At 37.8% G+C, this 64016-nt stretch overlaps 2 protein-coding genes across 2 annotated transcripts; one reads left to right on the forward strand and one right to left on the reverse strand.

Annotated features, from left to right (window-relative positions):
• Positions 1–5835: 5835 nt before the first annotated feature.
• LOC145978538 (lysosome-associated membrane glycoprotein 5) lies at positions 5836–43796 on the reverse strand. The gene is made up of 8 exons (XM_083111198.1): positions 43694–43796; positions 23538–23629; positions 19276–19339; positions 14951–15084; positions 12466–12582; positions 11100–11181; positions 9004–9192; positions 5836–6885 (listed from the first exon to the last, which is right to left on the reverse strand). The coding sequence occupies exons 1-8, from the start codon at positions 43728–43730 to the stop codon at positions 6725–6727; spliced, it is 876 nt and encodes a 291-aa protein (XP_082967324.1). The 5' UTR covers positions 43731–43796; the 3' UTR covers positions 5836–6724.
• An 8223-nt stretch (positions 43797–52019) lies between these two features.
• On the forward strand, positions 52020–57696 carry LOC145978832 (uncharacterized). The gene is made up of 2 exons (XM_083111709.1): positions 52020–52142; positions 56274–57696. The coding sequence occupies exon 2, from the start codon at positions 56276–56278 to the stop codon at positions 57686–57688; it is 1413 nt and encodes a 470-aa protein (XP_082967835.1). The 5' UTR covers positions 52020–52142; positions 56274–56275; the 3' UTR covers positions 57689–57696.
• The last annotated feature ends 6320 nt before the right edge of the window (positions 57697–64016 follow it).

Here is a 64016-nt window from a genome sequence, read left to right on the forward strand (position 1 = left end):
TTTGGAGTGTAGGAAGAAGTCACGGTAAACCGAGGAAGGTTTGAAAAATTGTGTACGATAGCTCAACAAACGAAATGAGTTCAGCAAGAAACTTGAAACGGTTTTAGAGAATTCTTTGTTTACCCCCAGCCTTCTACCAATTTCCTGCCATAAAATTTTCTCACGAACAAAATCTGGCAGGATAAAGAAAAGATAGCAGATGGATCGAGGCATAGTTGCAAAAAGCTTGTCACTGTGTAGGCATACTCCCTTTTATTTGAAACATTTCCGCTGGTGAAGTGAAAATAAGATTTGGACCTAATTTTACTTCTATTTCCTGAAAACATATTCCTTTGAATTTGATTTCCCTCTCCGAGACACTCACATTTGCAGATTATGCTGTATTTACCATTATGCCAAAAGCAGGGTGCTAGGTGCCAACAAAGATCAAACTGTGCTAGGTTTAGTACCATTTTGCTGGGGTTGGCATCACTGATTGAGGATACCCTCGATGCTTCCTCGCTGAATGCTTTAAAACTGCAGCCTTCCCCCTGCCCCTTTTCCACTTCTCACCCATCTGCTTGTAGTGATACCAGCCAGGTTCCTCGGGCGGGGCAGCAAAGGGTGTGTGTCCATCGTCTTTGGGGCTGCAGGTGGAGCGAATGACAGCAGTCAACTCTCGACATTAGCTAACTTAGTCAATTGTACGTACATTGAGCTCATAATTTTACAACGTTCATTATTATTAAACTCCTATGAGTAGAGAACTGGAAGCAAGTATAAATGAACTGTAGGAAGTTCATCACTTCCTACATGGAGGAATCGCCCCTAGTTCCATCATCAATTTCATATTACCACTCATTCCCATCTTCGCGATAAGCCAAAAGTGGCTGAAAAGTGAAGTAAAATAAATCAATCAATCAAAAACAAAGGCAGTGAAGCTCAGTCACTTCTGAAGAAATTAGTTCTACAATACAGTGTAACTCTTGAAGCTTTCCTGGCAGAAAATAATAAAGCATTTTTCTCAGGCTGATATCCTGAGAAAACCTCTTATTTTACAGGAGTGTGTGCAGAAAACAACGAGGTCAAAAAATCAGCCATCACGGTTGACACAGGTTGCTAAAACACACCCCTTCACAGGGTCATTGACCACTCTATGTTCATGGTTAATCCTTTCCGACAACACTCTCACTGAAAATACAGTGGGTAGAAAGTTTGTGCAGCATGAAGTGTTGTTATTATTTGTAGCAGGTTACAATTGGATTCAAGGAACACAGTGATGAACATATACAAACTGAATTAAACATCATTATGAATGCCAGGTATAATTGGTTTTTACAAAATTGCATGTAAATAATAAGTTTTACAGGAAAGATAGAATCATTGCTCATATTCGGCAGGAAAGGACTCCTTTATTTTACATTCCACGCTAAAAGTAATCCTGCAGAAGATAGATTGTGTAGCGAGGAGAGTTTATCTGAAAAGGTAATTAATAAAACAGATCTTGAAACTTTCCACAACTTTTATTTACAAAGCCAACAAATATTATTCTTCTATACGTGCACTAACTTTCCATATATATATATATTTTTACACACATTTTAACACTCATTTCGTAACTGATATATTGAGTTCTCTCTTTTATATGCAATAACAGTAACATGTGATATTACACAAATGTAGCTTCATTATGCAGTACATATCAGGTGGGTTATTCATTAAAGTAAACAATCACAAAACATGATAAAAATATATTGCTTATAAAGTGTGCCAGTGTATTTTATGTTAGCACACTAATTTTTCATTATTTTTGTGCAAAATATTGCAATGTAGTGTAGAACGTATCCATACAGATATAGAATCAGTCTAGGAAGAACTTTTAGATTACACAATTTGGAATTTTCTTTCTAACTATACCTGTGATAATTTCAACTTTTGTTAGCAGGTATATGTAACTTTGGAGCATAATTTTAGACAAATCTTTGGTCAAGGTACTGATAATTTTTTCTTTAAATATCAGCAATAAATGTTGCTGGTCTGCATGTATGCTAATTTCAAAATACTATTGCGCAATTTTGCATAATCTGTTTCATGAGCATCTATTCTCAAGCAAATGTATCATTGACATTTGTTGATTGATTTGGTGTTTTAAGTCCACTTTATGCACAGTAAGGCTAATTTGGACTGGACCTACAGTTTAAAGTGGGATCCGAACCACTATGAGCCTCCACTGGGTATCGAACCTGGGACCCCTTGATTACAAGGTGGCGACGCTACCACTACGCCATCGGGGAGGCCCGTTGACATATGTTGTTTGATGTGTAGTTGTAACGTGAGTTTAAAATGTACAAATTTAAAAAAAATTATTTAATTCAAGGAGTACATATGAAGTAGTTAACTAGTTGAAGATTTGAGAATTATAGGTTTTTGTTAACACTTCCTAATTCGTGTGTGACATTTTATGAATTTATTATTGAAGCCAAAAAGCATTTTTTTTAAATCCCATTGTAAAAGCAACAATAATATATAAATCTACAAGCTTGGAAACCTCCCCAAACCCAACATGGTTGATATCCTGAGAAAAATCTTATCAGCAAAATGACTTTTTTAATGTTTCCAAGTTGCACAGAATTTTTGTTTGCATCTTCAGGGTCTAGAAGCAGTTTCAAATTGAAAAATGCTTCATTCAACAGTTGGAACTCGACAGGTGAAGCATTTTTCAATATGAACCTCCTGCTAGTGTCATGCTGAGAAGTTTGTGATTATAATGGAAGATTAGTATGAATGAATCATCTATCCGAAATGCATTAACCTTAATTCAAGAGTTGAGGATAGGATAAACAACAACAAATTTGAAGTACACCTTACAAAAATTAAAGCAACATAGCACACAATATCAAGCCTCTAATTTATTTATAGTGAAATTTGTTAAAAATTATTTGTTAGTAAATATATTTGAGTGACCCTTCATACAGTGCCACTGAGTGGATTGTTGTGGTGTTTCTCGTGAGCATACACTAGCAGTGGTGTGCCCATGGCATGAGCATCAGGTTTTTTTCTTTTTTTAGTAATTGTGTCTGCATTTGATGTCCCCCGCCACTTTGGGTCATTTTTTACAGTAAAATATGTTACTTGACACTAAACAGAGAGTGAGTGTCTGAACAAAAGGAGCCGAAATATGCTTCTGGATATATTCCACTGAAGAATCTGCATATGATCATGAAATGCACCACAGATAATCCACAAATTTGTGACTTAATCCCCTAGTGTAAAGGGACCCCACACATATATTTTCTAACACACACATGCACATGCATAAACCCCCATCTCTCCCATACACACACATCAATATCTCGTGAACATCAATCTCACAAGCTTGAAAACTAAGATTTTATTTTGCACATCTTTTCATGACTTTAATGTAAAAATACAGAACAGTTGTGTAAAAACTCTTGGTTGTTGAGTATGTTGAGAATATTTGGGGAGAAAAAGAAAGTTTCAAGTTTATATTTGGGAAGAAAAAGAAAGTTTCAAGTTTAGACTACAGTGATATAATCACACACCCTTAACACCTCCATAATTTTCTCAACACCCCCTAAAATTTTTCACAAAGACCCAATTTATGTCCATGTTGGCTCTTAAAATTACATTTACACCCCTGTAATTATGAACTTACATTCATCTCCCTAGATGGGAAATTCTGTATAAACCCCTGCAGACTAGCCAATTTTAGTCAGCTTCATTGTTAAGAAATGCAGTTTTAGTAATGTTTCAATACACAACCTCTTGTTTTTAGAATATCCTGTTAACTATATTTTGAGATATAAACTACCTACATAACATCCTCAAAGATATCTACACAATGAAAAATAACTTGCATTACATGCTACATTTGTGTAAAGTACATAATATACATAGTATAATGATGAAAGTACATTATGTTCTTTCTTTGATAGTTGTATTTTTTTATACAGTTCTTGTTCAGAACAACTGATTGGCTGAATAATTTACATATATTTCTAATATCACAATCTTGTCTTTACTGTAAAAGTGGATGATCTCAATTACTGGGAATTAATGTTTCTTCCTTTCTTTTTCAATTTTTGTAATGGCTTTAAAATTAAGATGTTGATGATATATCTTGCAGAATATGTTAATGTGAATAAAAATATATATATACAGTTCCAATTCATAGGATTATTTGGAAGTAACAGTTCCTAATATTTAATTTAATGATATTCAAAGTACATGCTTACACAATATTGGTTGCTTTTGATAATTCTGTTGTGAATTTGGATCTCGGCAAAACTACAAATCATCTGATACTCTTCTTCTTCTTCTTTTTTTTAGTATGTATGAAATTTTGTCTTCAGAGAATGATACAGGCTTATTTGCAGTTAAACACTAGCCACCCTCCTCTTCTGAATTAAATTATACTATTAAAGATAATGAAATATGCGATGGTACTGATTCACAATTGGCATTCACCAGTTTCTGTGTTGAGGCTTGGGTGGCCCTTGTGTCTGTCTCTGCAACAATTTTATTTAATGTCTCAAATTTTGAAAAATACAATGATGGTATTCTACACTCTGAAAAATTAGGATGCCTTGTAGAGCATTTAGGTGTGTACGTGCGTAAATCAAGTAGAGAAAATCTCCAACACTTTTCAATTCACCAACAGATCATCCACTTGAAACCATCCTAAACTTTGTTAATTGTCTTGCTGTGCATTTGAGTGGCTAAAAAGCAACAGCAATACATCCACTTGATAGATATAGCTTAGACTAAGATATACATTGGAGTTTCTATTAGTTAAATATAATTTGTAAATTATTCAACCATAGTTTTCTTAATATCACTGATGAATGGAAGACTTTAAACCTGGCCATGCCAGGCAATACACAGATCATTAAAATTCACAGGACAGTCTTAAAAGTATTCACCACACTGCAAATGGAATATAAAAATGAAATTATGATGCAAAGGACCACGATATAACTTAAATAAATTCATTTTTATGAATAGTTCCATATTTCCAGGGCTCAGAAATATGCCACTGTCAAATTCGATGGTATGACACACTTTTTGAGTTTTTAATTGACTACAAAACATATTTCTTCATCATCTTTACTAATTATCATGTACACCTTAAAACTCAGAATAATCAAGCAGTCTTTATGTGTAAGATATATGCTATATTATGTGCTAAATCCTATGTTCTTTCTAAGCAGTGGAACAGAGATTGATGCAAATATAGTTATTAGTGCTGTTATGCTTATAATTTATTCTTACTGGAACCAAAGTTGATTTCACAGGCAAGAAAAATGTAAGATGTCTAATTCTACAACATTTCCACTTAAATTTATGGTCCTTTTAATAATATCATTTAAGTATGATATGTACTTGCAGGCATAACATTATAATATAATTATACTAATTTCTCTAAGGACAAAATACTTCACACAACAATATGCATTTATTGCTTTCTTTTCCTTGGTAAGCTAGTGTGGCTTTTCCTTAATAACATCTGTTCTGAATTATTATTGGAGTGAATTTTTACTAATGTTTGCATCTAATTCATTAAATTATATTTATGCAGTGCACATAAATAATTGTTAGAAAAGAAAAAGAAGCATTGAAATATGCCTGCTCCTGTCTGAATTCCGTGATGATGTTAATTTTTCCCTTTAAGGTTTGGCTGGACTTTTGGCATGAGAATGGGTGAATTTTTTTTTTCAAATTTTCCTCTCCATTCGAAAAACCTCTTGGATATTTCAAAATATGAAAAATCACATATGCTTAGAATTCCTTCTAGAGCATTGGCGTGAATTTTCGCTTCAATTTCTTCCACTGTTGTCTAGATATTATCAATAGTTTTGTGATTACGTAAGTCTATTAAACTATTGATAATATCTAGACAACAGTGAAAGAAATTGAAGCGAAAATTCACGCCAATGCTCTAGAAGGAATTCTAAGCATATGTGATTTTTCATATTTTGAAATATCCAAGAGGTTTTCGAATGGAGAGGAAAATTTGAAAAAAATCGCCCATTCGAATGCCAAAGGTCCAGCCGAGCCTTAATAAAAACCCCTATTTTCTGAACTAAATTCTTCTAACTTTAACAGTTTTAACATATTTGTTTCGTTTCCTTTTCCTTTCTAACTAATAATTTTTACTTACCTCTTCAGAAAAACCTAGTATTGAAGATAGTTAATGCAGATTACAATGAAAATAAATTACTTTGTTGGTAATTGTACAGATTATAAAATACATATAGTCAAATGCTCCTCGTGTCAACATTTTCAATGTAATATATACATGTATAATTTCCTTACAATATAATATCTATAAATAACAAACCACAGAGTCCAAAAAACATATCTTTTCAATTATTCTTTTTAATTAAAACATGAACACTGGGGTAGCGCAAATACACGAGAACTTGGAAATAGTTTCAGGACACAAAATAAATTTCCAAAACAGATTTGCTTCCGTTTCCTCTTTTTCCAGAAACAAAAGACAGTTTAGAAACAAAAATGTCATATAAACATGATATCGTTCATATTTATAGACAGACATAGAAACAATTAACTAGTGTTCCAGAAGAATTGTGTTAATGAATTTGGCATTGTGAGTGTAGAAGCATTATATCTGCTAGAATGTGCCCTTCTTTATCTGATCTCAAACAACATCCTAAGCGTCCAATATTCAGCATACATTGTTATCTTACAGCAAGGTATAACTTTACTCCATAGTGTCATATTGCACTTTTTTGATCTTGAAATAGCGGTACACGCCATAACCCGCCACAGTAAGGAGGACTACAACTGCCAACGTGCTTCCTACAGCCACAGGCGCTGTTTCGTCTCTATAGGATCCAGTGCCCGTGGTTGAACACGCAAACTCTGTTGTGGTTTGAAAAAGAGGAAGTGAAATTAAAGTAAGTATACTTCTGACATTGATCATTTTGTTGCAACTTGAGATAAATGGATTGAGACTTTGGTAATGAACTTTGAATTACAAATTGCACATAAATTATTTATCATGCATACAGAGGAAGTTAGATAGTAAAAAATCTCATAGTCTATGAAAAAATGCTGACGAATTTATCTTGTATAAAGTAGTTTTTTGGATAGTGAATTAATTTATCTGTACTATCCCAGAAAACCAGGATATATGGCAACCCAACCTCCTGTTTGAATTTGAATTTGAATTTGAATTTTCTTTTCTTCCGTTGAACCTTGATTAAAAGGGCATGGAAAACGTCAAGATACATAATGAAATAATAATTAGTTTAGTACATCATAACAAAAAAGAAGAAACATTGTGTAGTACATTACATCACTACACCAAAGTAAAAATTGAAAAATACACTTCATTACAATACAATAAAAATTAAAAACACATTATCATTGTTACATGATTGAAATAAGAATACAATTAAAATACATATTGTTTAGTACATTGGCCTTGTATTGTCTTGTTCCATGAATTCTTTGATACTGCAGAGAGCTCTCTCTGTCAAATATTTTTTTATTGTTTGTATTTGTTTATTTTTTGGAGATATCAGTTTCATGTCATGAGGCAGCTGGTTGTAGAATATTTTCCTGGCATTAATTGGTGATTGATTTGAGATATTGAGTCTGTGTTGGTTCTGGTAATAATTATCTTTCCCCCTTGTATTGTGGTTGTGTAATTGGTTATTTTTAGTCATGCTTCCAGTATTTAGAACAAATGTTATAGCCTTATAGATGTATAGGGAGTATATTGTCATTATTTGTTTCTCCCTGAATAACTCTTTGCAAGATTCCCTACAGCCTAGTTTGTACATTATTCTAAGTGCTCTCTTTTGAAGTCTCAGTATTCTGACAGTATTATTATAAAATGATCCACCCCAAGCTATTATGCCATATTCAACATAGGGGTAAATTAGTCCATAATATATGCATTTGTTAATTTCTGTTAAATTATATTCAGCCATTTGTTCCAGCAGGTATAGATTTGATGATAGTTTACTGCAGATGTTGTTAATTTGTTCTTCCCACGTTAATTTTTGATCTAGTGTTATTCCCAAAAACTTTACTGAAGAAACAGTTTCTATGAGCACATTGTCTATGCATAGTGTTTGTGACTCAAAATCCATGTTTCGGATTGTATTGAATATCATAAATTTTGTTTCATTGTTGTTTATTATTAATCCGCATGAAGTTAAGTATTGTGCCAGTTGGTTTATGGTGATAAAAGTGTTTATTTCAAGCTTCCTAGGGTCGATAGCTCTGGCATGAATGGTTGTGTTATCTGCATAGGTGACAATTTTTGTGTTTGGGTATTCTGGTACATTGTTTATGTACAAAATAAAGAGCAGGGGCCCCAGGATTGATCCTTGGGGCACCCCCATTAACACTTTCCTACTTTGTGATTTAAAGTTAGTGACTATACCATGCATGTTGTAGCTTATTTGAGTAATTTGCATTCTGTCGTGTAGATAAGATTGGATAAGTTCATAAGCTTAGCACAAGGCTCATCAAACATCATCCCATCTAACAGTTTCTGCTTCAAGCACTGGTGAATATGCATATATATAATTTAAAGCATTAAGGTAAATTTCCCCGTGCACTTTGCACTATGCCATGAGGCACATATAGGGGGTATTGGGGTAGGGCCCCACACATTCTTCAATGTCTGCAATTTTGGAAGTGATGTAATCAGAACCGTGCTCTGGCTGCCTTTACCCTCCCCCTCTGGGTTTTTCCCAGATACCCATTTATTTGAGGCTGGGTGGGCCCCAGAGCTGCTTTACGTGGGGACAAGGCTACAAAAATTCCCACCTGAGATTTTCCAACCAGGGAATCGAACCCAGGTCTCCCACGTGGCAGTCAAATGCCCTACTGACTAGGGCCACGTGGTTTCAAAGCATTTAGGTACGAAAGAGAGAAAACAAAATAACACTTAAATTTACATTTGTATTATTTTCTATTTTTCTCGATTAATTGCCATATTAAACAATTATATCTACTACTCACCCGACCCGAACTCCCCATTCTTGTAAATGAACGGTTGTAGCTGGAATTCCCGTATTTCCAGCTTGGCTGCATAATGCTTTCCATGGAGTTCAATGGAGGAGTTCCCTTGGCAGACGTAGGACCTCCCTGCAGGTGTTGGGAACAGCATCGTCTTCTCAGGTGTCAGCACTCGGATATATTTCTTTGTATCTGCAAGATTGGTTGAAACATTAACATGTCTTGCTAACTTCCACCTCAAAGTAACATGCTAAATGAAATATGTTTTCTGTCAGCAAGCAACATACAACTTCCATGTGAAAATTGTCACACAAAAATTAAACTAAATTTAATTCAGCACAAGGTTTGTTGAATTTGGTCAGTTCTATTTCTTTAGGCTCATTGGATTGGTGAATATGACTGATAATTAGATAAGGTGAATGAACATAATGGAACAGCCCTATATGTTGAGACTCAAATCCAGAACATCATTTATTTATTTATTTATTGAGAAAATTCCAGATACAGCACAGTTGGCCATTTTACAATGAAATTGTCAACAATGAAAATGCAAAGATAATAATAATAAGCAAAAAAATATTTAAAAAAATAATAAAAGTAACAAAATAACATAAAAGTGAATAGCAAATTAACAAAACATAAGTAAAAGATGACACTATTTGATATTAGTATTTACAAACATTTCTTCTAATAGATGACTGAAAGGCAAACTCGGAGGAAAATATATCGATTCTTGATGATAGATCATTGTATTGTGAGGCAAGTCTGTAAAAGATAGATCTTTTTTTAATTTCATGTCTAGGTTTTTCTGTATAAAATAATCTTGTATTGCGAGTTGAGCGCATAGGTACTCTAAAGTGGAATTCCTCAATAAGTGTGTTGCAGCGGATTTTGCCATTCACAATGTTGTATAAATAACTAAAATCATTCTGCAAACATCGCTGATAATCAGTTTGTAAGTTTAGAAACGACAAGAGATGTGGAGATGAAAAATTGCATAATGAGGGAACTCTGTATCGAACTATAGCTAGGAAGAAGGGAAAGATTGAATCGATAACTTGCTGGCACCAACACTGCTATAGCAGGGAACCAAAATGAAAGTTCTTTGAGGAACATGAATTTTTTATTAACTTCCTTAATGAATGTACTTGTGGCAGATTGAAATGATTGAGTTGGTGTATTAAGTCCACTTTATGCACATTAAGGCTAATCGGGACTGAACCTACAGTTTAAAGTGGGATCCGAACCACTAAGTGCCTCCACTGGGTATGGAACTGGGACCCTTTGATTACAAGGTGACGACGCTAACACTGCACCATCGGGGAGGTCACTGGTGGCCAAGCATGTTAAATGGTCAAAGTTCCCAGATTGGAGTTCTTTGTGAATTCCCCTTCATCAATTTCATCTAATCATCACTCACCTTCATTGTTGCAATTAGCTAAAAGTTGCAGAAAAGTAATGCAAAATAACAAAAATACAAATGTGAATACTTTACAAAACTATGGCATATGAATTATATGTTTACATTAATCTATAAAAATAACAACAAAATGGTAACTTTGCACCAAAAATCACAGGTTATTTATGGATATATTGTCATGTAAGGTTATGTTAGAATTGGTATGCCTATATTGGCCAATACTGATACGAATGCTGATTAATTTGTCCGGTCACCCTTAATATCTATCCATGTTCTAGCGATTCTCCATCATTACCTTCTCCCAGCTTCTTTCCAGCTTAATATGTTGATGAACTGATGAAATAGAACACTAATGATAAAAAACACTCGTGCCTGAAAGAAATGTTGAGAAGACATAAATGTGAAGATAGACTATGCTGATTTAGATTGTGTTTTGTCATTCAATTTGTTGTCTTTGAGACTGTTACATGAGTTGTATTGTACAATGCCTTACCAAGTATTCTAGTACAGGATGACCCCCCCCCCCTTAGCAACTTATCCAGATAATTCATAACCACTCCACAATGGAAGTTGGCAGTAACATGCAAAAGTGATAAATCAATGTTATTGTTAATATTCTCACTCCAAGAAAAACTGAATTTGCATACTACTTACTTCGCCTATTTGGTTCAGAAATTACCTGGGGCATTGCTGAATTCTCTCTCATATGGGCTAAACCTAAATTCCACTTTCTCCACATACCAGCCTTCACCACCTCCTGACTGAAAAAAAAGAAAACACAACTTCCATTACTCCTATAAGTTATAAAAAATTAGAAGTGAAATTATTTTAATGACACTGTTCACAACTTCATTTTCAACCTTCCATAATTATGTGATTTACCTGAAATATTTAATACGTATACTTTATTTTCTGCAAGCAAAACATTTCTGCACTAACCTTAATAATGCAAACACAATATTTAACAGTACACATATTTAGCTGATAATCCACTGAAATGAAGTTTTATTTTTCTATTTTTTGTGCAATTAGTTTTTTATTCTCCTCTTTATTGGGCATGAAAATTTTTCTACTCAAATTTTCACAGGAGGAAAATAAATACATGACACAATATGTACTACTAAATGCACTTATCCTGTACTTACGTTATGCATATGCTTCATTTTGTCTTTTTATTAGTAAATGGTATTCCCAGTCATAAATTGGTGATGAAGAAGTGTGTTTTTGAACAAATGTTTCTTGAAAATACTGGCATCAGAAGTGGAGGTATAGGTGAACACACCCAATAAAGCAGAAAATTGTATTATACATTATATTTTATATACACACACACAGTATTGGTATATTATGTAATATATCTAAGCTCCAGCGTGACAAATAAGAAGCTTTTGATATGGACAATCCTGGGTACACTCCCTGGTGCGAGGTCTTAAAATGCAGGGTCACAGCCATGGATGTCTGCATGATTTTCAACAGGGAGAGGCAAGAAAGGTAATATTTTCAGGGTGGAGACAAATGAGGCACTTCCCCCCCCCATACTGTTGCCTCCTCTAAAATACCTATTCAGCTTGAAGTTATCACTTCCTGCGATGCCTCCTAATAACATGGCTGTGCCGGAAATGAGATTATGTGTGAAATATATAATATTAGGTTGACATTCATTTTCCAAGGAAAGGCCACCATGGTCACGGCATCATGAGGACAACTAGGGAACTACTTGAAAAGAAGAAGAAGTGGATTTCAATCCCAAAAGTTACAAAAAAGCAGATATAAGTCGAAGCAGTGACCATGCATCACTCGATGAAAAGACACATGTCATGCCTTTGCTCTCAAAGGGCTGTTGCCTACTGAATTTAGTTTATATGCCCTCTCTATAAATGGCACATATAATTGGAAACATATGTAGAGGTGTGAGCATGCATATATAATAAGTCAACACAGAATACAGTGATTCTCTCTCTCTCTCTCTCACACACACACTCAATCCTCTCTCTAAATCTCTGACACAAAACTGGTAGATTTGGATGTAATCAGGCTATAATTACCTTAGTAAATCCCCAGAATAAATCATAAGATCTCCATATTATCCTCATATTTGCTGTGTCACCAATTTTGCAATCACCTGAAGTATTAACCGCTGGAGGTACAATAACATTTGCTACCTGAAAAGAGTTAAAACACATTTTGGGCCATTCTGACTAAGGATGATCTATTACATTATTCATATTTTTTTATTGTGAAAAAGTGTATGCATTAGTGAGATTTTTGATCTGATAAAGACATATTGCACTTAACCCTCCATTAGGCACATGGGGTACAGGTGTCCCCCATCAATATTCATTGAAATACTGCAACACATGTGAACTACACTGCAAATAAGTGCTTTTGTGTAGCTGATCGTCCTTTATTTATCTTTGTTCTAAGCTCAGCTGTGTTGTTCTGTTGCACTTCTAAGCCACGTAATATTATAAAGTTAACGTCAAGTTGCATGCTGGGGGACTAAATAGGTAACAAGAAAAATATCAAAGCGAGAAAGGCAGAGCATACAGCAGATAATTACACCTGGTTTTAGAATAAAGATAAAGGAAGGAAGAACGTTCAGCACACATGCATAGTATAATTCACAATGTATTTCATACCTTTAAAGATTGTGAAAGTGTTGGGGGTAGGTGTATGCATACTACAGAAAATGTTACATGGAAGTGGGTTAGAGAGGAAGGGTAGGATACGTAGGTATGTGTTAATGACAAAAGTGAACACAAAATTGATCATGTTACCAAAAGTGAACATGACACTGCTTCATTTTTTACATATTTAAACATGTAGGGACAACCATCTCCCAAAAACATGCGACTGATGTTAACTTTAATTTTACATAATTTAGAAAGTGCAGCAGAAAATTGCAGCTGATCTTAGAAGAAAGATAAATTAAAAAACGTTCAGCATGCATGTGCAGTATAATTCATGACATACTTCACACCTTGAAGATTGTTAAAAGTGTTAGTAGGCAGGTGTAAGCAGGGCCAGACTGGCCCACCGGGACACGGTAAAATCCCGGTATGCCCTTTTGAAACACACATTTCATGCCTATTCACCCCCAACTGCTCACGATCGGTGCCCTGTTGAGGAAAATTGCCACCATCCTCTTGACAGTCCTAGTTTGGCCCTGGATGTAAGCATGCTACAGGAAATGATATGTCCAAAGTACGTTTCATGCTGCTATACAGAATGCTGATCTGGCTATATCTGACCGATTTGGCAATGCTGCTGCCACGTGTGTAGTTGCACAAGAACCTTGAAACCAGTGTTGTGTCTGAGCTTGTAGTTGCCGGAGCATCGTGTTCGTGCTAGTGAAATGCCGCTGAAAATTAACCGTTATTGGGAAGGGTACATCATGGCTCTTTTCCACGCACATTTTTTGTACAACCGAATAGTGAAACAGTGTCGGGAAAATGGTTTAACCATAGGAGCGATGACAGCTAAAGATATCGTGGCCAGGCAAACACAAATGGTGCTCATGCAGAAACATTCGCCAACAAAAGGGGCCTGTTCGAGGTTGACAGCAAAAGTGTCACCTGAGGTGCTTCATGGAATTCGGCAAATTGCAGTCCAGGAGAATCTACCACCCCATCGTAACATGGCCCAGGGGTTCAATGTGGCACGGTCCACTGTCAGCGACGAATGACGTTGCTTTGCCTGTGGTGCATATGTAAGGGCCAGGTTCACAACCTCCTCCTACGCCACATTACAGAACACAAGGCCAACTGCAGAAAACTGTACAAAAGACACCTGGGGGTCAAGACAGTTGTCACATTGGATGAGGCCTACATTTTTTATCTCACGTGTAATGGTAACAATAGGGCACTTACGTACCGTCACACCTCTGGCAAGGGATGCACAGAGTTTTAACATCAGTGCCGAGAAAGTTTCCTGCAGGGAATCATAATTGTCGCCGGATACAGTTACGAGGGGAAGTTGGAGATACGTAAGGTGGAGAAAAACATAAAGGTGAATGCTGCCTACTTACAGGAATCCATTATGGCCCCAATCTATCGGACAGACATCCCTCGTTTGTACGGAGCCAACAAGAACCAGGTGCGGATCCACATGGACAAAGCATCCAGACACACCGCTAGATCATCCCTCCGGTTTTATCAGGACATGGAGCAGGAAACAGTAATCCACATTATTCCTTTTCATGACATTCCTGTCAAAAGCCCTGATGCCAGTATACAACAATGCCGCCGAAGCACCATAACTGGCCTATGGAAGGCTTGTAAGGAGGAATGGGATGGAATTCCTATGCATGTACTCCAACGTAGTTTGTTGCAGTGGAAATTGCGATGTTGGGCAATAGTCCTAAATGCTAGTGGTCCCATAGAACACAACCAGTGGTAGCAGCATGGCTTTTCATAGGGTAATTAAACTTTACATATCAGTCGGATTTAACCCAATCAACCTCTATATATAATGTGGTATTTAATAAACAGATAAAAGCTCTTATCAAATTATATAAAATTTGTACATTACCTTTGGATTTCCATCCTTATCTTTGTATCGAATATCAAGCTGAGCATCCATTTGAAGAAGAATGCATGCTAGTCCATCTTTACCATTAATCTGGTAACGGGAAGTTGTTCTGTTGATAACAGGTGCACCTGCAGCTAATGTAAGATTGTTTCAATTAACAATTAATGATGATTATGACAATTCAAACATTACAAAAATAAATTGTATAGTTTTTTCATGCCAAACATCACTGTTACACTCTTTATGTACAGTGTGCACTCAGGCAGGGAAAGCTCAGGATGTATGTGACTTAACGCAGTGGAGGATTAATGATTATTTATCTCAGCAAGGTTACTATCTGTTCCTGGAGCTGACAACACTGTGCAGCATAGGTGTCAATAACCTTTGGGCTAGATAGTCACACTGTTTGTTGCGGAGCTTCAGTCATATAGTGTTCAGGGTGAAATGTGTCTTTTAACTTTTCAAAGTGAACAGTGTTGTCATTAGCAAATAAATTTAGGCAAATTAGATCAGCTTTTTTTCCCAGGTTTGGAACCTAGTAACCACTGGCGTGCCCAGGATTTTCGAAAGGGAGGGGTTATATATACATTTTCTTGCTAGTCAGTCCTCATTTTGTCATATTTTCCTACCTTTCACGTTCTTTTTTTTAGGAATACTGGGCGAAAGGGGGGGGGGTTATAACCCCCATCAACCCCTCCTTGGGTACGCCACTGCTAGTAACTATCATCTTTCATGAACATGAAGTAATGGCTAGTATTGCAGAATGTTGATGAGGAGTTGTGGTATAGAGTTGATATATGACTTCAATCACAGGCAGAAGAATTCTACAATAACGGAATACAAAATCACATACCATTCTAATGTACGAGTAATATTAGGTACAAATCACATTTTGGTTTAGAAGTTAAACTTCATAGAGGACTTCAGTATTTACAGGCACAAATACAAATATCTATACATTAAATTGAGATTTTGACATATTATCACTTTCATTACATATGGATCTGTTTCTGTATGTAAACAATACTGCACGCTATGTATTTATGTAGGAGGGAGGGGGTTAGTGCACAATGTTATAAAGCTTTAACATCATCATTGCTACCCTATGTACCAAGGTCACCTCACATCACTACCAAAACATATCAAAATATTCAAAATATAAACAAAGAAGTAAATTGTTAGACATTTGCCTTCTAGTAAAAGTAATCTTGATACTATAATGAAAAACCAAAGTAAGATGAATATCACTACTTGCATAGGCATCACTGTTGTTCAAAATCAAAATGTGCTTCTAGTTTAAATTAATTTTTTCAACAATTAACTTCACTCAGATATATATCATGTATCAAAAATAATAATCATCCGATTTCAAAAGGCTATATTTAGGAAACCAATGAACATAGAACTTTGCATTAAGTTGTAAAATACATGTTGGAATATAAAGTTTTACTTACAATAGGAAGTACAGACCATAAACCTTTTTTCGGGAAACGGCGATAAACTGGATGTCTTTTGCACCTTTATCCAGTCATATCTGGAAATGTAGAACTGGCTTCTCCCGCAATTACAAGCAGACTCTGATGCCTTTCATATTCCAACAGGACGGAGCACCACCACTGCCACCTGGATGTTCATTCATTTCTTAACAATGAGCTTCCTCAATGATGGATAGGCCGTAGGCTTCACACCATTGGACACCGAGGTCACCAGATCTCAATGTCTGTGATTTTTTCTTGTGGGGGATTCATGAAAGACCCCGTATATGTCTCCCACCTCCCTTTAAGAACTGTGGATGAGCTGTGAAACCGCATAACAACAGCAGTGACTGCAGTAACACCAGACATGTCCCCTCAAGTATGGGATGAATTTCACCATTGTGTGGTTGTATGCTGTGCATCCAGAGGTAGACATATAGAGCAATTGTAAACATTATGTAAATAAAACTTTATATTCCAACATGTATTTTACAATTTACAGCAAGGTTCTATGTTCATTGGTTTCCTAAATATAGCCTTTTGAAATTGGATGATTCTTTTTGATACACCCTGTACAGAAAATATTAATATTTTCCAATTTGTTGTGAACATTAAGTATTTTATAAATTTACATATTGCATTTTTGAAATGTAGGTTAATCATATATTTTTCTACAGACACACAGACAAATCTAATAATTAAACTGATATTTAATTTAAAACAATGAGCAATTACAATTATTGAAGTTCTCTTAAAACTTAGGAACATATACAATATACAAACATAATACAATTTAGAAGAAATAGCTTTGTCGAGGAAATTTTGTTAGAAATTTTTATCACAGAATGGTAATGCATGCAGAAATAGGAGTCCCAGACAGATGGGTACAAGTGCAAATGTGGGAAAAAGCAGACCAACATTTGACACATAAATGTTTCTTCCATGCAACCTATTACAGGGAAATTCAAATGTTTTAGTACAACTGCCGCACTACAATGTTCAGAAGTGTGAAAATGAGGGAGAAGATCAAGCAACTAAATTGTGAAAACTTTCTGTAAAGATAATAAAAAAAGTGAGTCTCAACCAGAGTTTGAACCTGAATCCTTGGCATTTACTGCTCTACCAACTAAGCCTACCTCTGACTTCACCATTATTTAAGTCACTCTGTGTATTCATTTAAGTGTGCACCTGGAAAAACATACGAATGCATGGCCAGCCCCCATGGCAGAGTGGTTAGCACATAGAGCTACGATGCCAGGGGTCCCAAGTTCGAATCCCAGACTGGGCATGGATGTTTGTGAGTGTCCATTCATCAATTTCATCATATCAGCACTCATCCCCTTCTTTGCAAATTAGCCAAAAGTGGCACAAAAGCGAAGTAAAATAAAGCAAATCAATCAATTAAGTATGTATGGAATGGAAGGGCTTATCTGATTGTGTATTGATAAAGCAGAGGGTTCCAGATTCTATCCCTGCTGGAGGTACATTGCACACAGGTTCAGATCCCATGTTCAGTCCCAATTAGCCTATCCAAGCATAAGGTGGATTCAAAACAAACTCTGACTTTGTTTTGACATGGAATGGACAGAGGCTTAAACTGAGGCTGAGTAAAATTTTCACTAATTTTTCAATGAGTTATTATAAATCAGCTGCGTGTCAAAGCTATTTCAGTTTGAAAAACTGTTCTGATACCTACTTTTGACATACATATCTAATATAAATTACCCCCCCCCTCTTTTTCTGTGGGTGACATTGCTGTAGATGCATGGACAAAACTGGATTTTTGAGGTAAGAACCTTGTACTTCCAAAGACATTAGCAAATTTCAAGTTTGTCGTAAACAATTTACAAAAATTATACCAGTGAATCATTATCATATGGAAATAGGTTTTGGTGCACAAAAATTTGTACCGATCTGGCCTCAGTTCTTCTCCTGTCTTGATCAAATCGGTTTGTTTATTGTTCCCTTATTCTTCCTCAATTCGTTTGATTTTGTAAAATTTATATGTAAGCACATACCAAGAAATTTATCCATTTTCCTTGGTTATTCTTTCCGTCTGGCACAAGTTAGAAGTCACATGCTTAAAGAGAAAGACAGATGAAGCATGCAGATAGTAAAGTATCAGGAAAAGTGAAGAAAGAACTGCAAATTGTTGACAAATAGCCAACATGGTATTATATTTAAATTAAACATTTTGAATAAATTTAATTCCAATAAAAACGTAAATTTATAAAAAATGTTCTTTGATTAAAATGTACTTTTTCCTGGATGTGAAATCTATTTATCTACTGAACTGTGGCTGGGCACATGCCTATATGCTCAGAGGCACAACTGTACGTAGAGGGAGGCAGTTTGCCCATGATAGTTTACAAATCGATGCACATCGTCTGACATCTACTGGTCTGACATCATCAGTAATATGGATCTCCTACAGGAAAATCAAGAGGAATCCATCACTGTGCACATAAGATGATGGAATTGGAGCTGGATAGCCTGAGAAAGGAGGATGCGGTGGAGAAACAAGCCCTCAGATGGAACCCCCAAAGGCAGTAGACAGAGAGGAAGGCCAAGGATGATCTGGAGAAGGAACATGGAGGAAGAGATGAAGGGAGATGGGACAGTTTTGGGCAGAGATCCACACGATGGCCAAGAATTGGACCTGGTGGTAAAACTTTGTAGCAGCTCTTTGCTTCAGTAGGAGATTTAGAACATAAGTCAAGTAAGTATTCTCTGTCTACTTCGGAGTTCTTTCTTCATACTTTTCCACTACCGTAAGGGCAGCCTCTACTGCGACAGTTGAAGACGTCTATCGGTGGAGTCAGCTGACATTAAAAAATACTCTTTTCTCACCAGTAACATCATTATCCTTTGTTACAGAGGTTTCACTCGTCTGATCTGCACTGGTCAATTTACCCTAAAAGAATAAATAGAGTAAAAACATTAAGAAAGAAAAATACTTATTGTGAAATTAGTTCATGTAAAATTTCTTTCCTTTCTCTTTCGATATAAAATATAAGAGAAGGTAAAACCAAAGTACAGCACAAAAACATTTATAAATTAATTCCATTTCGCAACACTAATGCCTGGTAAAATGCAATGATACAATTTTCCAACTTAAGGTCTGAAACTAATTTTTTTTCTCATAACCTGCATCAGAAAACACACATATCATTAGTAGTTTATTGATTTGTTCTAGGATCCATACATTTAGGTTCACCAGATGTCCTGTATTCCACAATCTGCTTTTATTCTCTGCAAAAATTTATACTATATATGGATTTAATGAAATATATAATATAATGTGTATTGGAATACAAGATACAGTATATATACAAAGGTTGTCGCAGAGAAGGTGAGACTAATTCCTGTATAGGAAAACAGTGACCTCCATTGGCTAGCAAATGTACTAGGGTGAAAATTTGGTTCATTAGCTGCCAATTGAGACCAAAATGAGCGCAATAGGTCAAAAAGTCGTGACTGCGTAGCAGTTAAAAGACAAGTATGTACATGGATCCCTCCAAGAATCATTAAAATGAAACAAAAAAATTAAAACCACAAAAGTTTTATTCAGAATCAGCCATATCGAGTAGACGTACATCTTTTTCAAAATAGGCACCATTGACAGCTAAGCAAGCGTCCATACGCTCCTGCCAGTTTGTGAATGTCTTTGAAAATTCGTCGTCAGGTAGCGAACCGAAGAAAACATGCGCTGCGGTGATCACTTCTTTGTTCGTCATGAAATGACGACCACGTAAAGCAGCCTTTAAAAGTGGAAATATCCAAAAGTCGCAGGTTGCAAGGTCCGGGCTGTATGCTGTATGCAGGAAAATTTCTATTTTTCTCTTCATCGCGTAATCCTGAAAAGCCCACGCGGTATGCGGGCGTGCGTTATCGTGGTGAAGGAGTTCTTCAAATGTGGCCTCTTTTTTGCTACGTGCTGGCGCAGAGTCTCAATGACTCCTTGGTAATACTGTGGCTCTACTCAGTCTGTCTTGATCAGCATATGCCTGTTGAAACATTGCATATGTTTCCACAGCACTTTTCCCTAAACGCCAAAAAAATTTTATGGCATGCCGCTGTTCATCTTGAATACTCATTGCGAAAAGCAATGTTATATACATAAACCTGGAGGGGTAAACGAAACACGTTCCACGTAAATCAACACAGCTGCTCACTAACGTGGTTTCGCAACATGTGACAACTTGCTACGGAAACAGAATGAGTCATCCTACATGACGCGACTAGTGCCGAGACCATAGGCAGTGTTGCCAAGCCAGGAAAAAATCTGTCTCACCTTCTCTGCGACAGCCTTTGTATATATTGAGGCAGGCCTTCCTGATGGCATAGTGGTAACTAGAGTACTGCATTGGACCAGTTTTGCTCGCTCAAACTCGATCAAATCTCCCACGCTCAAATATATAGAATATCAAATATCATTTCAATGTGACAATAATCATACAAATATATGTGTAAAATTCGTGCTGGTAGTTTCAGCCCATAATCATCTATTCATTTTCATATATTGCTATGTATTTGTAAGATAGACTAAATTACATTTTAACATGGAGATGATGACTATGTTCACTTCAGTTTCAATTTCACAGCATGTTTCACTTCACGAAGCATATTTGAAGGCCCACTGCCACAGACAAATAACAGTTATACATGAACTAATGGGCTTCGAGCGTGTACGGATCGTTTGCCTGTTCGAACATTATTCGCTCGAGCATAGAAACTGTCCATTCCATAAGCCATCTAGTGTCATCCGTGCGAACTATTAGACAATCGAGCAAAAAAGCCTCGATGATGCACTCTAGTGGTAACGTTGTTACCTTGTAATGAAAGGGTTTGATACTGGTGGAGGCACTAGTTGTTCGAATTACAGTTGAAAATGTCGGTCCAGTCCTGATTAGCCTATCTATGCATAAAGTGGACTCAAACTCGGTCTCATAAACATTATATTAAGATTGTCATGATGGACATGCAGTGGCGTGCCCAGGATTTTCGAAAGGAGGGGGTTAGGTATACATTTTTAGTAGTCAGCCCCATTTTGCCATTTTTTCTGCATTTGATGTTCTTTTTTTTAGGAATACTGGGTCAAAGGGGGGGTTAGAACCCCCACCAACTCCCCCTGGGCACGCCACTGTGGACATATCAGTTTTGCAGGAACAGTCGAGGGTAAGATAAGAGTTCCTTTCATAACTTTGCCCCAATAAAATTTGTTAATTTTAGTGAGCATGACCTGTATTTAAAGGGGAGATTTCTTATGGTTCACCTCACAACCGGAAACTTCTGGCATGTTGGATTAATGCAAGTCCAGGAAACAAAATTGGCAACCCATTACTCAAAGCTTTACAAAAATACAGCTGGGAGACAATGCTGAGAAAATCCGTTATTGGAACATCGAACTAGAAATTTCAAACATTTGCAATTACTGAGACCTGTGTGAAACAGGCTTTATTCTTGGAATCACAGTACATCCGTGACCCCTCCACTTTCACTTCTGGTTGTCCGCTTTCTAGTGTTGTTCTAGTTCAGACTCAAAATTTCCTTATGATTGCCACAAAATTATCTTGCTGACCTTCAAATGAATATAGAATAATTTTTTACAATGGTTGGTAATTTTCTTTCTTATGTTAACGTCCTTGCTTCTGGCAACTCTTCATTGTTCACAGTTCTCTGGGGAGAGGGTTCAGCTTTGCCTAGGTGGTTGGGTTTTTCGGATGATGAAACCCTCTGTCCTCCAATGCACAGCTCCAATGCATGTGTTCTCCCCAGCTGTCTTGCCTATCCCCCCATGAGGCATCGCATGAGAATGCTCGCAGGGACGTAAAGTGGGAGGATGGCACCCTGCCAGAATTCTTCCGCTGCAAAAGCGAATTTTCGCTCCCTCAGACAGTGGCCTGCAAACAGCACAATTTATGCAGGAGAAAAAATACAAGGCCGACTACCCAACAGTATGTAAGCAATGAAATATTTGCAGTGCAGGTAATGTGAAAACTATACATAGATGTTAATGTGGTTACATACATACAGCAGTGCGGTATCCGTATTGTCCTTATGAGCAGCAACCACTGGTGTGTAGGTTTAACTTGTAACTTATATTTGGTCCCATGAAACACGTGCTTGTATAGTGCAGGACAAATTATGGGTAAATCTCTCCCTGAATTTTTTTTCTACAGCCATGTTATTGATGTATCATTATTTCTTTCTATCACTGCAAATTACAGAATTCAGTTAGTGACCAATTGCTTTGTGTCATAACACTGTAGCAGGTGGCCCTTCATTTTCAACCTCACGGCCATAGTGAGATGGGTACAGGAAGACTGGAAAATAGCAGGATCTCCTTATTACCAAATCTGGGACCTCCTCGGGGACAACAGTAACTTGTTTTTGGAAACACTCTTTCGAACCACAAGGCCTGCCAGGGAGTGTGTCACGACACTTTTGAGGAGCATAATTATCAAGGAAATTATCAAAAAATTCGGTTTCTTTTTATGTTGCACCAGTTTTCTGTGAAAATTGAATTTTCTGACTACATAACATATCTTTTAATATTCTGATGTAATTCTTGAATATTTTAATACTTAATCAATATTTTGAACAACCTTTATTTATTAGTTTTCAAGCATCGGTATTGGTGGTAATCAGTAAGAATATCACATTGGTATGGGTATCACTATGAAGTGGTATCAAAGCAACTATTATATTACTAGTTTGTAAGCACAGTCACACACTTAGAGAACAATTCTTCAAAGAAGAAGATAACATTAAAAAGAAGTTTTAAACTATAGTGTACTATACAAGGTGTCCCATAAGTCTGGAACCATAGGAGAAGAACAAAACAAATTAATGTTAGGAACTTATTATTGTACAACACAGTAAATGAATGTGTGTTACACATTCCCCACGAGCAAAATAACTTGGATTCGCTCCTCCTTAGTCAGTGACATGGTTTACCTGTAACAGAAAAAAGGGGCAATATGAAAAATGCCTATGGTTCGAGACTTATGAGACACCTGGTAGTATATTGCTTCAGTTTTGAGAAATCACTAACTGAGAATCAATAAATTATTACATAAAGTAATATACAACTTCTAAAATTTACGAACCGCTTGGTCACCCCCATCAGTGCTACTCTCAGTGGTTGATGAGTCATAATCCTGGGAAGTAACTGACTTAGTCACACATAGCGCTATGAACACTGCAAAAGAAAGACAGCACTTATTGTTGTTGCACACTGCATACATGATTGTATTCTAATAATGAGCGCAAAGTAAATCACCAAATTTAATAATTTTTATTTGATTTTTGTTATTTAGGGTCACATCTCTGCCACTTTTGGCTAATAGCGATGATGAGGATGAGCGATGATATGATGAAATTGATGAAAAAGACATTCACAGAGAACACTCATGCCCAGGCAGGGATTCAAAGGTGGGACCCCTGGTGTGAAATTTCATTATAACTAAATCTATCCTCACATTTTCCGCGAAGCTGTTTTACATTATTTTCTATGAATTTCGGTAGCCACTGCCACAATCCTTGTTGGAATCTCTATCCATTAGACATAAACTAAAGAGCAATTTTTGGGTACACATTCAAAATAATGTTGACAAATCGAAAAACAGGACCTCACAAAAATTGTTTGAAATTAGGACAGCTATCAAACGATGTGTCACTTGAGTCTTTTACCACTTGAAATCTTCAAGGTAACCTCTCCCCCCTTCAAGTGGGGCATCACATGTATTCCAAATACAACTGTTCACAACTTGTCCCATGCATTTTCGTAAATTGATGTTGGCAGATTCTGCAACATCATCCAGAAACTTTTAGCCTGTTACATATTTTTATAAATATTGTGTGGTGCGTGGGAGAGAGAAATTTCTAAGTGTAGTAGAGTTACTGAGCACTGTAAAAGGTCATCTGTCTGTTGTATGCAGCAATCAAGGACTAAAGCTGATTTGGTAATCAACATTCATCAAACAGATGTCTATGAGGAGTACAGTAAGCGTAAAAAGTGTTTGCATCCATTGAAATAAATTGGGGACCCTCAATCTGTTTAAAAATAAAGAAAAACAAATCACACTACAAATATACACAAATGTATATGATCTAAGAATAGACGCCTGCAGGATTTTTTTCCAGGAAGGGGCAAGTAAGGAGGCATATTTTCCCCCATAATAGTGATGCCCCCTCGAAAAACACTGCTTCAGTCTGAAATTATCATGTTCCTTCAACATCCTTATAATAATTAACATAAATTACTGTGGCTGAAGCGAAATTATGTGTGAAATATGTACTTTTTGCTATTTCCACTTTTGCTCCTACACTATGGCCTCTTAATGCTAAGCCATGTCTATCCAGAACCGGTGGAGGCACATAGTGATTCGGATCCCACTTTAAACAGCAGGTCCAGTTCGAATTAGTCTATCTGTGCATAAAAGTGGATCTAAAACAACAACTCAAACTTAAACTTGTCTACTAAGAGAAAGTAGGTAAATTGTTCTTGCCCCCCCAAATGTTTTGGTACCTAATCGCCTTACTGGCTACAAGGTGAAAATGTCTCTCTCTCCCTTTTCTTTCTGGTTAACCATACACCACTATGATCCTTTATAGCAGGAGCGATTCCTCCATGTAGAAAGTGAGGAACTTCCTACATTTCATTTATACTTGCTTCCATTTCTCTACTTTTTCGGAGTTTAATAATAATGCACGTTATAAAATTATGAGCTCAATGTACGTACAATTGACTAGGTTAGCTACTATCAAGATAAGATAAGATAAGATTTATTTCCATCCATTTGATCATATGAGTACAAATAGCACTATGATATGAGATAGGTCAATTACATGTATAATTTTGAGTACAAAGGAATTAACACATACTTAAGCATATTAAAAAGTATAAAGAGTATAAAATAAAATTACATGTATGATTTTGAGTACAAAGGAATTAACACATACTTATGCATATTAAAAAGTATAAGAGAGTATGGAATAACATAGAAAATAGAAGAAACATCAAAGGTTATGACTATTAGTGAACATAAAAATACAAGAAAAGTCAAAGGTTATGTCTATTAATGAAAAATATGATCTAAGTACTCCTCTGTGCTATAAAACAAATACTTCATACGCAAGCTTTTTACTGTTATTTTAAATTTGGTTGGAATATGATTCTTGAATTCCTCTGGCAGCTTGTTATAGAGTTTTACACCTTGAAATCCTAGACCACTATGTGTTTTGGATGTGCAGACAGTAGAAAGGTGGAGGGAGTTATGCATACGAGTGCTGTACTTGTGTATGTCCAGATTTTTTGAGAAGATTTTAGAATTTGTATGAATAAAGTACAACGTTTCTAATATGTACAAACATGGAAGAGTTGACTAGTGGCGCTCCCTCCAGCTGCAGCCAAAAGACGATGGACACACACGCTTTTCTGCCCCGCCTGAGGAACCTCTCTAGTATTACTACAAACAGATAGGTGAGGAGTGGAAAAGGGGCAGGAGGAAGGTTGCAGTTTTAAAGCATCCAGTGAGGAATCATCGAGGGGTTCCTACATCAGTGGTGCCAACCCCATCAAAATGGTACTAAACTTAGCACAATTTGATCTTAGTTGGCCCCTAGCATCCTGCTTTTGGCATAATGGTGAAATCTAGTATAATCTGCAAACGCGAGTTCCTGGGAGAGGAAAATCGAATTCAAAGGAATAGGTTTTCAGGGAATTGAAATAAAATTACGTTCAAATCTTATTTATACTTCACCAGCGGACTTGTTTCAAATAAAAGGAAGTATGCACGCACAGCGACACGCTTTTTTTACAACCATGCCACGATCCATCATCCTCTATTTTTTCTTTATCCTGTCGATTTTGTTCCTGAGGAGATTTTACGGCAGTAAGGGCCGGTTGCACCATCTCCGCTTAACGTCTTATCCCCCACTTAACACCATTTTGCGGTTGTTCAATGTCCGCCTAACGTTACCTAGCACTTAAAGTTCCGTGTAACGTAAGTGGCGGTCGGGGCTCCGCCTAACGCGTTAAGTGCCGGGTAAACATGGAAAAGCAGTACACTGTGCAGCCAACAGATACGTGCAGCACCTAGTATAATCTGTGTTTACACTTTTATAGTTGATAAAATGGCAAAGTCTCGATCAGCTGTTGCAAATTGCGAAAGTTTGCTGCATGTTTTGCATTACAAAATAACAGCAAAAAAAGGCGGATTTGTTAATTATCCCAGGAATGGCAATAAATAAAGCAACGTTTGTAAATATATGTGTAGAAATGAATACTAGATGGTCATTTTCGTGTGTGTTCCGAAAATGTTGTATATTGATATTAGCATTAGCAGTTTCACTGTAATTTCGTATGTAGGATTTGAGTGCATGCGGGTACAGAAAATAAAACCAGTTTAAAGTAATGCGTTTGATGCTTGTAAAATTGTATTAAAATGCCGTTCCAAATAAATGAACGTGTGTTTGCTGTAACATTTTTTTTCAACCAGACGCAATACATGAAATGTACACCATGCATCAGTTGCTTTTTCGCAATCCTGGTAATTTGTAATCTTTAAGATTGAAACACGTGTAATATTATTAGAGTCACTTCCGTCGCCATTGGTGTGAATGTAACATTGCAAATAAACAAGTAATGTGTTGTTTCCGAATAACAACTGGCAAAGAATGCACGTATAATATTTAGCAGTAGCTACTCTTACCGTCCAGTTCATACATATGTACGTACAAGGAACAATTTCCGAATGGTGGTGTGTTTTTTACAAACACACACATTTACAATAATAACCTTGCAAGAAACTACATACCTAGTAGTACATAAGACGTAATACCAATCTTTTAAGAAACGTATACATTGTATATGTGTGATTTTGTATGTTAACTTCCAAAATTGGCAAAAATTTTTTTACTGTTAACAAGCATCCTTACGATGTTGACATGCATGTACAAGTACAAGGAACAATTTCCTACTGGTTTTGTACCTAACCTAACCAACCCTACCCTAATATTCATGGGAGAGCATAAGACGTAAATGCCAAAGTTTTTTTTTCAGTATTTACTACTTAGAGGAAACGTTTTATGCGAAGTAACATATTTTTCATTACATTGTGCGAGATTTTGTACTTTAACTTTAAAACTGGCAAAGAATAATAATAATAGAGACAGGTACAGCAGTATCTTTACGGCGTTGATACATATATACAAGGAACAATTTCCGAATGGTGTTACGTTTCGTAGATACAAAGAAAATGCACCATTGTAATAAACCGAATCTACATGCCTGAAGATGCATAAAACGTGCACTTGTTTTTTTAACATTCATATGCAATACACATGATCTTGTATTTGATTTTTCAAAATAACTGGCCTAAAAAGACGAGCGGCTAGGGGCAGCATTAGCACCTTGGGAAATACATGCTTACAACACCAAACCTGGCCTGCCTAACCTATCCACGTAGGCATATAATAGCATAAATGAGCATGTAAATAGGTTTGGCAAATTATAATTTGTTTATTTAAGCTATTATATACGTATATACGTGGATAGGTTAGGCAGGCCATGTTTGGTGTTGTTAGCATGTAGTACCCAAGGTGCTAATACTGTCCCTATCCGGTCGTCTAAAAAGGACCACAGCTTGTATGTATGTACAATGTATATTTTCCTGGTGAATATTACTGTTTTTTGTAAAGAAATATATACGTTCTTGCATTGCACTAGCATATAACGTTGCACGAAACTACCTATCTGAAAGTATATATATACAGCCTGGAGTTTCTTCTTTTTTCTTAATAAGAATAAAACATGCGTACATACAGTACTACGGTACTTTACATTACTATTTGATTCTTCCTTTTGTGCTAAGATGATAGTAATTCCCAAAATGTACCTTGTACATGGAACCGTTGATTAACGATTTTTTTTGTGCTATTCGAATTTGTTTTGAATACAAAAATTTAATTTTCATTTGCATCGTTAACCAACTTTCACGAAAGCTGCATTATAAATAAAGAAGAAACCTATGAGATGGTCAACGTTGATAATACTAATACTCGCTATTCGCTAAATAAGGGGTTACGGATTGATAAATTATTAACAGAAACGAATGATAAATTAGTAAGAGCAGAATAGAAGATTGCTCTTCTCATTCCGTATATTTACACAAACTCAGATAGGCTATGTCAGCCTTGCACTAAAAATTTAATAAATGTAACTTGCATTTGTTACGACTTCGTAAAATTTTGGTCACTGTTTAGTAGTGTTTAATATTTTTAAAAAAGTGACCGTATGTCTTACTGAAAGATAAGACGAGGAATATTCTTTTTTGCATTATGTTAATTGGAGTACGTGAAAAATAAATTGAAAATTTTGTAAGCTTCCCACTACTTCGAAAGATTACGGGTTATATTGTATCATATAACATACATTTGATATTATATGAGAGTACGACACATGCATTACCTACTTCTATCAGCTGTTTCATTTTATTGCAATAATTATTTAGTTTTTTTTAAACATATTTCAGTTGAAAAAGCATGCATTTGGAATTGACAAGCAGATATTAGCACGTAATAAACAAACAAAACACAATCGAAAACACAACTTTCTCCAGTTTCTGTTGCCAGGTCGTACGGCAAGCAGGAGAAAGTTCCACCTTACAAGGCCGAGGATAAAAATGCTTGGTGCAACCCACCGCCGCCTAAATCTCCCGCCTGTCGTTATCCAGCACTTTGTAAAGTGGCAGATTAAGTGCCGATGGTGCAACCGGCCCTAAATCTATAGAAGGTTGGCGGTAAACAAACCATTTTCTCAAACTGTTTCAAGTTCTATGCTCAACCCATCTCGTTTGTTGAGCCATTCTACACAATTTTGTGTAGTGAATAATAAGTAACGCAAGTCCAAAACTCGAAAAATATATGCATAATTGAACTTAAAACTGTAGTTATCAGAAAAAAGTAATTAATAATAAATCCTAGCACAATTTAGAAACATTTATCATAATTCCAGAGTTTAAGCAGCACTTTTTATTATCCCCAGTCCACACGACAGGGAGGGGACAAAATCGAAATTCTTGCAAAATCTGAAATATCATCATGTATTTTCGTTTTTTTTATAGGTTCACATTAAAAAATTTCATAGTTCAAGGGGCAGGGGCCCCTTGCCCTACCTTCCGCGTGGGCCTGCAGGTAACATTCTAAATGCAATGGATAGTACGAGCGATTTGTGCGACTGTAATTGAACGCATTTTTCAAAACTTCCTCAGTTTACCATAACTTCTTCCTACACTTAAAAAAAGCGACGAGTCGCCACTGCTTTATAGCGGGCTATGGGTTAACTCACATTTAGAATCCTTTATTGTAATAATAATTGCTAATGCATATAATTTAATTTACAAATATATTATTTTCTAAACATAGAATTATCGTAGCTGTTTAATGCTTCTGGTATAAGAAAATAAAGGAAATTTGAAAACATTTTTTATTTGCGAAACTCTGAACTATCCAAATATTCCTGACCAGTTTCGGCAATTGGGTGCCAAAACTGGGAAAGGGGAGGGGGGCAATGAGTTATTTTCTCTTGGTAGACAAGCACTAAGAGGGATCCATGAGTATTACCGTGCAAATTGTCCATCACCATATTCGTGCACTTTATTTGACCCAATAAGAGCTTGAAAAATTAAAAGAAAACTCGAAACAAGCTGTTGACAACTTCTGCGCGAGCATACATAAAAATCCATTGCTTAAAAACACACAGAATGTAAGACAGAAATTATTGAAAATAGTCATGGACAATTTGCACGGCAATACTCATGGATCCCACTGTACGAGACGAGGGCAAAAATAGCTAGAAAAGTCAGGTCAGGGGCAACTGCGCCCCCAGGCCCCCCCAAATAGCCGCCACTGTATGTATACACACAGATCTGGCTCCTCCCTCAAAAAATCCTGGGTACGGGCCTGTTTTTAGGTGGACCTTCATTTTCCAGGGGGCACTTGCCCCACCCCCCATCCTTCCGGACGTCCATGGATCTAGGCTGTAAATTCACGAGAGGAAACTTACAGGGAAATATTAATTACTAGCTCAATGCATTGCTTAATTGTATCGACTTTTTATGTTAACTGTACAAAATGTCTTGACTTTTGCATCAACAACTGTCTATGACGTGTGTCACAGATGTTGTACGTACTAGATATTGAGAGAATGGAGCTGGTCATGTGAAGCTGATTGTAGATGGCAGCACGATAGTTGTGTTCTTCCCCTTCAAGCAGGCAACTGTTCTCCAATTTAAATACATGGAGAATTCGATGGTAAGCGTTCTGTTATTATAGTAAATTTAATTTAACTTAAAGTCGGAGCACAATAGACAAATTCGGTAATCAGTGCTTTAAAACTATTTAAAACTAATGATCGTTAACAGAAAAGATATCGGAACTCAAAAAACTTTTAGTGTGTAATAAAAACCTGCCATTGAACCAGTAGCGTATGCACGATTTCATCAAGGGGGGGTGTTATTTCGAAAACTTTCTACAAATTCACATTACCATTGTTTTATTATACTTTAATTAATTAATTAATTAATGATTCTTATAATTAATTAATTAGTTTAATTAGCTGCTAGTTTATGAAAGAAATAGAACAAAATTACATTTCTTTTGTTTCTTTGTTACAAAATAATTGTCTAGTCAACGGTTATTTGTATCTGATAAGTGAAACATTTTAAGTGTGAAGAAAATCTATAAAAAAAGCAAATATATTAAATTTATTGAAATAATCGAAATATGAAACTCATTCAAGGAGCCGCGCTGGTCTAGTCTGACAACTTCGTGGGATATCCGGGTTCGATTCCCGGAATTGGTTGGCATTTATCCAGCCTTGTCTCCGCGCCCAGCTTCATAGCAATGGGTACCTGAGAGCAACCCTGGGGGATGAAGGCTGCCGGAGCATGGTGCTGATCACATCACCTGCAAAATAGTTCGAGATCGAGAATCTTTGGGGCCCACCACACCACTACGTGTGCCTTCATGGCACGGTGCTATATGCACGGGGAAATTTACATTTATGGAACTCCCCCAGGATGATGATGAAGCGCGAGAATACGTGTTGCTAAATTCCACTGAGTCTATGGTTTCGTTGAAAAGTAAGTTTATAGACATTCCAACACATTTATCACTTCTAGGTGATTCACAAAGCACTTCTTCAACATTATTTAATGATGTGGATGTAGACTCAGCATAACTTGAGAGTTCACAAGGGGATGTGAAATCAGTACCGGGAAGAACGTTTGCAATAAGGTCGGCACACTGCGACGAAGCAAGGAATTTTTACAATTCTCGCGAGAGTCACTGCGCGACTTTGCAAAAAAATTGCAAAATTGAACTTTGCGTCCGCTTAGATTGTGTTTGGAATGTTGTGTTTTTCTTCATACTGCATGGGAATAATAATTCAAATTATTATTATTATTACTGTCGCAGATCTTTGACTGTGATAAATTAGCCATTTTAATTTTTTCTACAACATTTTCCATAATATTTCAAAAGCTCAAGGGGGGGTTAAACCCGGTAACACCCTTGCGTACGCCACTGCATTGAAATACATATACTCGCAAGAAGAAATGAACATAAAAATATAGTGTAGAATATAAATTTTTATATTGCCAATCTGGCACCTAGAAATGACCCAAATTACATCAACTTCGAGATTGTCATTCTCGGAAACTTTCTAAGTTATGGTGAAACACAAACACATTTTTATGATCGAAACTTTCTAAGTTATGGTGAAACACAAACACATTTTTATGATCGATTTTGGCGGGAAACTCTTCACTTCGGTGAGAATAACATTTTAGCACACTGATTGGCGCACTAATGTAAAGCTTAGGACAAGTAGTGACGAAGGATATTCTCTGACATAAGATAACTGGAAATTCACATCAAATCTGCTCACTGTGAACAAATCACTATTTACGTCAATCTTACGTCTGTGGCTTTCAGGCTCGGATCCACGGGGAGGACGATAGGGGCGATTGCCCTCCCAACTGCCATGGTTGGGATATTTTATTATGTCTAATAATATTCAATACTCATTAGTTGTGTTATTTTATCACCACGTTTAACAGGCTCGAGAAGTCCACTTTATGCTCATGATAGGATAATCGGCAATGCCGGATCTACAATCCGAAAAAGCCCCGCAGTGCGGGGGGGCGGGGGCGGAGACAAGTAAGCATTTAGTGGGCCCTCTGCCATTGACATAGTAGAGGGTTCGTATATGCGTATGTAAGAAATAAACTCAGTTACTCAGGGGTACAGAAACGAATACAATATATACAGGTAAAGGTAAAGTTCCCTATGCATATAGCACCGTGCCATGAAGGCACATTTAGGGTATGTGGAGGTAGGGCCCCACATATTATCGATGTCGGCCATCTTGGAGGTGATGTGATCAGCACCACGCTGCGGCCGCGTTTATCCCTCCGGGTACAATTTGATTTAAGGCTTGATGGGTCCTAGAGTCACTTTATGCGGGGACAAAGTCGGAAAAATTTCGATCTTAAGACACCCAGCCCGGGTTTCCCGTGTGGTAGAATCAAACGAGGCTAGAATTTCACGAGAAAAGCAGGGGTGAAGGTTTCTTCAAACTATCTTTCATCAGGTAAAAGTTACGACTGCATGACTGTAACAAATGTACCATTTTCCAGGTGAGAAAACAATGTCATATATATACCACATCACCCCCCCCCCCCCTTTCCATTTAAAATAAATTGAGTTGCATTCAATATGGCGGGCGTGTACTTGAAACACACCAATGTGGTTTCCCCTAACCCAGTGGTTCTCAACCTTTCTCTGTCCGGGACCCACCTTGAGGGATATTACACTTCATGGGGCCCATAACCAAGGCCGCCGGCAGAATTACTTGTAGGGTTGTGCATAGAGTATATAATCATATTGTTTGCTAACATCTAGTACTTTAAGTAGCCCTCTTTTACGCTTGCTTATACAAATTACACACACTTCATTCTAGAAAAGTAAATATGTAATTTAAAAGACTAACTGTGGAAAAAATTCCAGTGAACTCTTAAAACCGCCGCAATCGATTTGTTCATAGGCGGTTAGCTTTGTAATCTAAGTAATCTCGATAGCAATGTAAAATGACCACAGTTGACACCTCTCAGCAACAGCATATATATATATATATATATATATATATATATATATATATATATATATATGTATGTATGTATGTATGTATGTGTGTGTGTGTGTTGTGTTTGTGTGTGTGTGTGTGTGTGTAAATGTAAATATAGGTAGAGGTGGCCTTCGGCAATATTTTGCAGGGGGAGGGGCAAGATTTGTAGATCCGGCACTGCTAATCGGAACTGGACCTACAGTTTAAACTTGGATCAGAACAGAACGAGTCTACAAGGTGCCTTAAAAGGGAATCGGACCTGAGACCCCTGCAGAGAATGCGTTTTTATTTCTTTGTTTATTTTTTTTACTTCAACAACAGAGGCGTAGCAATGGGTGGGCGAAGTGGGCGAGCGATCGGGTCCTTGCGTCCCATGGGCTTATGATTATTTTTTTAAAATGTAATAAATAGAAGTGAGAAAGATACATGGAAAGGGCTAATTTTTGTGGCCGATAAAACTTGAACATTTTAACTGGTTATAAATTCTAGTGAAACATTACACTTTGATTGAATACGTCAACTACAGAGCATTCCCTGACATTCACTACGAGACTCGGCGGCAAGCGACCCGGCATCAGCGCTTGTCTTTCCCGGTGAACGGGGTCCGCGACAGTAGGTTATTAAAATTACAGTTTTCATATTATATACTAACCTTGACTACAGAAGGTGTTGAAAATGATGCCCCTCTGCTGCAACACATTCCTGGCATCTCCGAAGGAAATTGGCATTTACACGTGCAAGTTCGTCTACTATAATTCTCCCGATTTCTTGTACAATACTCTCTTTTAACTCACGGATGGTATGCGGATTGTCTTTGTATACTTTATTTTTTAGATTTACCCATAAATAGAAATCGCAGGCTGACAATTTTAGCGGCTCTAAATGCTGTGGTTTTTGAAACACCCGTTTCTTGTGAGGCGGCGGATAGATTTCCGAGGAGACTGTTCTAACCTTTGTCCTATCTCATTGAGCTTTTCCTCAGTAAGTGCACGTGGGTTTTTCTTTCCATTTTTATTCAGAACTGACCCTGTTACTCTAAAATGTTTTACGAGGTTTAATATAGTGGTCCTATGTGGAAAGGGAACACCAGGAAATTTCGTTGCAAAACGTCTTCGCACTTCTCCACAATTCCACTTTCGGAAGTAACACTCGACAAGATAAATCCTTTGTTGAAATGTAAACTTTTGTGGTGTCATATTAAGCCACAATCTTCAACACACGGACACGACACGACACGACACAACACAACTTCCGAGGGAGGATTATACTGGCGCTAGTCTGCAACGTCAACAGAAAGGGAAAGAGAGCGAAGGCAGGGAGAGCGAAAAAAACAGACTGTAGCGTGCGACTGTTGCGAACCCCGTTCACCGGGAAAGACAAGCGCTGACGCCGAGCCGCTTGCCGCCGAGTCTCGTAGCGAATGTCAGGGAATGCTCTGTATTTAATATTTTAAATAAACTGGGTGATAACCGTCTGATTTTAGAATATTCAGGAAGCCAAGCAACACCAATGAAACGTTCTCTTGCAAAGGTCGATAAGCATAAACACAATACTTGACTTCTCATAATTTAGCGGTTCGAGAACATCGAGAAACATTATACACAGCAGAAACAACAGAAAATTAAGGAAACTTCACGTATTTGGTGAAATTTCTTTCGAAATATGACCAATTACCACAAGAACATTTCAGACGTATAGGCTACAATAAAATGAGATTCACAATAATTATCCACGTTCTGAAATTCAAAATGAACTGATACAAGTAGCCTAAAGAGCAACGATGTCAAAATGGCTATAAAGAAAAGTAAAATTAGCTAAGTTCAGAAATTTACTAACTTCACGTTCAGTTTCAATATTTACTTTCTTTGAGTTCGAAACTTCTTTTACATTCTAGATTAATTTGTAGATAAGTGAACGTGACCTAACACAAAACAGCACAACAATGTTTAACATACAACAGTTATTGTTCATTGTTGAAGCTCGTTACAGTAGCTATGAAACTACATCCAAAAACTGACGATAAGAATTACATTGTACTTTTACTTAAAGTAAAAGTTCTTCATGCCGAATTTCCATTCAAAGTGGAGAAATGCTGACATCTGCAGGATAGGACGTAAGTTTATGAATTTTATTATTTTCAGTCGTTTTTCTGTAATTTTTGGCTAATAGCGACGATGTGGATGAGTGATGATTTCATCGAATTAAAGAAAGGACACTTACATGGACATCCATGGCCATTTCGAGATTAAAACACGGGAACTCCTGTGGCAAGATCGAAAGTACACTCGGTCACCGAACCGGCGTGTTTATGTTATTAATGCTACATTGATTTGACTTATTTTTCTTCACTTTTCTGCCACTTTTGGCTACTGATGAAGATGAAGATGATGGGACAGTCACCAAAAAATACCCATTCCCAGGCCACTATTTGAACCGGGAGCCTTATTAATGCTATAGATGTTCAAAGCTGTTTGTCTGTAAAATAGATAAACCCTGTGGCCAACAGGTCTTAGAGTGCCAACTCAGAGAATCCCATCACCGCTGCTGCATACAGCTTGATAGATTAGATTGCAGAATGAATGCTAGTTATTCTTTTTATCTGCTATTTTTATATACTAGTTATATCCTGTGTGTTATATTTGTGCTAACAAAATATAACACACAGGATTTTCCTGAGGTAACTTGGATTCTTGCTACAACACAATTATGCCTTGTTTCCATATTAAACACACTTTACTTACAAAGGTAGTTTTTTTTTTTAAAAAAAAATAAAGCACTATACACGTTAAGTTTCCACCCTATATCTCATGGATTCCTGTTATTCGGATGGCAAGGAAAACTGTAGGATCTCTCCCGATAAGGTTTTCCCCTACCGTTTGGTAGGAGACGTCGTGGAAGTTCCACTTAGGACAATGGGCCTGCCTTCGCGTTGGTGGCCCTATACTAGGTGTGATAGTACATGACGTTTTCTGTTGTTCTGCTGTTCGAGTTTGTCAGCTTTGGGATATTGCTGGGTCGGGAAGGTCCTACTTTTGCTCAGTATACACTGTTGTTATGCTGGGGTGAACTTGGCCAGCTTACCACGGTACAATTACAGTAATAGCAGTAATCCCTGAGATCTTCCATGTTACTTCAGGAAAACGTAGCTATGTAATGAAGTATTGATAGCCAGTGTGTGTGTGTGTGTGTAGGTATGCGAATAGTATGTATGTAATGTAAGACCACTAACGGTTTTTCCTTTTGGGTCTGCGAAGGAATTCCTTAAGCTTGTAGGTTAGGTTGAGTGATAGGTATTTTAAGTGCTTTGTGTAAGATTTAACCATGTTAGTATTGCAGACTCAAATGGAAGAATGGTGTATTAGAAGAGATCGCTGTGGACATGAAAGCGAGATCTTGTCATACACAGATGCAATCGACATTTATATGGAGTGCATTTGCATGCGATATATCAAGTCGATTGCAGTTGGTTCTCCGGCGCAAGGCTGTAAGGTACAAATGGCTTTGCGTCCTTCTTCCAACTGAAAAAAAGAGGCCCTCACAGATGGTAGAAACGTTGACGGCGTTGTGAGGCTTTGAACTGACATCTACCTGTACCAACCAAGCCGCATCTTTTCAGGATCTTAAGAGACATATAGGTATTACCCAGGAACTCTTGCAAAGGTCGATAAGCATAAACACAATACTTGACTTCTCATAATTTAGCGGTTCGAGAACATCGAGAAACATTATACACAGCAGAAACAACAGAAAATTAAGGAAACTTCACGTATTTGGTGAAATTTCTTTCGAAATATGACCAATTACCACAAGAACATTTCAGACGTATAGGCTACAATAAAATGAGATTCACAATAATTATCCACGTTCTGAAATTCAAAATGAACTGATACAAGTAGCCTAAAGAGCAACGATGTCAAAATGGCTATAAAGAAAAGTAAAATTAGCTAAGTTCAGAAATTTACTAACTTCACGTTCAGTTTCAATATTTACTTTCTTTGAGTTCGAAACTTCTTTTACATTCTAGATTAATTTGTAGATAAGTGAACGTGACCTAACACAAAACAGCACAACAATGTTTAACATACAACAGTTATTGTTCATTGTTGAAGCTCGTTACAGTAGCTATGAAACTACATCCAAAAACTGACGATAAGAATTACATTGTACTTTTACTTAAAGTAAAAGTTCTTCATGCCGAATTTCCATTCAAAGTGGAGAAATGCTGACATCTGCAGGATAGGACGTAAGTTTATGAATTTTATTATTTTCAGTCGTTTTTCTGTAATTTTTGGCTAATAGCGACGATGTGGATGAGTGATGATTTCATCGAATTAAAGAAAGGACACTTACATGGACATCCATGGCCATTTCGAGATTAAAACACGGGAACTCCTGTGGCAAGATCGAAAGTACACTCGGTCACCGAACCGGCGTGTTTATGTTATTAATGCTACATTGATTTGACTTATTTTTCTTCACTTTTCTGCCACTTTTGGCTACTGATGAAGATGAAGATGATGGGACAGTCACCAAAAAATACCCATTCCCAGGCCACTATTTGAACCGGGAGCCTTATTAATGCTATAGATGTTCAAAGCTGTTTGTCTGTAAAATAGATAAACCCTGTGGCCAACAGGTCTTAGAGTGCCAACTCAGAGAATCCCATCACCGCTGCTGCATACAGCTTGATAGATTAGATTGCAGAATGAATGCTAGTTATTCTTTTTATCTGCTATTTTTATATACTAGTTATATCCTGTGTGTTATATTTGTGCTAACAAAATATAACACACAGGATTTTCCTGAGGTAACTTGGATTCTTGCTACAACACAATTATGCCTTGTTTCCATATTAAACACACTTTACTTACAAAGGTAGTTTTTTTTTTTAAAAAAAAAATAAAGCACTATACACGTTAAGTTTCCACCCTATATCTCATGGATTCCTGTTATTCGGATGGCAAGGAAAACTGTAGGATCTCTCCCGATAAGGTTTTCCCCTACCGTTTGGTAGGAGACGTCGTGGAAGTTCCACTTAGGACAATGGGCCTGCCTTCGCGTTGGTGGCCCTATACTAGGTGTGATAGTACATGACGTTTTCTGTTGTTCTGCTGTTCGAGTTTGTCAGCTTTGGAATATTGCTGGGTCGGGAAGGTCCTACTTTTGCTCAGTATACACTGTTGTTATGCTGGGGTGAACTTGGCCAGCTTACCACGGTACAATTACAGTAATAGCAGTAATCCCTGAGATCTTCCATGTTACTTCAGGAAAACGTAGCTATGTAATGAAGTATTGATAGCCAGTGTGTGTGTGTGTGTGTGTAGGTATGCGAATAGTATGTATGTAATGTAAGACCACTAACGGTTTTTCCTTTTGGGTCTGCGAAGGAATTCCTTAAGCTTGTAGGTTAGGTTGAGTGATAGGTATTTTAAGTGCTTTGTGTAAGATTTAACCATGTTAGTATTGCAGACTCAAATGGAAGAATGGTGTATTAGAAGAGATCGCTGTGGACATGAAAGCGAGATCTTGTCATACACAGATGCAATCGACATTTATATGGAGTGCATTTGCATGCGATATATCAAGTCGATTGCAGTTGGTTCTCCGGCGCAAGGCTGTAAGGTACAAATGGCTTTGCGTCCTTCTTCCAACTGAAAAAAAGAGGCCCTCACAGATGGTAGAAACGTTGACGGCGTTGTGAGGCTTTGAACTGACATCTACCTGTACCAACCAAGCCGCATCTTTTCAGGATCTTAAGAGACATATAGGTATTACCCAGGAACTCTTGCAAAGGTCGATAAGCATAAACACAATACTTGACTTCTCATAATTTAGCGGTTCGAGAACATCGAGAAACATTATACACAGCAGAAACAACAGAAAATTAAGGAAACTTCACGTATTTGGTGAAATTTCTTTCGAAATATGACCAATTACCACAAGAACATTTCAGACGTATAGGCTACAATAAAATGAGATTCACAATAATTATCCACGTTCTGAAATTCAAAATGAACTGATACAAGTAGCCTAAAGAGCAACGATGTCAAAATGGCTATAAAGAAAAGTAAAATTAGCTAAGTTCAGAAATTTACTAACTTCACGTTCAGTTTCAATATTTACTTTCTTTGAGTTCGAAACTTCTTTTACATTCTAGATTAATTTGTAGATAAGTGAACGTGACCTAACACAAAACAGCACAACAATGTTTAACATACAACAGTTATTGTTCATTGTTGAAGCTCGTTACAGTAGCTATGAAACTACATCCAAAAACTGACGATAAGAATTACATTGTACTTTTACTTAAAGTAAAAGTTCTTCATGCCGAATTTCCATTCAAAGTGGAGAAATGCTGACATCTGCAGGATAGGACGTAAGTTTATGAATTTTATTATTTTCAGTCGTTTTTCTGTAATTTTTGGCTAATAGCGACGATGTGGATGAGTGATGATTTCATCGAATTAAAGAAAGGACACTTACATGGACATCCATGGCCATTTCGAGATTAAAACACGGGAACTCCTGTGGCAAGATCGAAAGTACACTCGGTCACCGAACCGGCGTGTTTATGTTATTAATGCTACATTGATTTGACTTATTTTTCTTCACTTTTCTGCCACTTTTGGCTACTGATGAAGATGAAGATGATGGGACAGTCACCAAAAAATACCCATTCCCAGGCCACTATTTGAACCGGGAGCCTTATTAATGCTATAGATGTTCAAAGCTGTTTGTCTGTAAAATAGATAAACCCTGTGGCCAACAGGTCTTAGAGTGCCAACTCAGAGAATCCCATCACCGCTGCTGCATACAGCTTGATAGATTAGATTGCAGAATGAATGCTAGTTATTCTTTTTATCTGCTATTTTTATATACTAGTTATATCCTGTGTGTTATATTTGTGCTAACAAAATATAACACACAGGATTTTCCTGAGGTAACTTGGATTCTTGCTACAACACAATTATGCCTTGTTTCCATATTAAACACACTTTACTTACAAAGGTAGTTTTTTTTTTAAAAAAAAAATAAAGCACTATACACGTTAAGTTTCCACCCTATATCTCATGGATTCCTGTTATTCGGATGGCAAGGAAAACTGTAGGATCTCTCCCGATAAGGTTTTCCCCTACCGTTTGGTAGGAGACGTCGTGGAAGTTCCACTTAGGACAATGGGCCTGCCTTCGCGTTGGTGGCCCTATACTAGGTGTGATAGTACATGACGTTTTCTGTTGTTCTGCTGTTCGAGTTTGTCAGCTTTGGAATATTGCTGGGTCGGGAAGGTCCTACTTTTGCTCAGTATACACTGTTGTTATGCTGGGGTGAACTTGGCCAGCTTACCACGGTACAATTACAGTAATAGCAGTAATCCCTGAGATCTTCCATGTTACTTCAGGAAAACGTAGCTATGTAATGAAGTATTGATAGCCAGTGTGTGTGTGTGTGTGTGTAGGTATGCGAATAGTATGTATGTAATGTAAGACCACTAACGGTTTTTCCTTTTGGGTCTGCGAAGGAATTCCTTAAGCTTGTAGGTTAGGTTGAGTGATAGGTATTTTAAGTGCTTTGTGTAAGATTTAACCATGTTAGTATTGCAGACTCAAATGGAAGAATGGTGTATTAGAAGAGATCGCTGTGGACATGAAAGCGAGATCTTGTCATACACAGATGCAATCGACATTTATATGGAGTGCATTTGCATGCGATATATCAAGTCGATTGCAGTTGGTTCTCCGGCGCAAGGCTGTAAGGTACAAATGGCTTTGCGTCCTTCTTCCAACTGAAAAAAAGAGGCCCTCACAGATGGTAGAAACGTTGACGGCGTTGTGAGGCTTTGAACTGACATCTACCTGTACCAACCAAGCCGCATCTTTTCAGGATCTTAAGAGACATATAGGTATTACCCAGGAACTCTTGATAGAATTATGGAAGTTATTGCACCGACAGGAAAGCATATCAGATGTCCTAACTTCACGGCTCAAAATCAACAACACAAGGAAATTCACAGAGACGAATTCTAGGCCCAGAATTGTGGAATCTAAACCTGGAACCATCTCTAGAAAAATTAGGAAATATTTCGGGATCAAAAGCACAAATAGACTATGCACACGACGTAATAATTGTAATATAAGATAATTCAAGAACAGAGTTGGAAAGGAAGTCCAGCATTGCGATAAACTCTTTCAAGGACTTGTGTGATACGGTGAAATTGATGAATGCCACCCAGGAGACCCACTTTATAATCCTACAGGGTAAGCTGAATGCTAATAAACACCCACAGATGGAACTCAGAGAACGTTTTTAGAAGAGGTAAGGAAGCTAAATATCTAGGTGTGAAATTACGAGAAATACAACGATGACATGGATTATGTAACTTCAAAACCTGAGTCTGTAATAAATAAATTGGTAGCAATACATTCAGACTCCCTATGTCGCTTATAAACCCATACATATTCATAATCTACAACGCAATTGTTTCTTTCGACGGACCAATCTGAGTAGACTATCTAAAATATACTAAAATAACCATCTACTTCACTCTGAACTCCTTAAAAAAGCTAATCCGTAGAGCATAGCTAAAAGAACTACATATTGTTAATATAAAACAGTGCAATTGTAAGTTCTGTTCTGTACCCGACTCTGAAATTCGCCCCTCCCAACAGCAATTTCTGGATCCGCCACTGGTGGCTTCCTGTACATTCTCTCGCCATCTGGCGATTACTAGTGAAGATGTTTATGTTAAATTTCGCCACATTCTCGATTTCAGTCTTGGATGATGTAATTTATGCACCACGAACTTATAATTTCCTCCAGATTAATTTTTATTAAGACCGAATTGTTTCAAGGTGATGATCATTGTATATAACTAAACTGAGTAAACATAAACAACAGTTTTTACCTCTCTCTCCTGCACATTCTACCGTATTGAAAGAAAGCAGGTAAGATCCGTAACAGTTGATCTAAAACCGCGATAAATCATACTAACATACAAACAAAAAATTACACTAGTAACGACGTTTATTATATGCACAATACTCGTTATTGACATGCTTCACATTATGGAAATCTAAGTTAACTTAAGTGTGTGGTTAAATAGATCCAAACATTTGATTAAATCACATTCTATAATACTCCCGATAGTACATAAACTAACGCTCCCGCATTATAATCAACTGGAACCTGTTTCAATGATTTAGATCCAACTTTAAGCGGTGGGCTTAGTTCCGATTAGCCTATCTGAGCGTAAATTTTGATTTAATTTGAGTTATTTAGCGGCGCTTTTCTGCCACTTTTGGCTAATCGCGATGATGAGTGATGAAGATACACTCATAACGAACAACACCCAGTCCTGGATTCGAACCCGGGACCTCTAGCCTTGTGACGTAGTGTGATAACCACTCTGCCACGGAGGTCGGCTATTTGAACGTAGTTAAAACGAAGTTAGCCAAACATTTGATATGGCTGAAATGTAGAACAATATTTAATTTGCTTACATTTCAAGTATTGTATTGCAAATTGAAGCACAATAAAAATAACGAACGGCCCGCGATAAAAGGAGAAGGTGTAACATTTCAAATATTAAAAAGGAGTTTGGCTTGTTAATCAACATGATTCGTTTACTCACTACTTATGATTGCTTCACCGTGATTAAAAAATATTTGATTTCCTTATTTTTTGGTATCCCATGCATAACAACAAAATATTAAAGTCTGATACGATCATTCAGAGGAAACTGTGTTGTTACGATATTCTGATTCAGTGATAGATAGAAGATAATGTACGAATTATTGGAAGAGGAACGCGAAAATGAACTGTAACAGTAAAAATATATATATATTGTCTTGCTGCGACAACCAAACTATTAACTAAGTTCACATTAGACGTATATTTACAGGAACGTCACATAAACCAAATAACTGTGAAACCGGCAAGCATATATTCTATTCAACAAGACGTCCAACAAAATCTGCACATCAAAAACAAGCGATTCCTTTACAGAATGGTGATCCAGTGACATGCCGGTCCTCATTATTTTATTAATGAGCACATGTGGAAGATAAGCAACCTTACCTGTTCCGAAAAACAATATTAGGAAATCACTCTTCATATTGACTAAACTGCAGCAGGAGTCAATCGCCTTTGCTTGCAGAAGCACATACAGCTGCTGGAAGAGATGACGTCGCAAAAATCAATACCCATTGCGCATGGCTACATTCGAGGTACCTTACGTTGTGTCGTTTCAAGGAAAAGGGGTTAAAAATACTTAGGGGGGGCTTCTTGGCGTGAACTACAAGAATATAAACCAAAGTTTTCAATCCCAAATCGCGTGTCATGTTACATGTTAATGCCACCTCTTACATGGAACATTTCAATATTCATAAATTCGTTCGAAACGGATGCTATTCCATGAACATGTTCCTCGCTATTTTATCGTCACTATTCATTCTCAAAAGCCTGATCAGCAGATAAGGGAAATACTAATAACAGAAACAAGATATGGCAAAGATAGTGCGTGCGTGTAACTATCATGCATGTATGCTATCAAAATTTGATATTCGAAGCGTGTTCCTGTCGTTTTGACTAGCTTACATGGCTTGGATGATTTGATTGGAATTAAGTCATCTCCTTCCCAGTGGCGTGGCGTGACTTTTTCAAAAGTGTTACCGGCTATCAGTACGACAATTATGCCTACTATACGTTATCACCCCTCCCCCCCGGTAATGAAAACATGTCTTCGAGCTAGATAAATGTTCATTTCGTTCTTGTTTTGCAATCAGCACAGTGATTTAGCCACAAACACTCCTAGAAAGTAGGGGTGTGCGGATCCCGAAAAGTCGGGACCGGGATCGGGAAAAAAAATTCCCGTTCCGATCCCGACTTCGGGAAATGACTTCCTGACTTTTCGGGATCCCGAGCAGTCGGGAAATGCCGAATGGTCATTTTAAAATCTCGACGTTTTCTGCATTGTAAGTGTCTGGAAATGGGGAATTATTCCCGTCCCGAATGTCGGGATTAAAAAATTTCCCGTCCCGACGAAAAAAATTCTGTCCCGCACAACCCTACTAGAAAGAACTACCACTCATGAGACAGTTACCACGAAAATTCAATGAGGTGTCGGGTCAGTTCGACGTTTGTGTGGTGAGCACTGAGCAGACGACAGAACTCTGCTCCTTTGTGGAAGGGAAGCGCCCAGCTGTATATACTACTGTTGCCAACTTAGTATTTTCGAGCAAGGTTTGTTCAAATCACGAATCACACCAAGGAACTATATTTTAGTCTATTACCTAACTAGCCTCAGTTGTAGTTCAATACAGCCTTGCAGTCTACCTCTAGTTGCTTCGCAGAAATGGTAATCCTATTTTAGGCGGAATTTAGCTCTTTTCTGCCAATCCGATGTGACAACACTGGCTGATCCGGTAGGTCTGAACGGCAACAGGGCCCTTAACAGGCATATGAATAACCCCATAGCACACTATGCCCCAAAGTCCTTCCCCGGTCTTTCCTTGCATTGGCGCCTTCTCCTTTGTTGCTTCTTCAGGGTAGCGGAACGGTCTCCCTCTTCGGTTCCGTCGGCTGCAGAAAAAATGTCCTAGGCAATATCTACTCAACGGCAACGGTGTTCATTAACGTATTTAACAATGTTGTCATTTTATTTAAACAACTTTTTAATTCTTTACATTTTGCTGTTACCTGCGGGAACACCGGCTACATGCACGCCACGCTTCTGACTCCTTCCACCCACGTCATACGGCAACATGTGCCATCAACGAGGAAGGCATAAAGAGCATCACCCACCCCGAACTCTACATTAAAAAAATCAATTAACATTAAATGACGATCTTGATCTTGGCTCAAAATATACCGTCTCCCCGATGACGTCATAGTAACGTCGTCACCACTCGAAATAGATAGCATAAACATATACAGGGTGCAGAGCGTTGAATGCAAACAGGTGCCCTTAATTAAGTTTTTCAGCTTGTGGCACCTTGATACCATGCCCGGTGAGGGTTGGGAAGTCACTCAAAATAGTAATGCGTTATCTTTGCCTTACCCAAAAAGGACGATCGCTATTTAGCCTACTCTTATGCAGTTACTTTCCATCTCTGTAAATCGTCAATTAACATACAGAAATCCTTCATTAAGTTAAAAATAAATAAAACAAAGCAAATCGTCCCTAGGAAAAAGGTCGCTATAGTTCTCCTGTAGGAAAGGGCTTGTGAATTAAATGCCGTAAACAAAACATATTGCTAAAGACGAGTTATTTCCTCACCAAATCTAAAATCTATAAAAACACATCGGAAGGCATAATCTCCCCACACGTGGTTGCGGAGGTTGTAAAAGATCATTCAGGATACAACAAAGAACCACACGGAAGTGTGTCATGCCTACGAGTACAGGCGCCAGAGCCGCGTTAACCTGCAAGAACGCAATGTCTAAGGCGGAAGAGACATTTGAGTGCATTTCGAAAAGGTCACTGTTACCGTTCGGCGTTTGGAGGGGGTTCGAGAGTTGCAAGAACGGCGGACAACTCCCCCCTGAAAATTAATATCGGCTTAAAAATGTATATTTCACACATATAATTTAAATTTGAAGATGTGTTGGGAGGAATTGTCCACTGTATGCACAGATAGGATAATTGGGACTGGATTTACAGTTTAAACTGGGATCCGAACCACTGTGCAATGTACCTCCATCGGGTATCGAACCCGGGACCCCTTGATTACAAGCCAACGACGTTACTAAGCCATCGGTGAGGTCCGTGTGTTGGAGGAAAACACCTCGTTAGCCTTTCAGCAAAAAAAAAAAAAAAATTAAAAAAAATACTTGGAGCGTGGTTACTGGTCCACACCAACTGCATGTAGGGGTCTCCCCGATGGCGCAGTTGCCTTGTAATCAAGGGGTCCCGGGTTCGATACCCAGTGGAGGAACATGTGGTTCGGATCCCACTTTAAACTGTAGGTCCAGTCCCAAGTGCACGAAGTGAACTTAAATCACCAAATCAAAGCAACTGCGTGTACGCCCGAAACCGAGAATAACTGACGGCGCCATAAATAAAGGAGTGGGGGAATATTTTCTGACGGGGCAGTTTTTTTATTTCTATTTTTGCGGGGGGGGGGGGAGTTCAACCATAGGATTAGACTCTCCTTGTATCTTCTACATGTACATAAAAATGCGTACATATTTGTTCTGAAAGCCTTAGTAACATATTTCCGAGTATGGAATTAATGAAAGAGTTTGTCCACCAATCAAAAATCAAACGCCGGCCTCCGTGGCGGAGTGGTTAAGGCAGCGTGCTACGACGCAAGAGGTACCGGGTTCGAATCCCGGCCTGGGCATGTGTGTTCTTTGTGAGTGTCCATTCCCCAAGTTCATCGTATCGTCACTCATCCCCATCTTCACGATTAGCCAAAAGTGGCAGAAATGCGAAGTAAAATAGACCAATCGAAATATCACAAAAAAAAAAAAAACAACCTCAGAAAATGCTACCAACCCACTATATCTTAACCAAGATAAGAAAACCTTTGTGGCACTATAGTCGATTGTTCAATCGCAAGCGAGCGGAGGGAAAGTGGGCGATACAATCGCCTGCCGCTGCCCTCACATTGCGTTGTCAAAATGAGCGACTTTCTTCAACACATCATCGCCACGTTCAATGAGTGCCAAGCCAAGTGTTTATATCATCATGATGGGGAGAACCGGACAGAGAGAAAGCAGAGACGCAATATTGAATGTTGTGAAAGTTTTTGACAATGAACCAAGGGACACATGACACCACCGCATAGACAAACGACGGGGAAGTGAGAAAACAAATGACTGTCCACATTAGTTCGCGATTTTGCCGAGGTTCTTCTCATCTTGGTTGGACTATAAATCCTCCAAGATTTTTCGTCTCAAAATCACAATGTACGAGTAAACAACGTACGGCAATACACTCAGCCTACAATTAATTATGCAAATCTATTCAAATTTGCTTACAGATATCTAGTCTTTTGGTTGAAAAACAACTTGTTAAGAAATTACCCTTCCGTTTCTGTAGATCAGGGGTGCCCACGGGGGGGGGGGGGGGTTCATGACGCGCTTGCGTCATGGGAATTTCTTTTTGGGAGGGACAAAATTTTATACCAATTCTATATATCTTCACACAAAAATGGGGGGATCGTATAGTTTGATTGACTTATTATTGATTTTTAGTTTTGGTTATTATGTATAGTTTTTCTACCTACCTGTGGGTGATCGTGGCGATAGGCAGGCACGTATCCAGAGGGGGGCTTAGGGGGCTCGAGCCCCCCCCGAAAGTTTTAGGTTTACACTAGATAAAATGAGGTTTTCGGTTTCTTGTGGTGTGAAATAAAATAATGTGACAATAATTTAAGGAGAGAAATAATTATCGAGGCAAGACGGAGAATGTTCCGTAACCCTGTTATTGTTAATAGCACGTATCCAAGGTGGAGATGAGGTGGCTCGAGGCCCCCCCCCCCTCAGGAAAATTTTCAATTTACACTAGATAAAATTAGATTTTTGGCATCTTGTATAATGTGATTTATAAATCTGAGAGAAATAATTATCGAGACAAGACGGAGACTGTTCTATAACCCTATTATTGTTAATAGCACGTATCCAAGGTTGGAGTCAAGAGGCTCGAGCCCCCCCTTCAGGAATTTTTTCTGTTTACACTAGATAAAATTAGGATTTTGGCTTCTTGAATAATGTGATGATAATTTGAGAGAAATAATTATTGAGACAAGACGGAGAATGTTCTATAACCCTGTTATTGTTAATAGCACATATCCAAGGTGGGGTTGAGGTGTCTCGAGCCCCCCCAGGATTTTTTTTTATTTTTCACTAGATACAATTAGGTTTTTGGCTTTTTGAAAAATGTGACGATGATTTAAGGAGATAGACAATTATCGAGGCAAGATGGAGAATGTTCTATAACCCCGTTGTTGATAATATTGCTCGTAAACTTTTCAACTTTCGGTGTTGTCGCAGCGCACTTGAGCACTATGTACGGTAGAAACTTGTCAGCATTTGGAAGCTGCACAACAAAGGTAGAGTCACACGTAGGGCGATTTGTTGTAATTTCTAATCTCTGGAAGGCGGGAGAGGGTACGTTTTTGAATGAGAGAAGGAGTCAACTACTGGCAATATTAACGAATCGTTTTATCAGCGGAACGTTCTAGAATATAATGAGGATATAAATACGCGGATTCAATTTTTCGGTTGATCTTACAAAGAATCCGTTAATGAGATTTCAGAGGTAAGTGTGACAATTCATATAGCCGAATAGTGATCAGTCGGCGTCCTCTGGTTGCTTTATAACATATAGTGATTCGAAAATGAAGACATTGACGACAGCAGAACTTCCGGGGCCTCAGTGTAGTGCTAGTTCGGGTCGAGGGCCGAAGAGATCAAGCCCTCTCCCTCTCTCTCTCTAAAGTGAATATTTCAGCAGTACCGGATATTGGAGTGGTTTATTAAAACAGAAATAAGCTGCATAGATCAACTGAAAATCAAAAGTTTTGAGTGATGATTTAGTTTTGCCAGAACTAAATTTCATATATGCAGTCCGAGAATTTCATAGTATACAAAAATACTTTTGTTTAACCCTACTGGGTTCAAAATACATTGAAACACTTAACTACCATAAAGAGACAGCCGAAAATTTTATATGTCAAGAAGATGTTGCATTTGTAGACATTTTAGGCGGAAATTGTAGGCTCTACCAGGACCCGAATCAGGGCTCTACCAACCGAGCCATCCTTGACTTCGACCGATTTTTCGTTAAAATGTCTACATAGTACATGTCCTGTGTATATCAAATCGTAAGGTGTTGCCTGTATAGTGAACAAGCACAGAAAATATAGGAGAGAGAAGAAAACTGAGGAGCATTCTTTCCCACCGGTTGAGGAGATATTTTTTTTCTGTGGTCAACAAGAGCTACTACTTCGAGGTGACAATGACAGTGGCCTAATACGGGAGATTTCACACCGTGTCGCCTGAGGATTTCACAAATCGAAATTAGGTTTGTGCGGCATTTGTGTCGCTACGGTGTGAAACGTTGCTGCTGATTGGCCCATTCCAATCGACATGTATCGCCTGCCCCTTCGGTCTGAAACCTTCCTAAGTCTTGAAAATCCAAGTCACAAGGATGGAAAATTAGGGCCTTGTTAAGGTTAGGTGTGAAGGCAGGCAGACGACAGCACCCTAAAGGATCATATCCAAAATTGCAGGAAGAACGCACCTTACTTCAATCTCCAATACGGAATGATAAAAACTTCTGGTGAGTTGATTTTAAAAAATGTGTCCGAGATAAAGAGTGGCGTGCTCAGGTTTTTCGGAAGGGAGAGGGGTTACGCATACTATTTTTGGTGGTCAGTCCTGATTTTGCCATTTTTTCCTGTCTTTGACGTTCTTCTTTTTTTAAAGAAAAGGAATACTGGATCAAATGGGGTTATGAAACTCACCAACCCTCCCTTGGGCACGTCACTGGAGATAAATGAATAAGCATTTGATCATACTGGGAGACGAAACATTAGATGTGTTGGGAACGGAAGGGTTTTCGCTGTGCATTAATTGTTTCGTGATCCAGCTGTATTCGAGAAAACTTCCTTTGTTTCGTGCCGATATATGACAAGACAGCGGAAGCTGTGACAGGCATTTTTGAACACTTGTGAGTGCTAAGGCCTGAATCTGAACAATTTGGTGGGTTTCGGCTTTTATAAGAGCTGCAAACATGGGAGGACAAGACACGTTAGTGTGTTCATGCTCGAATCAGAGATACATATTCGAGAGCTGTCTGCGTCCAGTTGGCAGGCCACAATTTGAATCTCGCGTTGTCGAGTGGATTGTCCATCCCGTGCATGTGTAACAGCTTCGTAAAAACACTCAAAGACACCATAGATGTTTTTATGCCTGATGAGAAGAAATGGACAAACACACATACTGAGATGGTTCTCGCACACAATGTTAATGCATGGAAACAGAGGAGTCGAGTGGTAAAAAATGTTCCGATTTCACCTTCTGATTAAAATGACAGCCTACAGTGGCGATGATTTAAGGGATAGTTGCTCCCCATTTTTTTGCCTCAACATTATGGCCTCTTAATGTTAAGCCTTGTCTACCAAGAGAAAGTGAACTTTCCTTGCACCGCTCTCCGCCCCCCCCCCCCACCCTCGTTTTTGAACCAAATTGCCACCACTGGTCTTAAGCATACAATGGTGAGGTTCTTACTATACCCCTTAATAAAATTGTGTTGAGCCGCCCCGAAAGGAATTCCTGGATACGTGCCTGGCGATAGGGTTGAAATGAAACACCACCTTTATAATCTGTTTGGATGGAGGGGGGTATTCGAATTTATACAAGGTTAGTCGAGCAGACAAACTGTGCAGAATAAGGTTGACTAACAATGGCAATAAGCCTAAAGTATCTAAACATATATTGCTTAAATGTGTGTGTATTATACAGCGACGCAACGACAGGGGGTCATTGCCCCCCCCCCCCCAACTTTCGACGGAAGTCAATTCTAGGGTAGCAAGGGGAGACAAACATTGACGGCCAAGGGCACCTACAGGGAGGGGGCACAGAGGAGCAATTACCCCTTCGATATCAAATTTTATGCAAATAAAAATTCATTTTGCAAAATTTTTTTGCTTGCTTCGCTCGCATTATTTGCTATTCTCGTTTTAGTCAAGTTCAGAGCTAGGCGGCGGGAGTCGGCCATGGGCGTCGAATGATCTTAAAAAAAAGTTGTAAAAGAGAGAATGCCATGGCGTCAAGTGAAATTATTTGCGCCCTATTAAATCAATATTGTTATCAATTGCAAAAATTTGAACTAAAACTACTGGTAGTAGTAGTAATAATAATAATAAGATCATTATTAATGTTATTATTATTATTATTATTGGTACGTTTATCCTGGTACTTGCCCCTCCCCCAAGACAAAAATTCGTGGTTTCCCCAGAAATTTTGTGACAAAAATAATTTGAGTAATTAATTCGCCATAAACGGGGGGGGGGATGTCCTACCTTTTGGGGGGGTGTCATGGGCCTTTGGGGTGATGGGCACCCCTCCTGTAGATAATCGCATTTTTACACTTTATTTACATTTGATATAAAAAAGAAACAACGGAAGATATTGTTATCTGATTAATGCTGAGATTCCATTTATACGTTACGTTTTACTTCTGAGTTCATTTGCGACGAACTGTAAGAATTGGAACAGTTATGTTTCTCATAAACCTACATTTGACGTCATTTCTTGTAAACGAATGACCGTTCGCTACCCCCGATGAACCCACCTGTTTGTATTACACTTGAGCTTTTCGTCCTTGATTTTATGGTCATCGAAGTAAAAAGCTATCATTGTACATCAAGAAATAAATGAAATAGACTAATAACGGAAATAATTAAAGCTAGAATTAACACAAATGTAGTAAGCATTAATTAAATATATTGAGCTATAATCTCTTTTCCAAATTATTACAAATTACATTTTTCAGAACGAGATAAGCAATTTTAAGGTGAGTTGGAAAACACTAAATACATCTATAGTAAACGATACGATTATCTCACAAGCATGAAACATGATTTATGCACATAAACAAAAAATCTATTTTTCTGAATTGATATTATTTGGACAACTATTGTCCAAAAATTAAAATTTACTTCAGAAGAAAATTTTGTATTTGTATATGCCAGGATACACTGAATTGTTACCTCAAATGTAATATATCAACACACTTGCTTAACTACGAATTGTTTAGTGTTCAAATTTGTATTTTCGCTTCCTACATTTCACCTCACTTTCTACTTGTAGAATATTCATGACAATGGTGAATCATGAAATAGGCTTTCGCCTATTCTCTCGAGAGAATAAACACAAACAAACATCCTTGTGCCTTATGCAGATTTTGATTATTCACACTTAACACTGCATCACGGAAATTCTTGTTATTCACTGTTTACAAACTTCATTACTTATTATTATTATTATTACACGGCCCGAGCCAAGAACAATTTTATTCTTCTTTAATACTTTTGTTCTTCGTGAATTAAAGTATACAGTGAACAAATACGGAGTCTTGCTCTTTGAGTGTATATACGACGGACCTTGAATCTTGTAGAAAGCTACTATCTGTTATTTTCTTCAGTGTCATATTTATGGTGGTGTTTTTGCCGTTGCACTCTTCTTGCGTATTTTCAGTAGGTTATTACCTTTGCTTCTTTAATTTTCTTGTACCTCGTTCTTTTTCCTAACAGTCCTCTTAAACTCAACTCTGTGGAGTAACAGCCCATTGAGGACCAAAGCCGGCCAAATGGTCTAATTGGGTGACACATGGTCAGTTCACATCATGTCCCACCACCACTGTTATCGGGCTTTTTAGACAATATTGATTTAGTTTGTTTTACTTCCTAATCGCGAGGATATGATGAAATTGACGAAAAAACACTCACAAAGAACACCAATGTCCAGGCCACGATTCGAACCAGGGATACCTGGCGTCATAGCGTGATGTGCTAACCATTCCGCCACGACGGAGACCGACTTCTTAGACAAGTGTAATTTTCAAGTAACTCACCAATTATGTTCACGATGCTCGGTGAACATCGAAATGTTGCGACCCCGACTTAGCATTGAATTCAGAGCAGCTGGCCAGATTCTCTACATAAACATTTAGGGCATTATAGTTTATACTTTGCTTCCGCACTTATCATTCAATGCAGGAGATGCAAAACCACGCCTAGAGTACAGATATGAGTAGACCTAGAAACTTCAATATATTTTTAAAAAGGACAATTCACATTACGCGAAAAATCAAATAAAAATCAAATAGCTCAGAAATGTTCTAAGCAATTTCTAATTTATATTGTGAGAGAAAAATAGCTTAGATGTATTGAACGGCTCCATTCTTGCACGATGTTGAATACAGTGGAAGTATTCAACAGTCCTAATCTTACACATAAAGCACTTTGACCACATCATTTTTTACATACGTTTAACAGATGATGACAATGAGAAAATTAAATTACTCAGAAAATATTACCTGTTTCACTTCTGGGTAAAAACCAGAACCATTAGGCATCCCGAAGTTACCTTTCAGGATGCCGGGACTGTCTTGTGTACATCTGATGCCTCCTTGATAACGTAGTAGTAACGCAGTCGCCTTGTAATCAAGGGGTTCCAGGTTCGATCTGTGGGGGCACGTAGTTGTTTGGATCCCACTCTAAACTGTAGGATCTTCTTTCAGAGGGGACTGGAATTGTAAAGCTGCGTTCCAAGGGGGTGGGGCCACAAACTATAAAATATTTCGTAATTACAGTTTTAATTTTAAAAGTTGTTCAAAGACAAAAATGGTAATCAGGGTTGTTTGAAAATGGGCTTGCATTTACCACTTTGGTTTATTTATTTTTAATTGAAGGTTAACTCAAGGTTCGACCGAACATCTGTCCCGATAACATATTCCACTTCAAGCGCTGCTTAGTGTAATTCTCTACATCCAACAGAAGGCCACTAAACTAAGTTTTTCACATAATTTAGCATTATTGTATTTGGAACTGAGGTAATGTAAGATGATGGCTCATCACAGTGTGCATTGATCGCCATTTATCCTCTTTTCCGAACAACGTGAGAGGTAGAAAAAACATTTTCAGAGGAGTCTGAAATTACTGACCTGAGCTGAGTTGTTAAGTACACTTTATGCACATAAAGGGTACCTGGGACTGAACCTACAGTTTAAAGTGGGATCCGAACCACTATGTGCCTCCAACGAGTATCGAACGAGTCCAAAATTACATCAGCAGCTGTGTTTTGAACAAAGTCATTATGTAAAACAATTTCACATTAGTTTCAATTAGTGGCCGCGGTGGCTCAGTCGGTAACGCGTCTGACTACCATGCTCAAGGTCCCGGGTTCGATCCCCGGCCGGTTCAAATCCGGGAACTTTTGGAAGCGGCCCCGGCGCCCACACAGCGTCGAATAATATGGGTACCTGGGGGAAACCCTGGGGAGTAAAGGCGGTCAGGGGCGTGATGCTGATCACATCACCCCCACTCATGACCAGATCAAGAAAATGTGGGGCGTTACCCCCACACCCCCTATACACTTTCATGGCGTGGTGCTATGCACAAGGGAGCACTTTTTACTTTTTTTTAATTTCACATTTAACCTATCTACTTCATACAAGCTTGACAGAAAATTACTGTTCCATCAGTGATGTCAACCTCCTTGGCGGAGTGGTTAGTACAGCACAGCTACGATGCCAGGTAGTAGCAGTGATTGGGTGCTAAAACTGGGAGGGGGGGGGGGTGCAATGAGTTTGCTTTTCTTGGTAGAAAAAGCTTAGCATTAAAAGGCCATAGTGCAGGGTCAAAAATGGCGAAAAATGATGGGCAACTGCAGCCCCCTCCCCCCATGCCCCCTAATTGCTGCCACTGATGCCTGGGATCCCAGCCTAGGCATGGGTGTTACTTGTGGGGGTCTCTTCATCAATTTCATCATGACTCATCCTCATCATTGCGATTAGTCAAACGTAGAAGAAAGTGACACTAAATAACAAAAATCAAATTTCACGTCAGGGGTAAAACAAACTACTGTAGCATACCATTTCTTATTGATACACTTCTGGCCATAGTATGCTTTGGCATTTTGAAACACCCGTCTCCACAGATAAACTACCTACTTCCTTTCACACACACAATAAAGCAAATGAGTACTGACTGACTCCTACAGGGTTTCAGGTGGGGGTAAAGGGGAGTGGGTTGAAGTAGTTTTGTCCAAGTATGAGTCACCAACAGGTTGTCCAGTTTGCTTACCCTGATAAAATGACATTTGGTATTTCTAAAGATCTGACATCCCTTGAGATCCTCAAGTCTGGCGAATATCAGATTTCAGTCAGTTCAACATAAACAAAGGCTTGTCTTCTTCAATTTAGGGAAAGCCAAACGTGCATAAGAAACCCTGAAGCAAGCAAAACTGGCAGAATAGGCATTTTTAGTCATGATCAAGCAAAATAGGCATTTATAGGCACTATAAAAATGCATTTTCGGACTAAAAACACCATGAAATGAACTTTAAACATTAAACCCTATGTTTTACTACAAGGAATAAAAAAGCAAATAGCAAAAATCTGCACCCTAATATAATAATAATAATAATAATAAACAGAAATGCAGTAGAGCAATTTTTGTTCTGATTAGTAACTCAACTTTGATCGATGATTTGATTATGCACCAATAAAAATATCTTTAAAAAATTAACACAGAGCTTCAAAGAAAGGTTTGACAAAGTTTTAACACTTTCTGTCTCTGCTGACTGGTACAGAATACCAGTGATTGAGGTTTACATCCTGACAAGTCACGTTTTCATTCAATTTCTAAAAGATATATTTTCTAACCTGTTACTTATTGTTGTTAGTTCTAGTGCATGAAGTAGGGAGTGGAATATGGGGGATGCCTTCCCCTCAGTTAAGAAAATTAGATAGAGTAAAGTATCCCCTGAATTTGTACAAGAATTTCCCCACGTATCCTCAAACTTGATCAAGCATCCCCCACCTATGAATTTCCACTTTGAGCACTGGCTAGTTCTGGAATAAAATGCATTTATTCTTTATCAGAAGTTCATGAAATAAATAAATTCATATTTCACATTTCAGGTATGGATGAGAAATGGAAAAATGAAATGGAAGAAAATAAAGGCAGATTGAAGAAAATGAAGAAACAAGAACCAATTAGTAATGCACAGACATATAATGGCAGGTATTTCCTAAGACAGCAGGTGGTGAGAAATGCTTGCGGGTATTCTCCAAGACATACAATCATCAGCAACCTGAGAAATATGAAAAGCACAGATAATTGTGACACCAAATGTTCAATCAATCAACTTCCAATTGAAATTCTGGTTAAGATTTTCTCGTTTTGCAGTGTCGAGGAGTTGTGTACTAACTTGGCTCCTGTATGCAGGAAGTGGTACGTGGCAGCCTACGTGCCTGCATTATGGAGAAAATTGACTTTCAAAGGATGCTCAGTGCCAACAGAAACAGTGCTCAGAGTACTGAAAAGAACCACATCTTTGAAAAGTTTGGTTCTGGTGCACAGGCATGACGTGAAGGACATTTTGTCTGAAGTCTGCACCTCACATCGCCAGCTGCAGCAAATAACCATAAAACGCTGCATTTTTCGTGAATCTGGATATCCATTTAATATCCCCGCAAATCTATTAGTGAGATTGGTTAGGTGCTGCAAAAATCTGAAGCTCATAGACATGACCGGAATGCACTTCAGAAGCAACAGGTTTCTCTGCTTACTGGGCTCACTCAAAAAACTGGAAACAGTGAAACTTCATCTTGACCCTTCTTACGCATCCCAGTCCCTCAAGGCATTAGGAGAGAATTGTAAAGGACTGAAGGAATTAAAGTTGATGGGTCTACACTATTTCTTCTTCAACGGTCTTCAGAATACTGATTATAAATATGCTTCTCTGTTTTCTAAATTCCAATACACTCTAGTCACACTAAAGATTGAAGCTTTGGGTTTGAGTAACGAAGCTTGCATTGCTATCTCTAAATGCATAAATCTGCGAACTTTATTCATATTCAATGCAATGTTTGTGACTGATGTGGGATTCCAGGCACTTGGAGATCTTACCAAACTAATTTCTCTCAAAATTAACAAAGGGTATGAAATCCAGGGAAGGTCCGTTTCAAATGTGTTTTGGAAGGGTAACATGGGAACTCTGTTGTACTTGAATTTGGCTGGATGCTGTTTCATGAGTGATACATGCATGAGGAAAATTGCATCACAGTCCACGAAATTAAGATACTTTTCAGTTGCAGGATGCAATTTCATAACAGACCAGGGCCTGAATGCAATTTTGTCATCTTGTCCCGAACTGCAGTATTTGAAGATAAATGATGCACACAACATCACAGGATCTTCTTTTGCAGCTATTCCAAAATGCACCCCTCACTTGGAAGTACTGGTTATTGAAAAGAACTGCGAGTCTAACAAAAGGAGAAGCATTCAAAAACTTCTCGAAGAGCTTCCTAATCTCAAAATCAGGATTTTGTAATGGTGCAAATGTATATTACATTTATTCATTTATCATCAAACTTTTCCAGGGCAGAAAAGTTAGCAAAAACTTGAGTTTTACATCATGGAAATAAAATAAAATACTAATTATGTTTGCATAAAACAATTGTAAAAATCATATTATATTCCTTTTGTAACTATATTAATTACTTTCTCTGAATTTGTGTCAGAAAAATATGAACTATCTTATCTTCTTTTTCGCACAACTATGCTTTTTATCTATTTATTTATTTATAATTGGAAACATCTTAGTATCATGTATTATATTAAAGTCTTATTTATCAGCATAATGATTAAGTTACAAAGTATGTGATGCTTCTGCATAAATATCCTTCATGTTTCTTGATTTGTTTATTTACATTATTCTGAACACATATTTTTAAAGGTTGTCCAAAAGCTGTAAATATTTATAGAGCACCATGCGTATACTCATGAAAGTTTTCTTGTTAAATATTGTATTAATTCCTCAAATATATATTGTTTTCAAGTTTTTTAAAAAAAAGCTGTTTGGTAGCATTTTAAATACCATTTCTTTGATTTTAATGTAACTACAGAATCTGGAGGAAGAACTTAAAGAGAAATAGAAACTGGATAAATTCCTACGAGTATTCTGTGCAATTTGCATTTCTCAGTGAAAACACTTAAAAGGAAGCATAGAAAGTAAACAATCCATGATATGAACACAAAACTAATTATTTTATCATGATAATAATAAATCACCTTTATTAGGGTGGGCATGTTTTAGTTGTATTTAGTTAACCCCCTTAACTGGGTATGGTGTATGTGTATACATTTTTCTTTTCGCATGTTGAAGTGGGCATGATATAATATTTACATCCACTCTGTTTTAACAGTGAACATACCTTGGGTATCTCAAGTTTGAACCGATGCCACAACTTCTCCCATCATTCCTACATAAACTCTTAAATGTACTTTCCCGTGTTTAGATTCTCAATGTTTTTCAGAGAACTTAATACACAGTTCATTGCTATTTGAAATTTACTTTCTAGTGATCTTCACAGCCATACCATTCTCAACTTCTTTATTTCATTCAGGAGGGACAGATTAATCATTAATGTATTGGTTTATCAATAAAATAACTTGATTTTACTGACCCAATATGTTTATAAATAGCCTGTATTTTAGTGCAAATTTGCACTAAAATTTCGTTGTTTACAAAATAAAAATATATAATTCTCATGTCATGGTCTTGTAAACTAAACTGTCTAAATATACAGTTGTTCTTTAAAGTTGTATTTGAAAAAGAGCCTATTGCAATCACATACAGTAATTAAGACGGTGCATGAACCATTCATATTCTTGAAGAAACATTTGAAACTTGACCAGGTCACTAGAATAGCAGTAATAGTAAAAATTTCATATCAGTACATCCCTAATTATTATTACTATTTTCTACCTTACTATCAATAACAAAACTAATTAAAAAATAACATGACATCTCTACAGTGGCGTCATCAGAAATTATTCTTAGGTTGGGCTCAAGGGTGGATAAAATATTTTTAGGTGGGCTCTGGTTTGGTGGTCATAGCCAGGGCCGGCCAAAGGATTTTTTTAAAGGTGGAGCGACATTTCATGAGGGTTCCTGTCCCCTCCCCAATCAGTGTTGAGCTGTACTGGAGCATTCTTGGTCATGGCTTCAATTCATACCTGTAATCCAATTATTATAAATATTTTGTCATCAATTTCTATCAGTGTTAAGAAATTAGACATTATTATTATTATCTTTTTTCTGACCCTATCAATTGTTAGTCAATTTTAGTCATCTTTCTGAATTTTTGACAAAATATTTTTAAATAACTTTGATACACTTACTATTCATTTTTCTGCGAAAGTTTTTACCAGCGATTGATTTCGCTACTTCTCTGGTGGCTTTGTCAGGCGTGAACTGTCTTGCTGCAGCTGGCATGGTTCCTTCTTCCGCTTGCCCTTGTGGTGGCGCTAGTTGATGCAGCACTTTCACTTTTTGTCGTTCTCGTGTGGGTGTAGAGCTTCCTTCTGTTGCCGTGCCGTGCCTTATTTGATATATCACATCACACCCTTTCCTTTGAAATTGTTGCGTTGAATTCAATATGGCAGTCAACAATATACCGGACCTGCGCTTGACACACACAGCTAGAGATCTCCCTGTGCCTAACCTATTTCTTTCATAACCAGGATAACTCCTTTACATTTTGTAGGGGGTGTTAAAGGACTTTTGACTCGTCATAGTTCATGTAATGAGGCTTTTATCAGTCACATAGTTACACATATTATTTTGTATCTTCTGATCCCATTGCAGTCCCAGAATGATTTTTTGATATGTTTTATAGTATGGCATGTGGGACCAAATATATTTTTTTCACGATTTTTGGTGATGACGTGTTTTGATATATTCAAGGTCAAAGGTCAAGGTCACGTGACATTATATTTTTATTGAAAGGTAGGCTTCTTATATATATAACAGTGGAAAGCTTGTTCAATTCCCTGTACAATAAGCTTTGAGCTTCCTAGGCAAAATAGTGGCGGAGTTACAGCACATTTAGTATAGCTAAGCGGGCTCAAAAAGGGCAATTTCTGCTAACTTTGACCTTGAATAATTTAACAATTACAAGACAAACGAAACTAAAATTTTTCATAGTTACTAAGTTCCATGCATAGTTTCAACTCCCCAAATTTCATGAAAATCGGAGATGGTCAGGTTGGGGGCTGTGTTGATTTCGCATGGAATGACTCCTATGCAATAGTGACCGCACCCGCCGACCTCAACACCAATACTGTGGCCCTCAATAAAACCTGGCTTCCCGCCATCAGGAATATGCACACTCACCCAACCTGCTCTTCCCTAGCAACAAGCACCACCCAACCTGCTCCTTTCCTGTGACAAGAAACCAAGCACAGACCTCAAACGTTTGCAAAAAAGCCCGCCTGCGCACGTGAGTAAACATCACCCTGCGAAAGCAGAAGACAAGATCTGGAACCGCCTTGTACAGCGTCAAAACCTCAAGGCGTGGCAGCAGAAGGAAGCTCTACACCTGCACGAGAATGACAAAAAGTGAAAGTGCTGCATCAACTAGCACCGCCACAAGCACAAGCGGAAGAAGAAGGAACCATGCCAGTGGCACAAGACAGTTCACGCCTGACGAAGCCACCAGACGAGTGGCGAAATCGATAGCTGGAAAAAAAATTTCACTGAAAAATGAATAGTAAATTTATCAGAGTTAATTACCTATCTCCGCGTAACCGCCAAACTGATATCTTAAGATGTAATGAAAATAATTTTAGTTCACTATGCACTTATTTTTCACAAGAAAGAGGGAGACGAAAAAAATAATTACATGTATATTGTAGCGTGACGTCAGGTAAGGCACGGGATCGAGTCACGCTGGGACATAGCTCAGATAAATAAGATAGGTTTTTAAGTTTGATTTAGCTAACCACCTCTACCCTTAAAGAAGCTTATGGAAGGATCGTTGGGAGCCTGTGATGTTGAACGCTACTCACCCCTTGCTGTAGATCTGGAGAGATCGAAGATGGCAATAAGAGGCGGCAGGCAAATTCAGCGACTTGACTCTATGGTGTGCAGATTCTCCGGCTGGCTTTGGCTAATGTTCCTCCATAGTCCAGACTGCTTCTTCGGCTTCTCGCTTGTTGCTGCCTCGTAACGTCGCGATCTCTCAAATGGCCGTCGTCTCGTTGATCAATTTGCTGGTAATTGTGGAGCGAAGTGAGAGATCGATTTACCGTCTCCAGGGGTTTTATACTTTGGAATTGAGTCATGAATTGGTGGACTTTGCACCTCCAGCTGTATACCTGGGGTATCCCTGGATGCAAATGGAAATTTACAGTGGAGGTGCACTCACCGCTGGCGAGGGCCATTGCCTTGCTGACTGTGCAGGACCGAGTGGAAAATTCCTTTGCTCGGCTCTGCATCTGGTGGAATGTGGGGTGAATGAGCGTTCAACTTGCCAGCTTTAGAGCGATGTTTTATGAAAATTGATGTTTCTAACTTTATGCTCCCAATTCCTTCATCAATATATATATATATATACACTGTTTGCTAGATCATCAAATTACATCTTCTTGCATATCCATAAAGAAGCCATATAGTGGGAGGAATGGAATCTGTGAGCAGGATAATTAGACATGTAGGGAATGGAAATCCATGGCGATGCAAACCATTATATACTGCTGGACAAAAAAAACCGGACACCTTAATATTTGACATCTGAATTGCAATTACTTATGAATTACGCTCTCAGTTAAGTATTGAACAATTGAACATTCATTATTGAACATTTTCCACAGTTTTCCGTTTATTATTTATCTATTTATTTATTTATTTACTCGTATTTACTTATTTGGAACACTTAGTAGGCTCAAAATTAATTTCATGCAATTTTGTTTTAATTTATTGATTTTCAATTCCTGTTGATGTTATTTTGTTTAATGTCTAGAGAGGCATGAATTTTGGTTCATAGTAACCATAGTAACATATATTATTGACATTGTCATTGCTGGTATTTTTCTTGCAAGTGTATTGTAAGTTTGCTGCTAGCTTGAAAATGAGACGTGAAGAGGTAGTGTAAAAGCAGTAGCTCTTCGCGATGATGGTCGTAGTGTACACTATATTGCTAGGGTGCTAAATATAGCACGAAGTACTATCCATGAAGGTCTCAGACGGTATGACGCAACCGGTTCCTATGGTAGAAGACCGGGTTCTGGTCAGAAACGATGCAAAACAGCACGGGAAGATCGTTTAATGGTATCATAGTCTTAAGAGACCGTCGTACGACTTCAAATATTGTGGCACAGCATTTGAGAAATGTTCATAGAACTGTGGTTTCTTCACGAACAGTTCGTAGAAGACTGAATGAAAGTGGTTTATCATCTCGGAGGCCGGCTGCAGGTCCCAGGTTGTTAGCACGTCACCGGAAGCGAAGACTGGAATTTTCTACAAAACACTTACGTTGGAATGTGGAGCAGTGGGAAAAGGTTTTATTCTCTGATGAGTCAGAATTCAACCTACGTTCATCAGACTGGCTTGAACATGTGTATAGAAGACCTAATGAGCGTTATGCACAATGTTGTTTCGTTGAAATAACACCCTTTGGAGGTGGTGGGGAGGTATCTCTTTACAAGGACGTACAGAGTTGGTTCTTGTAGATAATGAGGCAATGGCAGCTTGCAGGTATATTACAGAATGTGTGGCAGATCATGTAGTACCATATGCACCATTCATAGGCCCGGACTTTGTTTTTATGCATGACAATGTGTGTCCTCACGTTGCGAATATTGTCACGGAGTACTTGGACGAAGTTGCGATTACGCGATTAGAATGGCCACCACAAAGTCTGGACCTAAATCCGATAGAGCACGTCTGGGATCAACTGAAACGACATATCAGAAACCGCGCAATAGTTCCAGAAACAATTGAAGAGCTAAGACGTGCTATTCAAGAAGAATGGGAGCAATTGGACCAAGAAGTGATTGCCAACCTTATTCGAAGTATGCCACGGCGGTTACAAGCTGTAATTGATGGCAGGGGAGGTAACACCCGCTATTAGACCCCACCAGTACCAGTTAACAATATTAAAAAAAAAATATTGCTAAGATTTTTTTTGGTAGTTTTCTGTAACTTTCGTTTATGTTCTAATTTAACTTATTAACAATAAATTTTAATTTGCTTTCTGTTGAATATATTTCCAATAATTTCTGCAACATTTACTTAGCCTTCGAATCAGAATTTATACGTTATCACAAAAAATGCAAGTGTCCGGTTTTTTTTGTCCAGCAGTATATAATTTGTCTTGTTCTCTGTTGAAATTAGGACATTGTAGAAAAAGATGTGTGGCATCTTGATTAACTTCTCCACATGTGCGGGCTTGTTTTGTTGTAATATGTAATCATACTAAATGTTCATTAAATTAGACATATCAATTTGCTGTATTTTGTTAAAAAAATAAAATGAATATTATAAAAAATTAAAGCGAAATATGCTTTCATCAGTTAAGGAAAAGCTTATCTATGCTTGTACAAGATAAATAAAGCTTGTAAACGAGCAATGCAATGATGGCAAAAGTAGTTTTTAACTGATATTAAAAAAAAATTACCAAAACTAATTTAGTCCCAGTTACTGGATTAGTAAACAAACATTTTAATCAAATTTATTCAATATTTTTCCTTATTTTTGTAGGTTTTCTCATTGTTTTTAAGTGTGTTTAAAGTTTAATTTGATCATTTTGGCGCTCCCCGATGATAGCTCTTAAGAGTGGTCGCTCTGCTTGCTCCACCCAAGGGCAGTTAAAATT

This window comes from Lepisma saccharinum, chromosome 25, assembly GCF_977018435.1.
Source record: "Lepisma saccharinum chromosome 25, izLepSacc3.1, whole genome shotgun sequence".
In the NCBI taxonomy this organism is placed as follows: Eukaryota; Metazoa; Arthropoda; class Insecta; order Zygentoma; family Lepismatidae; genus Lepisma; species Lepisma saccharinum.

What these genes read in the sequence shown, in the direction of transcription:
- LOC145978538 (XM_083111198.1), bottom strand. Translation starts at nt 43,730, where the DNA reads ATGAAGAGTGATTTCCTAATATTGTTTTTCGGAACAG. An exon ending in CTGATGGGGGTGACCAAGCG is followed by an intron (nt 19,340 to 23,537) that starts GTTCGTAAATTT and finishes TTATTCTTTTAG; the next exon opens with GGTAAATTGACCAGTGCAGA. An exon ending in TATTCTGGGGATTTACTAAG is followed by an intron (nt 11,182 to 12,465) that starts GTAATTATAGCC and finishes CTTTTTTTTCAG; the next exon opens with TCAGGAGGTGGTGAAGGCTG.
- LOC145978832 (XM_083111709.1), top strand. Translation starts at nt 56,276, where the DNA reads ATGGATGAGAAATGGAAAAATGAAATGGAAGAAAATAAAGGCAGATTG.